This window comes from Miscanthus floridulus, chromosome 14, assembly GCF_019320115.1.
Source record: "Miscanthus floridulus cultivar M001 chromosome 14, ASM1932011v1, whole genome shotgun sequence".
In the NCBI taxonomy this organism is placed as follows: domain Eukaryota; kingdom Viridiplantae; phylum Streptophyta; class Magnoliopsida; order Poales; family Poaceae; genus Miscanthus; species Miscanthus floridulus.
This window is the reverse complement of record NC_089593.1, coordinates 87,517,944-87,590,032: the sequence shown is the minus strand read 5'-3', so window position 1 is coordinate 87,590,032 and position 72,089 is coordinate 87,517,944. Positions and strand designations below refer to the sequence as shown.

At 45.6% G+C, this 72,089-nt stretch overlaps 2 protein-coding genes across 2 annotated transcripts; both read right to left on the bottom strand.

Annotated features, from left to right (window-relative positions):
* Window positions 1-37,071: 37,071 nt before the first annotated feature.
* Window positions 37,072-58,313, bottom strand: LOC136503929 (UPF0481 protein At3g47200-like). Its single transcript, XM_066498848.1, has 3 exons — window positions 58,240-58,313; window positions 37,358-37,583; window positions 37,072-37,269 (listed from the first exon to the last, which is right to left on the bottom strand). The coding sequence occupies exons 1-3, from the start codon at window positions 58,311-58,313 to the stop codon at window positions 37,072-37,074; spliced, it is 498 nt and encodes a 165-aa protein (XP_066354945.1).
* A 2,746-nt stretch (window positions 58,314-61,059) lies between these two features.
* On the bottom strand, window positions 61,060-64,068 carry LOC136505441 (probable beta-D-xylosidase 2). The gene is made up of 4 exons (XM_066500593.1): window positions 63,474-64,068; window positions 62,429-63,398; window positions 61,995-62,339; window positions 61,060-61,887 (listed from the first exon to the last, which is right to left on the bottom strand). Exons 1-4 carry the CDS (start codon window positions 64,044-64,046, stop codon window positions 61,250-61,252), a joined length of 2,526 nt encoding a protein of 841 aa, XP_066356690.1. The 5' UTR covers window positions 64,047-64,068; the 3' UTR covers window positions 61,060-61,249.
* Between the last annotated feature and the right edge of the window lie 8,021 nt (window positions 64,069-72,089).

The following is a 72,089-nucleotide window of genomic DNA, read 5'->3' as shown; positions in this document are numbered from 1 at the left end:
TAGATATCCATTTGCATTGTTGTCTTGTGCTTGTACTCTTATCACTATCATGAGCTTCTATGATTGACTTGAACTAAAATGATTTGCCTAAGCTTCCAAGTTTGGTTTGAACCAATGACAAGCTTCTTCACACCTCTTGCAAGGGTTATCTTGCCAATGTTTTACTTGTCACTTGTTAGCAATCCAAATTAGATCAAGTACTTGGGATCACTAGCTCATGAACAAATTCATATACTAACCACTAGATCAAGTAATCATTCAAGCAATAGTGGTAGGCTATGAATTTAAACATTTTATTTGTTATGCATGATCCTATGAAGCATGTACTATATGTACTAACCGCATACTAGTAAGGGATGAAATGATCATGCACATTACAATAATACCTTTGCTATGTTGGAGTAGAGGATAGTCACATAGATTCTAATTCATTACTCCAATAGCAATGTGAAGTCCAATTATAAGCTTGGTGAAGACCAATAGATACCATGTTGAATTTCATTCTTCACCCATATGAAATGAGTACCACTTATGATCAAGTGCACTTTCTTGTTGTGGTTGACTTGCTTTATCTTTTGATCTTTACTTGCATGAGAGTATCAATTTGAGAATACCACTTGAAATATCATGATTAGCTCTCTTTTGGGTGTTGCTTGCTTTTCTTGATCAACCCTTTTGATTGCTTCAACTAAGCATCTCAAATGTTCCTCGGATCACCACTTCCATGTTAGCCTTCCAAGTACCACACTTGGTTTTCCTACACATAGGCGGCAAGCCCCTATGCTAGGGAGAAGTGACCTTTCTCCAAGAATCATTCTTGATACTTACTTGAAATGACTTGATTGATTGATCCAAGTGATGGACTTAACTTGATGAGTAACCTTGATTCCTTCTTTAAGTCCTTTTCTTTCTTCTTGTTTAAGTTCTTTTCTTTCTACCAAATAATTTTCAATAGTCACTAGAACTTAACCTTCAACTTCATCTTGAGTTTGATCTTGATCTTCCAATTTGAGTACCAAATATATGCAAAATACACTCCACAATCAAATGGCCTTGTACTCTATTCTTGTCATGCTTTTAGATCATCTCAAAACCAAACTTAGGTACCTCAAACACTTGTAAACATGTTTCCAACTTGAGGACCTTTCAATCAAAGTGACTCTAGATCAATCCAACATTTGTCACTTTTTTTAACAGATTTTGTACCCTTTAAAGAAATAAGCATATCTCCCAAAGTACAAATCCAAATACCACTAAATTTGGTGGAGGTGTTCTTTACTAAGTTATCTAGCAGCTGTAACAATTTGAGCTTCATTTGACTTCTAGACTGCTGCCATATATCAATTCTTCCACCACTGCTACATGCTGAAAACAGCTGCACTATAGCTGACAAGATCTACTCCAAAACCGAAGCATTTCTTATCCAATTCTCATAAAAATTGTACAGCATCTTATATCATAAGTCTAGAGCATGTACACCAATTTTTATGCCAATCCAATAAGTTTTGATCACTCAAACATGGCTAAGTTCACAGCTAGCTCAGATTTTGCAATATAGGACAGATTTCAACACTTGAGCTATTCTTCATCAAATATGAATCAAACTTGATACTAACTTGTTTGAATACTTCCATAAGACATATATACATTCAAACCACTTACTAAAAGTCATCTCATGAATTTATCCAACACAAATCAATCCAAACTTGATTACTAAGCAATTATCCATTCAAACATCTCGTAGCAAGCAACATTGCATATTTATCCAATTCAATCAACTCATATGCACCCAAATGAAATGGTCAACAAGAGATATACCTTGGTTAGCTCATGATCATCCAACTAGCAGGCTTTAACTCAATTATTTGCAAGTCATCAAATATTCCAATAAATCACCACAACTTGAATATGACACTTGTATGTTGTAGCACTTGGACTTCATTCAATTTTTATTTAGCATTGGGTTAGATATGCACTAAGCTTCAATGCTTGATTCAACATATGATGATTAATATGAACACAATTGAATCAAGTCTTCAATGCCGATGGTACCTACAATCAATCATCCACTTTTTGATGGTACCCAAACAAGTTTGGGTCCTCTCAAGTTAGGAGCAACATACTTAGGCATAGCCTTAGTATGAATAGCGGGATGTTTTGCAATTGCAACCAATGAGGTACCGTTGCCATCCTTTCTAAGCATATTATTATCAACAATTGAAGTAGGCTTAGAAATATCACCTAGGGGACATGAATGTGCCATGTGTCCCCTTTCCTGGCATGAGTAGCACTTTCTCTTTGCTTGAGCCTTCTCTTCTTTGCTCATGTGGTGCTTCTCATTGCCTTGCCTCTCATGGATTGCTTGAGCCTTCTTCTCAAGCTTGGTAGGACACTTAGAGGCAAAGTGTCCCATACTTCCACACTTGAAGCACTTGATGTGAGCATAATCTTTCTTCTCATCTTCATTCTTGCTCATCATCTTGGCATCTTGAGTTTGCATTGGATGCCTTGCCTTTCCACCCCTTCTTGTTTTCTTCTTCTTTATCATCAAATCACCATCTTCATGATTGATCTTGATTTGCTCTTGGGGTGTCTTCTCTTGCTCAACTTGTGGCTTTGGTTGAGGCTTCACTTGTTGCTTCACCAATTGCTTGGTTGGGCACATTGAGGTAGGATGACCCCAAGTACGACACTTGAAGCACTTGACATGCCTTAGCCTCTCTTCTTCTTTCTTCAACTTGAGCTTTTCTTCATTGGGGCAACCATTTGCAAGATGTCCCACTTCATGGCACTTGAAGCACATGAAATGAGAGAGCTTATCTTGTTCTTGCTTCTTCATTTCTCTTTCATGTCTTCTCTTGCCCCATCTTTTGCCCTTGATCTTGCTCTTGTTGAAGCCAATGCCACTTATGTTATTGCGGCTTTCTTGATGATTGACTTTGCTAGTCATGAAGCCGACTCCACTCTTATCACCAAAGTTTCTTTGAGTCTTCAACATATGCTCAAAGGTGACTTGAGAGTTGTAGCACCTCTCTAACTTGTTGCTTAATTTCTTCACTTCATTTTTGAGCTCATTGTTCTCCTTCAAAAGGTTAGTCTCACAAGACATAGAAGTAGAACAAGCATCTCTTTGTGAAGAGCATGGCGTATCTAATAAATCATCACAAGAGGTGGATACATGCTTCTTGCCTACATCACAAGGGTTAGTAACAATATGTGATTGATCTTTTGACCCATGTGATGAACTCTCATTGTTTTTAAGTTTCTTTGTAAATACTTTAATGAGAGAAGCATGTTGTTCTAATAATTCATCATGAGATGCAAGTAGTGTCTCATGATTCAATTTAAGCTCATCAAGTGAAGATTTATATGCATCAAGTAATTTCTTATGTTCTTCACAAGAGTTCTTTAGAAATGAGTTTTCATTTTCTAATTTCAATGTTTTAGCTTTCTCATTTTCTAAAGACATGGTCATGCTAGCAAGTCTACTAACAAGCTCATCATATGAATTAATATGATCAACCACATTATCATTTGATACCTTGGTGTCACCTTGTGACATGAAGCAATGTGGTGATGTAGTCGGAGAGCTTGTAGTAGCATCTTCATCATGGCTTGAGCATGAACCTTCATCACCATCAAGTGTACATGGGGTAGCATCATCACTTGCAACACTTGTGGCATCATCATTAACCTTGTCAAGTGAACTTGTAGTGGATCGGTCATCATCATCATCACTTGACCATGAGGTGGAGCAATCTTTCACAATCACCAAATTGTGATCATACTCAACACACTCATGCACCTCCTTCTTGGGCTCATCCTCCTTCTTGAATTTGCCATCATCCCATGTGGAGGAATCACCGAAGGTTTCCTTGATGGACTCCCATATCTCACGAGTGGTTCCCTTGATGTTTACTTGTTTCATCAAATCAAAGCTTAAAGCATCCATTAGAAAACAACAAGCATGTGCATCAAATTCAGAGAGAACTCTTTGAGCTTTGGTGAGATTTCTATGGTCCAAGACATAGGAGAGACCACTTGTGACAACCCACCAAAATTTAGGTCCCTTTGCACGAAAATGATCAAGCATGTGATTTTTCCAAAGTGCAAAGTTTGTGCCATAAAAAATGTGTACCTCACAAACATCTAGCCCATTAGACGCCATCCTCTCGGGTTGGTGAAGACCACAAATGAGAGACCGGGCTCTGATACCAATTGAAAGGGTCAAGATGGCGACTAGAGGAGGGTGAATAGTCCTTTTTAAAACTAATCGCGTCGGCTAACTGAAACAAGTGCGGAATTAAGAACTATCGGTCTAGCCAAGACTACACCCCTCTATCTATATTCTCTAGCGCCTTCCAAAGATGCTAATTAAGCAACAAAGGTGCCGGGCTAGCTAGGGCTCACCTAACCAATTCTAGAAGCAAGGTCACACAAACCTATGCCACTAGTACTTTAAGCAACAAGGGAGCTCCTACACATGCTAGTAAGAAAAAGCACAAAGCCACCTAAGCTCACTAGCAATGCTCAATAACAAGGCAACCAATACTAAATTAGAGAGCACAATTACTTAGCTACACAAACTAAGCAATGTGACTAACAAGGTTACACAAACCAAATTAGCCATGCAAGGGAGCTACTTCTATGCTACACAAGCAAGAAGGTAACTAGCAAGCTACACAAGCTAACTAATCACAAAAGCAACAACACAAGCTCAATATATATGAAAGTAATCGCAAGCTTGTGTAACGGGGATGCAAACCAACGGGAAGAACAAGGTTGACACGATGATTTTTCTCTCGAGGTTCATGTGTTTGCCAACACGCTAGTCCCCGTTGTGTCGACCGCTCACTTGGTGGTTCGGCGGCTAATTGGCATCACCCGCCAAGCCCGCACGTCGGGCGCCGCAAGAACCTACCCTAGAAGTGAGGGTAGCTCAATGACATGCTTTACTAAAGTTGCTCTTCGTGGCTCCCGCGGGGCGAGCACAATGCCCCTCACAAGCTCTTCTCCGGAGCGCCGCACAAGCTTCTTATGGGCTTCCACGGAGACCACCACCAAGCTGTCTAGGAGGTGGCAACCTCCAAGAGTAACAAGCACCACCGACTTGCAACACAATCACCTAGTGCCACTTGATGCAACCTCACGATGCAACCACACTAGAATCGCTCACTCACACAATCGGATGATCACTATCAAGTATGTGTGAGATGGAGGGCTCCCAAGCACTCTCAAGCATGGACACAAAGTCCCCCAAGATGCTCAGCACCAGCAATGGCCAAAGGTAATGGAGACAGGGATCCCGATCTTCTGTCAGGTGATGGTAACTATCGTTGTGGCGGAGAGTGACACACCGATCCGGCTTCAGATCGAAAGATCGAACCCTGCAATCTTAGCACCACAGCTCCTCTGGTTATCAACCGAGTCATGGACCAGGTTGACCTTACCAAGAAGGCAAATCCCTGCCTGCGCAACGAAGAACACAAGCAAGAATAAGAAAGAATGCAACCAAATTGCTGATGAAAGATTAATCTCACGAGTTGGGGTCTCACAAACCGAAGAACGGCGAAACTGTTTCTTGACAGAATAATCTAAACAAAACCCAAAACCTAATGTAGGTGGTGGCTACTGATTATATAACCTAAGGGACGTCCAAGGATCCCTCTTCACGTCCTAAAGGTGTCCCAACACGTTACAAGGCCCAACGGCCCAAAAGACGACGACGCAGCGCCGTGACAGATTCTAGATGTCAAATTGTTTCGATGATTCCCATTTATTATGATGGAATTTTGATGTGGGACCACTTCCATTGGTTTCCTTATGAAATTATCTTTCCATCCATATGTGGATCATCAAAAACGGAGTTCAGATGCGTCCTGGGCGTCCATTTTATTGCAGACTGGTCCTGACGGCCGAGGCAGACTCGAACTCGGATTGGACTGGGCCTCTGGCTTGGCTTGGACGTCCTTGCTGGCCTCCTAAGGTGGTGGCCAAGGAGGAGAACGTCCAAGGCCATCTCTTAGGTGTTCTCCATCTTCTTGGGGCGTGCTCCAACTTGGACCTGGGTCCCAAGGATGTCTAACAAGCCCATGACGACAGTATAGCTCCCGCCAGAAATAGCGACAGAATATATTGGTGATTTGGAGGCCTTGCCGACGTGATATTGAGATGGAACCAGATCTATTTGAAAGCTTATCAAACAAGCTTTCCATCAAGTGCTCATTGACCTCGATCGCACTCCGGATGGATGAGTTATGGCCATCCCAATGAGGCACTCTCGGGCTGCCGACGAACCGAAAGTTCAACTTTGATGAACTTCCATTATGAAACACATTTGAACTTACAATCAAATGGTGACATGTACATGTGGAACCAAGTGAATTATAACCAAAGCCACTATGCAAATGTAGGAACGAGCGCACCTTATAATCATTGTTCGTATCCGAAGGTGCCATGTCCTCATCATCCTCCCCTTCTTGACAACAAACCATCCTCGGTTTGAGCTTAGCTGGTGGACAAGTTGTCGGTAGTAGCCAACATTGCTCCTCTTCTTAAAATTTAACCTGTTGCCTCATTACAAAACTTGGGGATTTCGACATGACAACGTTATCGCTATTGGTGCCCTCTAGTTGATCATATTTTTGCATAATGAAAGGAGATTTTAGAGTTGAACAAATATAGACACGATGCACCATATACTCTCCTTTACAATTATATTTGCCAATAAAGTGACATGTACATCTAGATAACCATGGCAATCCTGCACAATTAAATTTCTCCTCCGAACTACTCAGAGCACATAGTGTCTCAAACTCAATATACCCCAAAGCATTTAGAGAAGACAACAATTTTAGTTCATCTTGTTCAGTGGCAATTGGAAGCAATTGTTTATTTTTAGCACAAGTATTTGGTTCCAAAACAAAAGAATCATTCTCATTCACTGGTTGCGGCACATTAATAATCATATCACTATCACACAACTCTTCTCTATCGCAAAGATCAGTAGAACATTCGCCATGTGTCAAAGGTAATTCAATAGAAGATTTTAGTATAGAATTATTAGCATCATTGGTGGAAAAAATCAGCACATCAAGAGAGCTCTTACCTGATACATTTACCCGTTCTTTCTCAGTCACCTTGTCCTCTTTTTGGGATACATGCTGCAAAATATTAGTTCCAACAAGAGGCAAAGCACTATCTCCATTTTGTAAAAATTCAGATTTAGATGACGGTATTGTAACATCTGAAATAGCCCATTCTTTTCTAAAAGGCTCATTTTTTCTTCTCTCTGCTCTCATGAGATCTTCTCTTAAAATTTTAGTAGCAGTCATAGGTATAAAAGTAATTTTTCTACCATTATATCTGAGCAAATATTTATTAGTAGTTGTGTTGTGCAAAACATTATTTTCAGATATCCATGGCTTGCCAAGCAATAATTGACATGCTTGCATAGGTACTATGTCAAATTCTGCGCTGTCCTTATAAAGACCAATTAAAAACTCAATACGAGCAATTTCAGTTACCTTTATCTTATCCCAAGAATTTATCCATTGCATGTAATATGGATGTGGATGTGGCTGTGTGGTCAGACCAAGCTTCTCAACCATCTCTAAGCTTGCAAGGTTGTTGCAAGTCTAACAGGCCCATAACGACAGTGTAGCTCCCAGCAGAAACATCGACAGAATATCTTGATGGTTTGGAGGCCTTGCTGATGTGATATTGAGATGGAACCAGATCTATTTGAAAGCTTATCAAACAAGCTTTCCATCAAGTGCTCATTGACCTCGATCGCACTCCGGATGGATGAGTTATGGCCTTCCCAATGAGGCACTGTCGGGCTGCCGATGAACCGAAAGTTCAACTTTGAAGAACTTCCATTATGAAACACTGAACCTCGGCGGTCAAGACCAGTCTGTTTTATTCTTTTTTTTATGATGAGGACATGGCACCTTCGGATACGAACAATGATTATAAGGTGCACTCATTCCTACATTTGCATAGTGGCTTTAGTTATAATTCACTTGGTTCCACATGTACATGTCACTATTTGATTGTAGGTTCAAATGTATTTCATAATGGAAGTTCATCAAAGTTGAACTTTTGGTTCATCGGCAGCTCGACAGTGCTTCATTGGGAAGGCCATAACTCAGCCATCTGGAGTGCGATCGAGGTCAATGAGCACTTGATGGAAATCTTGTTTGATAAGATTTCAAATAAATCTAGTCTCATCTCAATATCACATCAGCAAGGCCTCCAAACCATCAAGATATTCTGTCGCTGTTTCTGTTGGGAGCTACACTGTCGTTATGGGCTTGTTATTCATCCTTAGGACCCTGGCCCAAGTGGGAGCACACCCCAAGGACTTGGAGAACCCACCAAGAAAGCCCTTGGACGTCCTCCTCCTTGGCCACCACCTTAGGAGGCCAGCAAGGACGTCCAAGCCAAGCCGGAGGCCCAGTTCAACTTGAGTTTGAGTCCATCTCGGGCTCCAAGACCAGCGTGTAGTAAAACAGACGTCCAGGTCGCATACGAACTCCGTTTTTGATAATCCACATATGGATGGAAAGATAATTTCATAAGGAAACCAATGGAAGTGATCCCACATCAAAATTCCATCAGAATCAATGGGAATCGTCGAAACAAGTTAACGTCCAGAATCTGTCATGGCGCTGCGTCGTCGTCTTTTGGGCCGTTGGGCCTTGTAACGTGTTGGGACACCTTTAGGACGTGAAGAGAGATCCTTGGACGTCCCTTAGGCTATATAATCAGTAGTCACCACCTACTTTAGGTTTTGGGTTTTGCTTAAATTATTCTGTCAAGAAACAGTTTCGCCGTTCTTCGGTTTGTGAGACCCCAACTCGTGAGATTAATCTTTCATCTGCAATTTGGTTGCGTTCTTTCTTGTTCTTGCTTGTGTTCTTCGTTGCGTAGGCAGGGATTAGCCTTCTTAGCGAGGTCAACCTGGTCCGTGACTCGGTTGATAACCAGAGGAGCTGTGGTGCTAAGATTGCAGGGTTCGATCTTTCGATCTGAAGCGAGATCGGTGTGTCACTCTCCGCCACAACGATAGTTACCATCACCTGACGGAAGATCGGGATCCCCGTCTCTATTAAGTGGTATCAGAGCTTCAGGTATACCGTCAAGTTCGCATCTTACCCTTAGTTCGAGTGTTTTTGCTTTTATCCCATAGTCCAATGCCGTATTTGTTTTCTATCCTATAACCATCCGCGCCATAGCCTTTGCATATTTCAGTTTCAGATTTCGTTGTTGAGTTTGTGTCCTAGGTCAAAGTCTTGTTGCTGGTTTAGATTGTGTTCTTTTCTAGTTTGTGTTGATCCCTCCACCCGCCGCTATTCCGTATCATCATCGGTTTGCATCTTGTGTCCACTAAAACCCTTATTCGAGCAGCTTCCTTAAAACAGTCATAACTTTTGCATCCGAACTCGAAACGGGGAAAATTTTATATCTACGGAGAACGCCAGAAAATTTTAGATCTATTTCATCCCAGTGTTGCTGGGTTCGCAAAAATTAGATTTGCGAAATTCGATTAGGAAAATTGAGTTTCTGGGCCCACAAGTTTTGGTATACTTTTTAGAGCACAGTCCTAATTTTCTATAGGCCATATCTTTTATTCAATTAAGCTCAAATTTTTTGTGGTTTATTCTTGTGTGTTCCTTGCTGAGAAAAAAATATCAAAAGAGCAAAAGCAAGAAAAAAAGATTGGACAAAAAAATAAAAGAAAAAAAATAGTAAAAGAGAATAGAAGATATCGAAAAGGAGCACATAAGGAACACTCAATAGCTCTATTGTTTGTGGTACCTTTTGCCTTGTTCATATCCGTTGCTACCTTTAATACTTGTTTCCTTTCATCCTTGTTTCCTCTCTTGTTTATCACAACTAGTGATAGGAACACGTATAGGCCAGCAACTAGGACAAGTGCTCTGGATATTTATTCAATATTGTTGTCTGTCACTGACTTGTGTACCACATATATATATTTGTTTTTTTTCGTGCCTCCCAAGCTCCACATATATACTTTAGATCAGTACAGAAAAAAGGTCCTTGCAATCTCGGTACCACTACCTCATAGGTATCACGAACCAGCCACCGGTTGTACCGCCCACTGCTTGCATTGGTAAGAACTTTGTAAGAGCTTGGTAAGACGCTTCCACTTGCTGTCAAAAGTGACACCACTGCAACCACGTAGTCATTTGATAGGGATAATATTTTTGTATTGTCTTTTGCTATCTTCTAACAATGACAGGTTGTTCGTATCCACCGACTTATGATGGTATAGGTGCTGATGAGTACATGGAGTGGGAAATTGCCATCGACAATACTCGCTTTATGTGTCCAAGGAGGAAGGTAAAAATGCAGCTAGTGTTTTGCGACATTCTGCTTTATCTTGGTGGGAGTCTTTAGATCCTTCTGATAAACCTCAAACTTGAAATGATATGAAACTTCTTATGCGAGAAACCTTTGTTAATCCACCTTATGTTTTGATTTCATATGATGAGGTGCACCATTTGGAGGAAGAATCTGTTGTTATTCCTCTTGCTATGACTAACCTTCTGCAGGATAATATCCATAAGCGAGAGGATGATATGGAAGAAAATGAGGAGCTCACAACCTCATATGCAAATTCAGAACCATCACTTCACAATGCACCTATTACTCCTACTGAGAACACAGGTAATGCCCATGGTGCTACACTCACAGAAGGTGAAAATTGTCTTAATGTACTAAATTTTTCCACAAACCATGCTATCATAGAGCAATTGTTAGTGGAACCCTCTCTTGATTTATCTTTATCCCGTGATAATTTGTTTGATGTTCCTTGTGATAAAGATGAATTAGTTGATGATGTTTCAGTTTTCCATGTTTTGGAACCAATTACTTATGCTGAACATAAACGTTTGCTTCCCATTGCTACCGAAAAAAAAGAAAAGAAATTATTGTATTCTTCAAATACTTTGGGTTATATTGAGTTTGATACTTTATATGCTCTTAGTAGTTTAGAAGAGAAACTTAAATGTGTTGAATTGCCATGGTTGTCTACTTGTACATATCATTTTATTGGAAAATATAATTTTAAAGGAGAGTATATGGTGCATCGTGTCTATATTTGTTCAACTCTGAAATCTCCTAATATTGCGCAAAAGTATGATCAACCAAAGGATTCCAATTGCTATAATCTTGTCATGTCAAGTTTCCCTAGTTTTGTTATAAAGAAACATGTTAAATTTCAAGAAGGGGAGCAATGTTGGCTACTACCAACAACGTTTCCTTCAGCTAATTCCAAACCGAGGACGGTTTGTTGTCAAGAAGGGGAGGATGATGAGGACATGGCACCTTCGGATACGAACAATGATTATAAGGTGCACTCGTTCCTACATTTGCATAGTGGCTTTGGTTATAATTCACTTGGTTCCATATGTACATGTCACTATTTGATTGTAGGTTCAAATGTGTTTCATAATGGAAGTTCATCAAAGTTGAACTTTTGGTTCATCGGCAGCTCGACAGTGCTTCATTGGGAAGGCCATAACTCAGCCATCTGGAGTGCGATCGAGGTCAATGAGCACTTGATGGAAAGCTTGTTTGATAAGATTTCAAATAGATCTGGTCTCATCTTAATATCACATCAGCAAGGCCTCCAAACCATCAAGATATTATGTCGCTGTTTCTGTTGGGAGCTACACTGTCGTTATGGGCTTGTTATTCATCCTTGGGACCCTGGCCCAAGTGGAAGCACACCCCAAGGACTTGGAGAACCCACCAAGAAAGCCCTTGGACGTTCTCCTCCTTGGCCACCATCTTAGGAGGCCAGCAAGGACGTCCAAGCCAAGCCGGATGCCCAGTCCAACTTGAGTTCGAGTCCATCTCGGGCTCTAGGACCAGCGTGTAGTAAAACAGACGTCCAGGTCGCATACGAACTCCGTTTTTTATGATCCACATATGGATGGAAAGATAATTTCATAAGGAAACCAATGGAAGTGGTCCCACATCAAAATTCCATTAGAATCAATGGGAATCGTCAAAACAAGTTGACATCCAGAATCTGTCACGGCGCTGCATCGTCGTCTTTTGGGCTTTTGGGCCTTGTAACGTGTTGGGACACCTTTAGGACGTGAAGAGGGATCCTTGGACGTCCCTTAGGCTATATAATCAGTAGTCACCACCTACTTTAGGTTTTGGGTTTTGCTTAAATTATTCTGTCAAGAAACAGTTTCGCCGTTCTTTAGTTTGTGAGACCCCAACTCGTGAGATTAATCTTTCATCTGCAATTTGGTTGCGTTCTTTCTTGTTCTTGCTTGTGTTCTTCGTTGCGCAGGCAGGGATTAGCCTTCTTAGTGAGGTCAACCTGGTCCGTGACTCGGTTGATAACCAGAGGAGCTGTGGTGCTAAGATTGCAGGGTTCGATCTTTCGATCTGAAGCCGGATCTGTGTGTCACTCTCCACCACAACGATAGTTACCATCACCTGACGGAAGATTGGGATCCCCATCTTGCCGTCGTGATATTGAGATGGAACCAGATCTATTTGAAGGCTTATCAAACAAGCTTTTCATCAAGTGCTCATTGACCTCGATCGCACTCTGGATGGATGAGTTATGGCCTTCCCAATGAGGCACTGTCGGGCTACCGACGAACCGAACGTTCAACTTTGATGAACTTCCATTATGAAACACATTTGAACCTACAATCAAATAGTGACATGTACATGTGGAACGAAGTGAATTATAACCAAAGCCACTATGCAAATGTAGGAACGAGCGCACCTTATAATCATTGTTCATATCCGAAGGTGCCTTGTCCTCATCATCCTCCCCTTCTTGACAACAAACCGTCCTCGGTTTGAGCTTAGCTGGTGGACATGTTGTCGGTAGTAGCCAACATTGCTCCCCTTCTTGAAATTTAACATGTTGCCTCATTACAAAACTTGGGGATTTCGACATGACAACATTATCGATGATGAGGACATGGCACCTTCGGATACGAACAATGATTATAAGGTGCGCCCGTTCCTACATTTGCATAGTGGCTTTGGTTATAATTCACTTGGTTCCACATGTACATGTCACTATTTGATTGTAGGTTCAAATGTGTTTCATAATGGAAGTTCATCAAAGTTGAACTTTCGGTTCGTCGGCAGCCCGACAGTGCCTCATTGGGAAGGCCATAACTCATCCATCCGGAGTGCGATCGAGGTCAATGAGCACTTGATGGAAAGCTTGTTTGATAAGCTTTCAAATAGATCTGGTTCCATCTCAATATCACATTGGCAAGGCCTCCAAATCACTAATATATTCTATCGCTATTTCTGGCGGGAGCTACACTGTCGTCATGGGCTTGTTAGACATCCTTGGGACCCAGGCCCAAGTTGGAGCACGCCCCAAGAAGATGGAGAACACCTAAGAGATGGCCTTGGACGTCCTCCTCCTTGGCCACCACCTTAGGAGGCCAGCAAGGACGTCCAAGCCAAGCTAGAGGCCCAGTCCAATCCGAGTTCGAGTCTGCCTCGGCCGTCAGGACTAGTCTGCAATAAAACGGACGCCCAAGACGCATCCGAACTCTGTTTTTTATGATCCACATATGGATGGAAAGTTCATTTCATAAGGAAACCAATGGAAGTGGTCCCACATCAAAATTCCATCATAATCAATGGGAATCGTCAAAACAAGTTAATGTCCAGAATCTATCACGGCGTTGCGTCGTCGTCTTTTGGGCCGTTGGGCCTTGTAACGTGTTGGGACACCTTTAGGACATGAAGAGGGATCCTTGGACATCCCTTAGGCTATATAATCAGTAGCCACCACCTACATTAGGTTTTGGGTTTTGCTTAGATTATTCTGTCAAGAAACAGTTTCGCCGTTCTTCAGTTTGTGAGACCCCAACTCGTGAGATTAATCTTTCATCTGCAATTTGGTTGCGTTCTTTCTTGTTCTTGCTTGTGTTCTTCATTGATATAAAATTTTCCCCGTTTCGAGTTCGGATGCAAAAGTTATGACTGTTTTAAGGAAGCTGCTCGAATCAGGGTTTTAGTGGACACAAGATGCAAACCGATGGTGATACGGAATAGCGGCGGGTAAAGGGATCAACACAAACTAGAAAAGAACACAATCTAAACCAGCAACAAGACTTTGACCTAGGACACAAACTCAACAAAGCGGACTCTGAAACTGAATCATGCAAAGGCTATGGCGCGGATGGTTATAGGATAGGAAACAAATATGGCATTGGACTTTGGGATAAAAGCAAAAACACTCGAACTAAGGGTAAGATGCGAACTTGACGGTATACCTGAAGCTCTGATTACCAATTAATGTGAATGGGGATCCTGATCTTCCGTCAGGTGATGGTAACTATCGTTGTGGCGGAGAGTGACACACCGATGCGGCTTCAGATCGAAAGATCGAACCCTGCAATCTTAGCACCACAGCTCCTCTGGTTATCAACCAAGTCATGGACTAGGTTGACCTCGCCAAGAAGGCTAATCCCTGCCTGCGCAACAAAGAACACAAGCAAAAACAAGAAAGAACGCAACCAAATTGCAGATGAAAGATTAATCTCACGAGTTGGGGTCTCACAAACCGAAGAACAACGAAACTGTTTCTTGACAGAATAATCTAAGCAAAACCCAAAACCTAATGTAGGTGGTGGCTACTGATTATATAGCCTAAGGGACGTCCAAGGATCCCTCTTCACGTCCTAAAGGTGTCCCAACACATTACAAGACCCAACGGCCCAAAAGACAACGACGCAGCGCCGTGATAGATTCTGGATGTCAAATTCTTTTGACGATTCCCATTGATTATGATGTAATTTTGATGTGGGACCACTTCCATTGGTTTCCTTATGAAATTATCTTTCCATCCATATGTGGATCATCAAAAACGGAGTTCGGATGCGTCCTGGGCGTCTTTTTTATTGCAGACTGGTCCTGACGGCCGAGGCAGACTCGAACTCGGATTAGACTGGGCCTCTGGCTTGGCTTGGACGTCCTTGCTGGCCTCCTAAGGTGGTGGCCAAGGAGGAGGACGTCCAAGGCCATCTCTTAGCCATTCTCCATCTTCTTGGGGCATGCTCCAACTTGGGCCTTGGTCCCAAGGATGTCTAACAAGCCCATGACGACAGTGTAGCTCCTGCCAGAAATAGCGATAGAATATATTGGTGATTTGGAGGCCTTGCCAATGTGATATTGAGATAGGACCAGATCTATTTGAAAGCTTATCAAACAAGCTTTCCATCAAGTGCTCATTGACCTCGATCGCACTCCGGATGGATGAGTTATGGCCTTCCCAATGAGGCACTGTCGGGCTGCCGACGAACCGAAAGTTCAACTTTGATGAACTTCTATTATGAAACACATTTGAACCTACAATCAAATAGTGACATGTACATGTGGAACCAAGTGAATTATAACCAAAGCCACTATGCAAATATAGGAACGAGCGCACCTTATAATCATTGTTCGTATCTGAAGGTGCCATGTCCTCATCAGAAGGCCACTTCTATTTATAGCCTCAAGGGCTAAACTAGCCGTTACCCCTTCACTGGGCAAAAGTCGGGCCAACCGGACGCTCCGGTCGGGTTGATCGGATGCTGGACCTCAGCGTCCGGTCACCCGATGACAGCAACGTGTCACCTGTGTTCAACGGCATTCTTCCGATCTCAACGGTCATCTTCTAACCGGACGCAGCAACTTCAACTGACCGGACGTTGGACCCTCAGCGTCCGGTCGTTTACAGTAAGGTACCGACCCTGACCGGATGCGTCCGGTCAGTCGTGATCAGACGCAGCCCTAGCGTCCGGTCACTCTCCAGCGACACTGCTTTGTCCGACAATAGAACCGGACGCTGCCTCCAGCGTCCAGTCACTTTCAGAGCCAGCGTCCGGTCGACTGACCGACGCTGCACGCTGACTGCTACCATTGACCGAACACTGACCCTCAGCGTCCGGTCACTGTGTGACCAAAGTCCGGTCCACCCTGTGGGACCCTGACTTTTCGGAACAGGGCGCCGGTGGCACCGTTGGACTGTCCGCACTCTATGGGTGGACACTCCGCCGGTGGAGTTCCGAACCCTTCTCACCTCCGTTCCATCACCGAGTTGATCCACATCAACTCTAACTTCATCTCCTTTGTAAATGTGCCAACACCACCAAGTGTACACCACCATGTGTATGTGTGTTAGCATTTTCACAATCATTTTTCAAAGGATTAGCCACTCAACTTGCCACGCCACTCAATCCTAGCGACGATGCAAAGTTAGATCACTCGAGTGGCACTAGATGACCGATATGCAAACAAGTTTGCCCCTCTTGATAGTACGGCTATCTATCCTAAACCCGGTCATAAACTTCTCTACACACCTATGACCGGTGAAATGAAATGCCCTAGGTTATACCTTTGCCTTGCGCATTCCATTCCATCTCCTTCAATGTCGATGCAACACATGCACCAACACGATCAACAATGGTATGATCCATTTCATATCATCACGTGATCATATTGGTTCATCGATCTTAACATCACTTGCTCTTCACCGTTGCCATCGTCCATCGGCGCCAAGTCTTGCTCAAGCTTCACCGCCACGCGGTCCATCACTCCAAAGCCTTCGACTTGCCCTTCACGCTTGCAACCGGTCCATCAAGCCAAGTCTTGTCTTGATCTTCTCCACCTTGATCACATGACTCAATGTCATGTCTCATGTGCATTTAAGCTCCTTCATCATCACATGTGTGAGCTTTGCAACATCTCCAAGCCATTTTCACTTTCATGGCATATGTTGCTCACACACATGTACCTGTGGACCAATCACCTGTGTATCTCATATAAACACAATTAGTCCACCTAGGTTGTCACTCAATTACCAAAACCAAATAAGGACCTTTCACCTGGGATGGCTCGAAGGCGGGTGGAACCCGCATCCCAAACGGTGGGAGAGCGGGAAACTCGAGTGAGCCGAAGCGAATCGTATCTCCTGAGCCCGCCACAGCGAGGGTGGCGGAAAAGTGGGTCATCCGATGACAAAAAAGTGTTAAACGTACAACGTCTTCCCTACGGACGGCGCCAACTATTGGTGCATAAAGTGACCAACAAGTAAATATTTGTAGTTTTACCGTACGTTGTGATCGGAGGTGGCCTAGCACTCAATGACACAAGGTTTATACTGGTTCAGGCAATGTGCCCTACGTCTAGTTTGAGTCGATCAGTGACTTTATTCCTGAGCCTAGGTGCTCAAAGTTTGTAGTGGGGTTATAAACGAGAAGGAGAAAGATGGGGGTACAAGAGGTCCAGTCGGCTCCGGTCGAAAGGGCCGAGAGCGATAGAAGCTCCGCTATGAGCTAAGTGTTCAAGCGTGTGCTTGAGGTTCCAACCTAGCGGTTCTGTGGTTGTGTACTAGGGAACTTGATCAATCTGGATTAACTTGTATGGACTTGAATCAACTGAGTTTCTTGGGAAGGAGCACATCCCCTTTTATAAATGAAGGGGAGTGCTTTACAAGTGAGAGGGAGAGAGTATGTATGCTTCTAAACCTTGTTGCCCATGCTGGTAGGTACAGGATGATGGTAGGGGCCTACAACACTGTTGGATGTCAGATGCACATGGGAGGTTCTGTCGTCCTTGTTTGGGTATGGCAGATATCGGTACCTGCATATACTGTTGATGCCCAGAGGCATATGAGGAGTTTCACCATGTGCACTCGGTACGGTAAATCCCGGCGCCCACAACACTGTTGGATGTTAGATGCACATGGGAGGTTCCGTCGTCCTTGTTTGGGTATGGCAGATATCGGTACCTGCATATATTGTTGAGCCTAGAGGCATGTGAGGAGTTTCACCATGAGCACTCGGTACGGTAAATCCCGGTGCCCACAACACTGTCGATGCCCAGAGACATGTGAGGGAGCCTTACCGTATGGGGGTTTTAATGGCGCCCACAATACTGTAGGGAAAATATAGGCGCCTACAACACTGTTTGTGTCATAACAGTTACAGAGTACTGTTCCTGCAGGTGTACAGGGCATGGCCCCTGGTATCGTGGTTTGACTTGTGCGCCTTGCCCTGCTTTCTTCGTCCGTTGCCTGATCCTTTCCGAGCGGACGTCCCTGGAAGGTTAGTCCCAATCGGCTCTGGCTGCGCCAGTCATAGAAGAGCAGTGAGCAGGGTTTTGCGTATCCCAGTCGGAGACATGGGGTCGGAGTCAGAAGTGGTGCTTTGGTCAGGCCTTCCGGTCGGAGAGGCCATCCGGAGGCGACTGGAGACCGAAGTGAGCGCTCCGGTCGGAGAGGTGGGCCGGAGTCGGAAAGCGGGCGCTGCTCCTCCTCAGCCAGACCTTCCAGTCGGTTGATTGGATCGTCCTTCTGGCCTGCTATTCAGATACTTGGGCCGGCCCGTGAGTTGCGTGTTGTCTGCTTGGGCCGAGACTTTGGGAAAGCCGGTTCGCGAGGGACCCCGGGTTTATGAATCCGACACTTATGTTACTAGTTATTAATTTGTACAATTTTTTTAAATAGATAGAAATATTTGACTTAAGACAATCCTAACATGATATATAAAAACAAATGGTGGGAGTACTATGTCCACCAGCTGTAGCTAATCTTTGTAATAATATTAAGGGCATGTTTGTTACAGCTCTGCTTCACCTATGAATAAGTTTTTTTTGTATTGGCTCCAAAAGCAGCTCTATGGATGAAACTAAATATGTTTTGGTGATCCGTTTAACAAAACAGATTCGCTTAGTTGATGTGAAGAGTGAAATGCCTCTAATACTCTTTTTTTTTTCTTTTGTCTCTATTTTCCTCTCCTCTCTCCTCTATCCAGCTTATCTTTATCTCTTCGCTTCCACGGTTCCACCGCATCAACCCCGCCTCCTACCGCCCCATCTCTTCAACTCCACCGCCGCTGCTCCCATCTCTTCAGCTTGCCCATGCGCAGCCAGCGACCCGGCAGAGCCATGCCTCCTGCGCCACTCCCTGCACGGCGACCTGATGGAGCCGCGCCTCCCTGCACGGACGCGCCGCCCGGTAACCCGGCGGAACCGCGCATCCTCCCCGCGCGGACGCGCCGCACAGCGTCACGCGCCCCGACGACCTAGCGAAGCGGGCCACCTGCGCCCTCCACGCGCGGCTGCGCAGCCGTCCGGTCCTCGCCGACGCGAAGGCTTCGGGAAGGCAAAGCAGACCATCCCTATGCCGGGGCCCACCAGTGTAAGATGAATTGGGTCAAAGCCGGTATTTTCATATTCTCCTCTCTCTCCTCGCATGTCACAGCGCAAAATGCGGGGCTTCACCCTTGAAGCTGAGCGGCAACATCCCATTTGGTGGAGAAAGCTGAAAAACAGCTCGTGAAGCTGCCCATAAATCCATACCAAACGTGGCCAAAGATTCTGGTGCATCTATCAATGATTATATATATATAATTCGGACCACCCACTATCTTACTCTTTGTGTATTGTCAATATACTGAAATTAATATCAAGAAGATGGCCTCACGTAGGGGCGGATATTGGTCTAGGGCCACCGGACCAGAGCCATGGATTAAGGGCTTGTTTGATCCATTAGCACTAAAAATTAACAGCTAAAATTAGTACCAGTGGATCCAAACAGACCTGCTAATTATTAGTTGGAGGGCTGCTAGCTATTAGTTCTATGAACAGGTTTGGAGTTGCTAATATGTGTTAATAGGTCATATGCACCTAATTAATTTTTAGTGTTAATGGATCTGAACATGCCCTAAAACACCTCTTGTAGTATCTTAAAATTTTTGGCCCGATCTAAAGTGGCCTAGATATTGTGCTAAAATCTTTATACTCCCAACCGGCCTAGTCACACAACCACAAGCAACCACAAGCGTTCCTAAGAACCCTGGTCCGCTTGTGGGGCTGGCCACTGGGCAAGTGGACGGGTAGCCCGTGCGGCCGGTGCTCGCAACCGCTGCCACGCTAACCGGCAAGCGGCGTGGGCAGGGTGCAGGCACGATCGTCACCTACTTGCCTGTTGGCAGAAAGCCAGCAAGCAGAGTAGCATACTGCAGACACTTGATGCCGAGTTTTAGTTATGTAATTTTTCATTCTCAGATCCAATCTCTTGTTTAATGTTGACCTCCCCAATCTGAAAATTCTATGAATGGTTAATTGATTAAGTCGATTTTTTTACAAGAGGATCAATACATTAACATAACATCTTTTTTTTTCTCATGCTCCAACGCCAATTATACATGTTTACATCAATTATGTTGTGTAGTTAAGCATGGAATTAAGATGTCATCTAAATTTACGCATTTATGAGTTAGTCTCATAATTTACCGATACCAGACCTAGCATTCATGGTATTTTGACCCGGTACGGATGGTATACGCACTTTCATAGTGGCTCTAGGTGTTAAAGTTGACCACTTTCGCCATTGGGCTCACACACACCATGGCCACACATTCTGTTGTATGGAGCACCCTCAATAGTTGAGCTAGTTAGCTAGCTCATATTTTGCCACACATCATCTAAGAGTAACCATAAAAGATAACTTCTTCAACAATATGCCTCTTCAACACTGTACCATCGGTCTCACCACTTTGTTTTCCCAACCAACGTCTTCTCAAAGTGAAAAAACCTTGCGTATGAGCGCCCACAGAGCCTATCTTAACGGTCCAGAGTACATTGAGATATGTGCCGGGTCCACAGCTGCATACAGCTACCGAATTGTTTATTCACATGGGCTCCACAGCGGGCCCCATAGTGGTCAACGTTTGCCAGTCTGGTTTACACCCATGAAAACATGCCTCGTTTTTCTGCTTGACGCATGCCTGCCTCCACTTTCCTCAGATAAGATTGTATGGTTGTTCTCTCTCGTCTCCTAGCTATGTCTCCCTCATCTCTCTCTCTCCCCAGATCTCCTTTCTCTCTCTATCTCGTCTCGCAGCTCTCTCTCCCTCGTCTCTCTCTCTCTCTATCTCTCTCCCTAGCTCTCCTCTCTCTATCTCGTCTCGAAACTATCTCTCCTAGATCCACTCGTTTAATGGTTTGATCTACCTCCGCCGCGCTTTATACTAATTCGACTTTTTTTTTTGCATTCTCCAGTATCTGAACTCCTGCTTTGCTACAACCGTATGAATGAGTTGCTACAACTGTATGAGCTCATTCATCGGCAGGATTTTATTAGAATAAATGTACTGGACACGGTCGAATTGAGTTCTTTAAATTCACTCGTATCTGCAGTTATAGATCTATTAGTACAAGTGGATTTGTTTATTGCTACAAGTGGATTTATTTATTGCTATGGCGATTACTTGATAGATCTAGTTCAAGGTTATTGTTACTTTTTTCTAGTAATGCATACAGTGTTTAGTACAAAGTGCTCTGCAATTTGTTCGACATCTCTGAGCTCATTCGTCAACCACATTTTTTAGCTTTCCTCCGTCGCCACCGATTTCAATTTTTTCTTTCTTCGATTCTCTCATATCTACCCTGTTATCCGATTTGTTTCTGCTCGGTTAGCTTAAATGATAGATCCAGATCTAGATAATTAGTGAGCTACTTCATCGCCCTTGACATTGGTTGGTTTTTTTTTTTTTTGGCTCGGGTTTGCTTTTTTTTTTATATATATATAAACAGGTTTCTCTTTTAAGTTAGATTTTTTTCACTGAAAATGATTAGTTTTAGGTTCCTTGTTTGTTCTGTTATTATATATATAGTCACTGCTGCAATTCAGATTTTATAGAGCCCCTTTTTAAGTTTTTTTATGCTATATAGAAAGTTCCTTTTTAAGTATTTTTCAACACATCAAAGGTACACTACAATTTAGATTATTTTGTAAGGCTAGGCATTCAGTTCATGGTATTCTACAGTTCAAATATTTCTTATAATATTTAGCATATGATTTCATTCAAAATGATAATATACTGCAATGCAGATAAACCTGGAAGTGGATTTAGATTATCCAAAGTATAATCGGATATTTTCTTCATGGACTACCTTGGATTGGATTTGTTTGGATTTGGATAATGCTTGGATTTAAAACCCCATACACGATTAGGATTGTGGATATCCAGCACAGAAAGTCCAAACATCCACTCACGGCGTGCGCTCCTCAACCATCTCCGCCTGCTGATCAGATTACAGCACTGCGACCGCGCGGCGCACCCACGCCCTCGCGGCGTCCTTGGCGGTCGCCCCGGAGGAGCCGTTAAAGGCCACCGGCGGCGAGTTCTGGCAACAGGTGCGCCGCGTCTGTGACCTCCACCTTCTCAGCCTTCCGGTCGACCCGCCGGCGGCGGCGCTGGACGAGGCGGCGCTGCTGCGCTACCTAGCTGCCGACGTCCCGGCCATCTCGGGCCCCACGCCGGCGCTGTCGCTGACCCAGTTCGAGCACGGCCAGTCCAACCCCACCTACTGCATCCACGCCTCCGCGTCCGCGCCCGGCGAGGGCGGCGGCCAGGCGCTACGTGCTCAGGAAGAAGCACAATTCGTTACCCTTATTAGGAGTATTGGGTATGCCGCATGAGTTAACAAAACAAAAATGCAAGTTCACACAAGAATATGCTACGTCCAAAAAAATACAATCCAAGATATATTCTCAGTTAAAGTTCCTAAAGTTTAACCAAATATATAGGTAAAAATCGTAATGTTTATGACGTCAAATGAATATACTATGAAACTATGTTTCATGACGAATATAATGATACCTATTTAGTATGATAAATATTACTTCTTTTATTCTAAATTAAAAGTCGCTTTGACTTTTTTTGGTACATTAGATTTGTTATATATCTAGATATAACGTATGTCAACATATATAGTAAATTCGATATAACAAAAAAGTCAAAGTTATAATCACTACCGGAAACCGGCACTTTGCCGAGTGCCGGTGGCTTTGCCGAGTGTATTTTATCGGACACTCGGCAAAGATGTATTTTGCCGAGTGTTTTTTTCGGCACACGGCAAAATGCGTCTTTGCCGAGTGCCTTTTTTCTGGCACTCGGCAAAGATGGAGTTTGCCGAGTGCCTTTGTTTTGGCACTCGGCAAAGAGGCATTTTGTCGTGTGCATTTTTTTGGCCCTCGGCAAATCAGTTTTTCGAATCAATTTTTGAGGCCCTAAATGAATTCAAATGAAAAACTTTTCAACTACAAAGTTGTATAACTTCTCAAGATCTACAAAGTTTATTTTGGTTATTTCTTCATTTGATAAAGCGACAATAACGTTGTTCATAAAATCTACATCTCTCATATCTCATATTAGTTTCATGAAAGTAGAAGAGATATATATAAGATTTATGAACAATGTTAGTACCACTATGTCGGATGAACAAATGAACAAAATAAACTTTGTAGATCTCCAAAAGTTATGAAACTATGTAGTTGACAACTTTTTGATTTGAAATCATCTTATCATGCAAAACTACGTTTGAATCTATCAAATTTGAAATTCGAATTTTTCAAACGACCTCGGATGGAAAAACTTACTAAATGAAAATTGTAGATCTCGAAAAGTTATGAAACTTTGTAATTGACCACTTTTTGATTTGAATTCATTTAGGGCCTCAAACAAGCAATTTACTCTCAGTTTGCCGAGTGTCTTTTTTCGGTTGCCGAGTGCCTTTGTTTTGACACTCGGCAAAGAGGCATTTTGCCGTGTGTATTTTTTTTTGGCCCTCGGCAAATCAGTTTTTCGAATTAATTTTTGAGGCCCTAAATGAATTCAAATGAAAAACTTTTCAACTACAAAGTTGTATAACTTCTCAAGATCTATAAAGTTTATTTTGGTTATTTCTTCATTTGACAAAGCGACAATAACGTTGTTCATAAAATCTATATCCCATATCTCTCATATTAGTTTCATCAAAGTAGAAGAGAGATATATAAGATTTATGAACAATGTTACTACCACTATGTCGGATGAACAAATGACCAAAATAAACTTTGTAGATCTTGAGAAGTTATGAAATTTTGTAGTTGGCAACATTTTGAATTGAAATCATTTTGTCATGCAAAAACAACGTTTGAATTTGAAAATTTTAAAATTTGAATTTTTCAAAAGACCTCGGATGGAAAAACTTCCTAAATGAAAATTGTAGATCTTCAAAAGTTATGAAACTATGTAGTTGATAACTTTTTGATTTGAAATCATCTTATCATGCAAAACTACGTTTGAATCTCTCAAATTTGAAATTCGAATTTTTCAAACGACCTCGGATGGAAAAACTTCCTAAATGAAAATTGTAGATCTCAAAAAGTTATGAAATTTTGTAGTTGACCACTTTTTGATTTGAATTCGTTTAGGGCCTTAAACAAGCAATTTACTCTCGGTTTAGTATAATATATGAGGATAGATAACGGAATTTAGACACAAGTGATAGTGTAGTGCAGTGGTAGAGCAGTAGGGACGCTAGGGAGAGGTTGTGAGTTTGAATCCCGCCGGCCGCGTTTGTCGTGGATTTTGCGCAAAAAATGCAGCGACTTCGATGGAGGCGGGCGCGCGCTGGCCGGTGGTGGCTTCCCCCGAAAAAAAAAATTTCGGGTTTTTTTGCTATTATTTTTTGGGTTTTTTCACATTTTTATTTTGCCGAGCGTAAATCTTTGCCGAGTGTTTTTTCGGCACTCGGCGAAGTCTTTGCCGAGTGCCCGACAAAAAACACTCGGCAAAGTCTGTTTGTCGACTAAAATTCGCCGAGTGTCGTTTGCCGAGTGTCGACACTCGGCAAACCCTTTGCCGAGGGTTTTTTAGGCTTTGCCGAGTGCCCACCTCCTGATTCCCGTAGTGAATCTAGAACAGGGGGAGTATTATTTTTTGTATAAATTTAGTCAAACTTGACATACCTTAACATAGCATTGTTCTAGACTTGTATCCTTTTTGGGACGGATGGAGTAATTATATTTGTACACCAAGCATGTAAGATAGAACATGTTTGTTTTTAAATTTAATCAAACCACACAAGTACATCATGTTAATTTCACGTGCCTTCAATCACAAATTCAATGTCAAATTCTTATTCTTTTTCTCCATGCTTAATATGCAACTCCAAACGTGAAGGATCAATATGTACATGTATGTTGCATGCATGCATGCATGCATGTATATGTTCGCAACTATATATCCTATTATATCAAATAACAAGTACATTATTAAAAAAAACCTTCGCACCACAATAACAAGCACATCTTAGGTACGTTAGTGTACCACTTCCCTAAATTTTTAAAAAAAACATATATATAGAATGGTTTCTTTTACAATCTATAATACCAGTTACAGTCCAACTGATGAGGACATCACCTGTCCGGATACAACCACATTAGCAACTTTTGATTTACAGGTGAAACAATCCTTTACCGTGATTGTATTTGATACATTTGATGAATTGATGCTGCACCATGATGTGTGTTCATTGTTATTTTCAGAAATACATACATGGATCAAAAAGAGTGTTAAAGACACATGGAAGGCATGGAGGACCAAAGAAGTTGATTGAGGGCTAAGTACAAGTATTCCCAATGTCCTCCACCTGGACACCACATCACTTTTGGCCCAAGAAAAGAAAGAGATCAAATCCAACACGTTTTGGGGCTGGATTCGGACTCCAGGACAGCTCTAACTTGTGATGTTCACCACGGTCGCATACGGACTCGGATTGGGCGTTCTAGTACTTCATGGAATCCTTATGAAGTCTATTTTCACATGGATCTAGAGTCAAGTCCATATCTGTTCTAAGGCGGCCGCAATGACCGAATTACTACCGAGAGGTTTTCTATCCAAAGGTGCCGCGTCGCCTTAGTTGGCCAATGGGCCGTCTATCAAGTCGGGTCCATTAGGGATGCGTCCTAGGGTTGGAGCACGACCCCAACACCCTGGTGGTCATCCCTCCACCTTCATATATCCCTTAGCCACCGCCAAGAACAGTTGGGTTTTGTTTTGTTGAAAGTTTAGTCATTGCTACTTCCTTGTAGACGCGTGTGTTGACTAGACCATCCGTTCTACTTGATTTAGAACCCTAACTTTATGAGTTCAGATTGGTTTTTCATCTCCATATTTGCAATTGAGTTGCTTGTTCTACTTGTTCTTGCTTGTTCCTCGATTGCTTGCAGGAACTACCCTAGTGGTTTGGTTGATCATGCTCCACAAGATCGCGACGTTCATTGCAGGTGGTGTATCGGTGGCTAAGGCGCAACATCCTTGGATGGTTATAGTCGGGCCGTGAACATTATCTCAATCCCCAAATTGAGCTATCCACCTTCTCTCATCGAAAGTCAGGATTCACCCTAGCGGATTCTTACCAGTTGGTAATCAGAGCAAGGTTTATCGGTGAGAGACTTCTAATCCTTTGTTGTTTTTAATTTTTCCTATAGTACACAAAAGGCAAAAAAATAGTAGATTAGTTTACCCACAATCCTATAAACACTTTGAGCCTTTGCTAGCACTGCTTAGTTAGGGCTTGTTGAGTTTTTGGTTGTATCGGTTGTGTCAAGTTGCTGGTCTTAGTGTCTATTCCTTTAGAGTTTTGAGTTCTATCACGTTTTGGTCACCACAAGATCTACCATCACCATATACATCTTTGCTTCGTTTTTGCCACCACGGATCCATATGATATCCGATTTGAGAGTTTAAATACAATTTAGAAAGATAAAGTTGTCTTCTTTTCAATGCATCTGACCTTTAAGAAAAAAATTGTTTTGAGTGCTCTACAATCTTCCTAGAGATTTCCGCATTTGCTGTAATAACAAGAGTTGTTAAATCTGAATTCGAAGGGGCTGTGTGCAATAGCCTTATTATTTGGGTTGTCATAGTACCAAACAAAATATTTAGGGCTCTGCAAAAAAAAGACAAGAGAAGGAGAAGAAAGAAGGGGCTGAATCTGTTATTTTCTTCGTGCTGTGCTAGTTGCTCTTTTTCAGTGACTACCTTTGTGCCTAGGCTCATGTCTTTAGCATGGTTTAGCCTAGGACCAGCACAGTACCGTCGTTGAACGATTATTCAGCTTGCTTTTGTGACTAACGTGGTGCTAGTACTTCCTTGCTTCTGCCCACCTATAGCTCCACATATTTCGACTACAGCTTGACAGGTGTTGTTGTTGCGACACCGATACACTTCATTCCACGGTTGCAGACTTGTTGGTTGCCGTCACCTCCTGTTTGGCTTGGTAAGAACTTGTAAGGGCTTGTTTTAACAAGTTGAGTTTGAGAGAATTACAATGGACACATCCTAGTAGTTGATAGGAGGATGCATATTATTTTTGTGTTTCTTGTTTTCTACTAATCATGGCAGGTGATACGGAGATTTTTGAGCTATTAAAACTAGACCCTCATATTCAAGATGTCATTCAACACTTGCCGTTATATGATGATAAGTTTGATCCTCAAGCTTACATTGATTGGGAGCTAAAAGTAGATAATGAATTTGATGAGCATGACCTGTCCGAGAAACAAAAGATTTGTATTGCCTCTAATGTTTTGATTGAATATGCTTTGCTGGAATGGAAACACATTTGTAGGCACAACAAAGTTCCAGAATCTTAGGAAGACTTTAAATTTCTTTTTAGAGATGCATTCATTCCTGCATATTATGCTGATTATTTGCTTGCAAAATTAGACAATTTGAAGCAAGATAGTAGGACTGTAAAAGAATACTAACATGATTTTAAGATTTGCATCATATTTGGTGGATTAGATGAATGTATGGAAGATGTTATGAGTAGGTTCATGAGAGGGCTCAATTCTGAAATTCGAATATTGTTAATTAGTAACTCATACATACATATTGGTCAATTGTTTTGTCTTGCTCTCAATGCTAAAAAGGAGAGTCTATTATCTATGAATACTTGCAAGAATGATGTGACCCACCATAATGTCCAAAATTTGTCCACTCTGCATGCTAATGAAGAGCAACAAATAGTAGAACCCACTGCTGATTTTCCTTTGTCATAAAATTAATTACTTGTTGTTCCTTGTGATAAAGAGGACTTATGTGTTGATGATTATTTTACTCCTATGCCACAAGTAGCGAATAAGTGTGATACTTTTGGCTTGGAACCATACAAATGTGCTGAAGAAAAGCTTTTTCATCCTATTACTTGTGCACAAGATGAACTGAATTTGCTGTCCTCTTTAAATACTTTGGGTTATATTGAATTTGATATTCTATGTAATCTAAATTGTCCAAAAGAGAAACATAAATTTGATTTTGGTTTGCCAAGTTTTAATCATTATTTGCTTCATGCAATTGGTAAATACGACAGCAAAGGAGAATATTTGGTGCATAAAGTTTATATTTGCTCTAATCTAAAATATCCTTATGGGCTACAATACCATAAATGAATAGGGGGCTACACTAACACTAACAATGTCTCGCAAAGTTTTTCTAGTTTTTCACATAAGCAACAGGGTAATCCTGAAGAAAGGGAGCATTGCTGGTTGTGGCAGTGTAGCATAGCCATCGCTCTGTGTTCCAACATCAAAGCAAGCACATTTGAATGCCATTGGAGCAAGTTGAGGACGACTTGCAGCCAAGAAGGAGAGAATGATGAGTACATCACCTGCCCGGATACAACCACATTAGCAACTTTTGATTCACAAGTGAAACAATCCTTTACCATGATTGTATTTGATATATTTGATGAATTGATGCTGCACCATGATGTGTGTTCATTGTCATTTTTAGAAATACAACATGGATAAAAAAGGGTGTTAAAGACACATGGAAGGCATAGAGGACCAAAGAAGTTGATTGGGGGCCAAGTACAAGTATTCCCAATGTCCTCCACCTGGACACCACGTCACTTTTGGCCCAAGGAAAGAAAAAGATCAAATCTAACACGTTTTGGAGCTAGATTCGGACTCTAGGACAGCTCTAACTTGTGATGTTCACCACGGTCGCATATCAAGTCGTGTCCATTAGGGATGCGTCCTAGGATTGGAGCACGACCCCAACACCCTAGTGGTCGTCCCTCCACCTTCATATACCCCTTAGACGCCACCAAGAACAGTTGGGTTTTGTTTTGTTGAAAGTTTAGCCGTTGCTACTTCCTTGTAGACGCGTGTGTTGACTAGACCATCTGTTCTATTTGATTCAGAACCCCAACTTTGTGAGTTCAGATTGGTTTTTCATCTCCATATTTGCAATTGAGTTGCTTGTTCTACTTGTTCTTGCTTGTTCCTCGATTGCTTGCAGGAATTACCCTAGTGGTTTGGTTGATCGTGCTCCACAAGATCGTGACGACCATTGGAGGTGGTGTATCGGTTGCTAAGGCGCAACATCCTTGGATGGTTATAGTCGGGTCGTGAACGTCATCTTCATCCCCAAATCGAGTTATCCACCTTCTCTCATCGAAAGTCAGGATTCACCCAAGCGGGTTCATATCACCAACCACCTGAAATGTTGGGAGAGAACTTTTTGAACTCAAATTTACTGAGATTTTCTGTACTTAAAATGAGCACACCTTCAAGCTTTTCATTATGCCAAATAAAATAGCTACATAGGTAGTATTAAGTAAATTTGATGCGTTGGTGTTTTTGTAAGGGTTCTCACTTCCTTTCTTCTTAATGCAAAGAAGCACAGCTCTCCTGCATTTTCGGGGGAGTAACTTTGATGCAACAAAACAATTTTGTTGGTGAACAAACAAATTACGTGAGAACCAGACGAGTAGCCAAGTAGTGTACGCATTGAGCAAAAAAAATATAAAGATGGGCCAAAAACAATTTGGAATATTTACACTGTATTTAATGAATATATGCATCTATGATACTACAATATGTTATTTCTACAAAAAAAAAGAAATATCATAATTAAGATGAAGGTGATATGCGTTTTCGTTAACTATTTGAAGTCATATTGCGTTTTCAGTATCTATGTGCTACATGAAGGTGATATGCCCTTTCCACTACTATTAAAACAAAAAAGAGAGAATTTTTATGGTGTGCACCAAAAAGGGAACCATTTGCATAAAAGTGCATCCAAATAGGTTTATTATAAAAATATATTCCATGATTAACCTAGTGATATTATTGTGTATAATAAATATTAGTATTTTTTGTATATATTTGGTCAAAATTGATTGTATATATTTGATCAAACTTAAAATTAGAGAAATGAGACTTCCATTTTTTTGGAACGGAAAGAGTAGGGACATATGCATACTAATAAGTGCTAAGAAAAATTAAAATTAAAATAATTGTCGGCGTGATAAAGGTACCACTATTGCTTTGCTCAAATTCTTTGTATTTGGTCCTTCTAATTTTCCTTTTTAACACCTATGAAAATATCAATTTAACCATGTAAAATTTAGGTGTTTCATGTTAAGAAAGCAATAAATATTTTTCTTAATAAATTTAATGATGTTTTTTTACATTACTACTAGATTTCGGACACCAATTACATAAAGTTAGCTTAGCTCGATAGACATAACTACCTAGTGTCTTATTTCTTATTGCCAAAAATATTTGAAAAGGTCCTCCTATTTTATTTTTTTAAATCATATGTCTCCTCTATGTTTGTTTTTTTTCTAAAGTTTCTTTATATGATTTCAAGATGCAATCAAATATGAATTTTGTATTTTCAAATTTAATTAGTCATTACTCTCTCCGTCCCAAAATATACACACATCTCACCTTCCGAGAAGTCAAACTTATTAAAATGACCAAAATATTCTAATATTTATAATTTATAATAAGTATCATTAGATTAAACGATAAGTATATTTTTATAATAAATTCATTTGAATGTAGTGCTAAAGAAACTATCTAATGACTAATTATATCAATTTTAATATCACAAATATGTACCAATTGAAACTCCCATGTCACAACTCGTGCTGTGACTAGAAGGAATTTTAACATGTACCAATTTTATTTTTTTATGCATGTAGCAGGAATTTTATCAAGTATTTTACATAGTGGTTGTTTGGGTCACCCGTACTACTAGTACTCCTTTGGTAGGATAGGGACGGGTTGCTACTACTAGTGATAGAGGGGCTAGCAGGACGGAGCAGCATAGGCAAAACAGCAATGAAGGAGCTGATAGATGATGTTCTGAAGTATTAGTACCTCTAGTATTACTTCGGAATGCAACTACATGATGCGTGCTAAAATGTTTCACAAATGGTATTCACATCTCTGGCTCCAAATTAATTTATTATAAAAATATATTTCGTAACTAATCTAATGATATTTATTTGATATCATAAATATTGATACTTTTTTATCTATAATTAATCAAATTTAAGATATCAAACCATATCACTGTGCTAGAATTGTATTTTTTTTCTAGGATGGAGAGAGTATGTGCGAATAAATACTTCATATGTTTTACAATATTTAGGACTAAATGATTATTTTAAAAATAAAATTGGCTTGCCCTAAACATATGTCAACAAAAAAGCATACGGCAATTAGGATGGACCAGGGGGAAGGGAGGAGAGTATAGTGAATGGATAATAGATGCCAGGAGCACGGCCAAGTAGAACATCAAACCTATCATTTTGACAGTACTTGCAAATAGTCTGTGAAGGTCACTGTCAACCACAACATGCTCGAAAGACACATCTTGCTACAGTATAAGAGTACATGTACATCCATTTTAACACTCCTGGACTGACTACCGAAACCAGCAACCCCAGCACACTTTTAGGGCCAGTTTGGATGCCAAATTTTTTGGTAAAACGTTACTGTAGCGTTTTCGTTGTTATTTGACAATTAGTGTCCAATCATAGTCTAATTAGGCTTAAAAGATTCGTCTCGTAGATTTCGTCTAAACTGTGTAATTAGTTTTATTTTTTTATTTATATTTAATACTTCATGCATGCGTCCAAAGATTCGATGTGACGGAGAATCTTGAAAAATTTGGCATTTTGGGGTGCAACTAAACAGGGCCTTAATCAAACCGTATTTTTTTTTCTGGCAGAGTATACTAATAGATTTTTCGCCACTTTATCACCAGTCCCGCTCAAAGGTTTTCATAGTCGCCTGTTTCCCAGAAGATAGAACTAATAACTGCAACAGGAAATAAAGGATGCCATTCAGAGAAAATTATAAGCAGCGTCATATTAGTTCACAACCATTCAACTGAACTGTCAAAAAATATTGGGAAAAGACAACTAATTGTTATAGAATATGCAACACATCAACTTTACTTTGCACTTCAATCGATCTTAACACAGTAATAACTGAATTTAGAAACATGCCAAACAAGATATTGACTGCAAAGCCATCGAACAAGCAAACCACTTCTTTAGCGTATATCAATGTTTAGCATCCCCAGATACTTATGGATAGCCTAATGCTGTGGACCGCAATAGCAACAAAAGTCTTCAACTAGATTGACAGGAAAAAGTCCACAAAGGCAAAGGGGAATCAAAATAGTTGCAAAACCCTACACAAACAATAAGGAAATCAAGAAAATAGATGGGAGTATGGGAGAATAAATCAGTCACTGAGTGCATCATAAGTGCATGTTTGAACACAATTGTGTGCACATATTAATATATTATGAGTGCTAGATCAAAAAATGCTTTAATCATGATTGCAATTGAATTACTGGTAAGTAAACACATGAACAAAAAAAAAAGCTACATCCTGAAATAGTTGTCTTTGTAAACATAAGCGTGGCCACTCAAGTACTCACTTAGCACAAGTACTACATCTTTCCAAGGAGAGCACAAGTACCAGCATACACTTCCTGGTAAAAAATGAATATACTTTGGATTTCCATTCAACTATAGTTTATGTAATCTTTTACTAGCTAGTAATCTAAATGATATATTGAACATGTAATTAAAAATAATACTGTTTCCTTTAAATAAAATAATAAAAGAATAAAGAAATAGCTATACCACAAGCACAATTCAAAAAGTCCATGTATATGGAAAAAATAGACAGAAAAGAAAATTTTCAAGTGTACATGCTAACTAAACTTTAGATATAAACTAACATAATGATAAATGTTTAATTGGAATGGAGCATGAACTAAAAACTTATATGAAGTAATTGTGCTTTCAAAGATGAACAAGTAGCTTACCTACACTGTGATTAAAAGTTAAAGCTCCGAGGACCAAAGTAATAAGATGTTAGCATTAACAAGATAGTGAAAAACACAGTGCAAGTGAACTGTTAGTGCTATGGCATGTACAAAAATACTTACAAGACAAAACTATGACAACCAGGCCCGTAACCTAGTTCTAATAGACCTAGTAGCAACCTGATTCACAACTTCATTTCAAGAACTAAAGAAAAATAGTTGTTAGAAAGGAAATCAGAAAAGGATACATGAGGAAAAGGAATTCTTTGGGAATGCCTGCATTAATTTGTAGGAAAATGAAGCAGGTTGATATGAAACTGAGATTCTAATAAACTGTAGATTACTAGCAGCAGTTTATTTTTATTTCCTGAAGTTCTAACTAAGTTCTAGAGAGTTGTTTTTAGAGTGTCACACTGTTAATAGTTGTCATTAGTATCTCAGTGACTTTGCTAACAACATAGCTTGGGTGTTTTCCAACATAAATAGTAGGACCATATTGATACACGGTATGGCAGCTATCTTTCACTACAAATAAGATGACTGCTCAACGAACAACATAGTAAATTCTAAAATGTTGATCTTTTAGGTAAGTTCAGCAAAGAAAATCCAGTACAACTTTAGTTATATCACTCAAGGACTGTTCTGTAACTGCAAGATATAATATTCAGTTTCAAGCCATAGAGATTAATTTACATACGCCTAGGACTAGCTGGTCTCAATGCAGATTCAGAGTACAAGTAGAACTTTTTGAGTGGTTGATACTTTAAACTGGGACTCAGTTTTTTTTTTAGTTTCGAAATGCCAAACATATATATAATAAAAAGGGAAAGACAAAATTCTATTTAATGCACATAAATGTATTTTTAAAGTTGTCTAACTTAGGAGTTTCAGATTTAGCTTCTGCATAATAAATCTAACATGAAGATGCTTGGCATGTCATGGATGGAATACAGTTGTTTTAATGCATTTAGCTTGCTTGCCATGGCATGGTGTAATAATATTTGCTGACAAATACGAATACAAGCGAAATTTTTATGACAACATCCATATCAGAGACAAAATGCGGTGATGTTGGCCTACAGAGAGAAGAACACAACCAAGAATCAAAGGGGTGATTTCAAGAAGACCAAATGAAAAAAAGTATGAACAGTAAGCCTACGAACAAATTTAAACAGTGTGACTAAAGTGGGCGACGAATTAGAAACGCTGCTGAAGGGGAAAGAAATTTTCTTCGACCAAGCCAACCATAAAGCGTGAAGAAGAGGGAGAACTGCAGGCTCTTCATTCTTTGGCAACGGAACAGGTACCAATAGCAACGAGAAGGAAACTGAATATGGAGGTGCTAGAAAAAAAATGCGTGCTCCACATGCCTTCACACCGGGAAGAAGGTGAGAAGCCACAGCCGGGAACCAAGAAGGTGCGAATCCGCCGTCCGAGAACCAAATCTTGCCGTAGAAGAGAGAGCAAGACGGCGGCACACGGGATGGGAGAGAGAATGGTGTAGGTGGATCTCAAATAACTCAGAACCCTATTTCAATTCAAAGGTCATGTCCGTGTGCCTCTCCGTGCTGGATTTACCAAAAAAAACAGTGATGATTTAACAATAGGAAACCCTAGAATGCCATTCGCGAAATAGAGGATAGGGTAAGAACGAGAAGGGATCGAGGAGACAATGACGGCTGGATTTCAAAAGAACAAAAATGGGAATGAGAAGGAAAGGGATATGTCCGCGTGCCTGAGTTACGGTGAAAGAAAGAGAAGCGAGGCAGGATTCTCAGGTACATTTGCTACACTAGGCACTTTGCATGGTTGACTGAGTGGGTCCTAAATCTGCAAAAAAAACCTACAACCATACAGTCCGTTGTACAAAAAGCAACCAATCCCATAACAGGAATAGGCTCCACGGCCGCTGATACGCAAGGTATTGCATTTCAGCACGTCTTCTTTACGACGCCGCCTCCATAGCTACTCCTGCACATCCACCTGCCACCCTCGCTTGTTCAACCGCAGCTGCCCTTGCTCGCTTGGGCGGCTCATCCCGCTGCCCCTTGCCTCAGCCGCCACTGTGGCTCAATCCGACGCCGGCGCCGCCCCCGCCTCCGCCCCGCAACTCGCTCTGATCGACGCTGCCCATCTTTTCCTAGGTCGGGTGCTTTCATGGCAAAGAGCAAGAGGAATGAGATGGGATGGGTGGGAGTGGGACCGAATAATGCCTCGTATTTTGTTCAAGCTAGGCGTGGGATTAAGAGTTAGCTTTCTCTCTCTTTCTATTCTCTCTCTTTCACATAAGCAAAATATTAACGTAGATTTCTATGAGTCCGCTGAGGTGTTAATATTGGAGCTGCCCTAATGGAATTGGCATTCCTCTACTTGAGATTTCCTGGCGATAACGAATTCGTCGCTTCAATCAAGTTTTCACATGTCGAATGTGAGGGGCTACTGATGTAAGAAAGGCACGCATTATTATTGGATAGGTACAAGAAGTCATAGAAGTTCAGAACCAGAGAGTAAGAAAGCTATAGCGGACAAGTCCAAGAAGGCCAGTCCACATACCCCTTCGGCCCCCGCGTCGCTCTCCCCCGAGGGCGACTCGGGCGGCGCCGTCGCCCCCGTCTTCGGGCCCCTCCCTACATCCTCACTGTCTCGGCCGCCGCCAGAGCTCGCCATCGGAGCTCTAGTGGAGGGCAAGGACGGCGGTGGCCGGGTGTCTCCCTCCCTCTCCCTCTCCATCCCTATCCCTCTCCCGGTGATAACCTACGCCGTCGTCGCGCTTCTCATGGTGGTGGCTGGCGGCCTAGATCCGGCCTCTCTGTGGGTGGATCTAGCTCCCCGCCGGCTAGATCCGGCTCCGACGGCGTGGGGGCGGTGCTGGCGTGTTTCGGGCTGGTCCGTTGGGTTCCGGCGCGATTCTTCAAGGGGAACCTCGGCCGGCGGCGCTCCTGGCATCGGGGCGGGCGGACCCCTCCCTCCCCTGCTCGGATCTGTCTCCCAGGCCAGGATCTATTGTCGCGTCTCTCCCGGGGGGCTCCTCGGCGTGCTCTAAGGGGAACTCGACCGCCGGCACACCCGGTCCGGGGTGGACGGAGCCAGCACTCTCCGCCCTGGATCTGCGGAGGAGGTGCTCTCCGGCCTTCACCGACGTCGAGGGCGGCGGCCCGCCGCGGCACCCTTCGGGTCTGGTGGGGCTGGGAACGGATGTAGTGGTTGCAGTCGACCTTGGCCTCCTTGGTCGGGGCTGGTGTTCCTCTGCTGGATCCGGCGTGCTGATGGCGGAAGTTCGTAATGGGGATGCTGGAGGCTCTGCGTGGCGGGTTTTGACGCTGGGACCGCTTGCCAGGGGCTGGGACGATGGTGGGATGGGCGACTGGGTCTTCTTCTGATCCCGGTCCTCTTCTCCCCGCCACCTGCCTTTCCCTTGCCTGGGCTGGTTCCTCAGGTCAGGCTGCCTCTGTGGGACTCCGGCGGCGGCGGATATGGAAGAAGCATGAGGTCGGGGCGAAAGCTTGGACGGCGACATCTGTGGATGTCGTGCCCTCTTTGGAGGCGTCCTTTACTACCTCTCTTCCTACCGCGTTGGATGTCGCAGGTGAAAACCTTCTCTCGTTGGGCTAGCTTGTCGACGCTCTTGGCGTCGTTTCCTTCTTGAAGGCTTTGCTAGGCGATCCAGATTCCGCTGTGAACGTTTTTGTCGTCAGTCATGGCGCTTCTCCTACAGTGACAGTGCTCGGTGTTGGTGCTCGGTGCTCCCTACGGTTCTCCAAGTTGTATTTCTCTAGTTGAGGTGTCTTAGTTGGGTGGGTGTTGTTAGTTGAGTAGACGCGATCAAATTACAAGTAGTGGCGTGAGTTGTGACAGTTGTTCAAAAGTTGTTAGGACGAGTGGAGCACTCTCCTGAGTTGTATGGTTTTTTGACCCAGTTTCCACTCAAAAAACTGGGTGGGCATTTGCCTTTTTTTTCCTTTCATCGTCTAATAGAAATCGCGGCAAAGCTTTTGTCGTCCTTTCGAAAAAAGCTATAGCGATAGCTGATAAATGAAAAAATAAAACTCGACGCTCTCGTCGGGCAAGGTAGCTAGTTGCTGCCGCTGTAGTATTGCAGGATGGTGTAGACTATCTGCGTGATGGCCAGGACGAGGAGGAAGACGGTGGCGGTGAAGGAGAGGAACGACCAGGGGATCCGGAAGTAGGTGTGCACCAGGTTGGCGCGCCACTGGTTCCAGCGCTTCCGGCAGTAAGCCTTGACCTCCCAGTGCACGTCGTCCAGCGCGCTCTGCGGCTCCAGCACCACGTCCCTCGACAGGCGATTGAACATCTTTGCCACCACCTCGTCGCTGCCCAGCGAGTTGAGCACGATCCGCCCGCGACGTGAGCAGGGCCACGTCCCGCGCCGACTCCACCATGTTGTCCATGAAGAAGACGTAGGCGGTGACGTCGTTCCCGGAGCCCACGTGCAGGCGCTCGAAGGCCATGAGGTTGAGGAGCATGTACTCGGTGGTGTCGTCGACGGCGATGGACGGGAGGTAGAGCGTGCCCGTGCCGTCGTGGAAGCGGATGTCGAGGAGGTTGCTCGTCGCGCTACGCTCACTGGTGCAGCAAGGCTTTTTGCTCCCGGTTGGGAAACCCCTTTAGTCCCGGTTTCCCAACCGGGAGCACCAATCCGGGACTAAAGGTACCCTCCTTTAGTCCCGGCTTGACGCCCGGGACTAAAGGGGGACCTTTAGTCCTGGTTGAAAACACCAACCGGGAGTAAAGGGGGTCTCCAGGCCTAGTCAGGGACTGCCACGGGGCAGGACCTTTAGTCCCGGTTGGAAACACCAACCGGGACTAAATGTCCCTCTTTTTTTTCCTTTTTCTGGTTTCTATTTTTGGTTTCTTTTTTCATTTAATGATTAGTTTTGATATTAAAATACATTTTTGAATACACTGCTAATAGTAATATATATGTGTACTTCACACGCGTAAGTTTTCATTCGAACTTTGTACATAAATAACAAACGAATATAATCGTACATGCATATATATATGATGATCATATATATACACACACGTTATTTTATGTACATATAATATGTGCATACATATATATATACATATATATATACATATATATATATATATATATATATATATATATATATATATATATATATATATATATATATTACAAAGGTTTGATATATAAATTGTTTATGTTCTTAGCAATTCACTCCTCCAGATTTGGCATCCACGTTTCATTCGGGTTATTGTAGAACTCGTCGTTGGGGTTGATGACTTGGTCATTTAGAAATCCTGCTATAGTCTCTCGAATTGCTTTAAGTTGGTCAAGTCGTATGACTCTTTTCCTCAACCATTCAGTCTTCAATAAAAGTTAAAGGAAAAAGTATTAATATATATATATATATATATATATATATATATATATATATATATATATATATATATATGTGTGTGTGTGTATTGCTCATGTAATTACTTATTCAAAATGAGAGCAATAAAGAAATTGTAAATATACGATCGAAATAATATAAAGGAAAAAGTATTTATATACGTACTTTGAGTTGCTCTTCAGGAGTTCTCTTTGAGTACGCCATGACGAACTCGCAAACATAGTATCCGCAGTAGTTGTTACCCTGTTCCTGCCTTAGAACCCACTTTTACGACAAAAAAATCAATTAGGGTGAATTGAAATCATCATATGGTGTTAATTGAATATAAATGTGTAGTTATAGTACTTATTTTGTGTGCGATTATACCCAGTGGCGCTTTGCAATGTTTCATTTTTTGTTCCTCAATGAACCTTTTCCAAACCCTGCTCCCAATAAAATAAAAAAATAATTTAACCTTTAATAATTGTTGAGAGATCGGCGCCATTATATATATATGTTGTTATAGAGAAACTAAATTAATTACTCTTGTATAATATCTATCATGTCTTGATACTCCGTTTGCGGTTTTCTCAACGAGTCTAAGATTTTCAATCTACTATTGACCATATCGATGACCATCAATATCCAGTGATGGCTATATATATATATATATATATATATATATATATATATATATATATATATATATATATATATATATATATATCTGTGTGTGTGTGTGAGAGAGAGAGAGAGAGAGGTAACTAGCTAGTAAGGAAATATTGATGTTCCATATATATGATCGACATTAATTACTTATAATAACACTCACTTGAAGTTGTAGGGGAAGAGTATCTCCTTCTTGTCGCGTTGGTTACCTAAGAAATTCATGAGATTTCTCTCAGGTTGAGGCTTATAATCCTTTGGGGGGTTAGGGTGTTTGTATATGACATACGGATCAACGAACCCAACATCATTATCCTTTCTCTTTCTAAGTTCTGTCATCTCATATCTGCATACATGAAAATTGTGAATATATATATTGTGAATATATAATAAAGAAATTGTGAATATAGTAGAAAATAATCATAATTACAGACAATAGCAGCTAATGAGACTTTTGTCGAGAGAGTCCAGGTGGCATAGTTGGTGTAATTCTGCAAGCTCGACATAGATAATGTCATTGCCACGGAAGTAATGGTGGTTTCTAATTCCGACAGAAAGATAGATTTGTCCCGCATCAGACGCCGACATGTACCACCCGTTTAGCAGGTATATTTGCGTACCCAGTTCTAAAGATGGCAACGGGTAAAATCCGCGCGGATACTAGCCCTAGATATCCATACCCGCGAGCAAAAATCCGTGCCCGCGCCCGCGCCCGTTAACCGTCACGGGTAGAAAACTATGCCCGTGCCCGCTATCCGCGGATATCACATGCCCGCGGGCACACCCGTATACCCGCAAAAATGAAGCAACAAAGCACCCAACCATATCTTAATAGCAAGTAAGAAACAATATATCAAAAAATAAACGTCTATATCTCAACATTAGATAAAGTATGACACATTGACCATATAAGAGTCATCAAAAGTCTACATTAGTGTATCTCAAGTCATCACAAATTAACACGAATAAAGACATACAACCGTATATAGACTTATTGGGTCATTGGCGCGGGTCTAGCGGGTTTGCGGGTGCGGATATCATTTTTCCATGCCCACGAGCAAATATCCATCGGGTTTAGAATCACACCCATATCCGTGCCCGTGGGCATAAACTTAAACCCATATTCATGCCCATCGGGTTTTCTATCCACGGGCACGCGGATATTTTGTGCCCATTGCCATCTTTACCCAGTTCACCTAATTTCTCTGGGTTGTATAGACTCTGGCCTGGTACAAATTTCTTGTAAGGATCCACTTCCGGAGCAGATGGTCCTTCAGCGAGCACTTCGGCAAGGTTCAAACCAGTGTCCTCATAAAACCGAAGAAACGACTCATAGCCGTCTACCTCCGCCACTAAGTTTAAGTTTGAACCATATTCGTTAGGAACGACAAGGGGGGATTGATTGTTGCGATTGTTGTCCGAGTTGTGCAACACCTTTTCCTACTCTCTTCTTTTTTTGCGCCGCCTCATATGACTTGGTGAGAGAGCGGTCATAGTCCGATATCAGTTGTTTCGCGGCACTCTTAAGAGAATCCTGTTTTTTTGTTCCAACTTCTTTCTTAGCTGATCCGGAGGTAGGAAGAAGTATGATGGCTCCGGGTTCTCCCTCACTCGTTGTGCCTATTTTGCACCTTCAAAGAAATCTGTCACTTCTTTTTGTACTGCATCCTTTAATTCCTGTTCACTTTTCTCATAAGATAGTTTTTGGGGAATAACTGGATGAGTATTTGCTTTCTGCTTCTTTGCCGGCGGGCAGGGCAATGGCTTCGTTTGCGGGGCGGACCTCTTAGGGGCTGGCTTCCTTGGAGGCGGGGGAGGCGTTGGAGACCGCCTTGGAGGCAGTGCAGACTTTGGAGGCGGCGGAGGCGTTGGAGACCTCGGCGGAGGAGTTGTGGACTTCCTTGGAGGCGGCAGAGGAGTTGGAGATGGTGGGGATGCAGCAGTGCCTTCGAAGGCGTCATCATTGCCCTGAGCACTATGATGGTCGGGAGAAGCAACAACTGGACTTTGGTTGGCGGAGGCCCTGCTTTGTGAGTACAAAAAATAATGAGATATAAGTAAATGCTTATTATTAGTCACGCCCATAGAAAATTATCAAAAAATTGTTTTGTTAACTTTTGTCCACACCTAATGTCTGCTGGCGGTGGAGCAGATGCCCCAGGGATAATGATGTAGCGCTTGCGCCATAGTATATATGCCTTCTCTGCTTCTCCCAGAGTCTTCTCTCCATCACCTCCAAGAATGTCAAGAGCTAGATCCTCATAACCTTTGCTCACTTTATCCACTGCGACCCTAGCATATCTAGGTTGTATTGGTGCCCCATGGATTCTTGGTGTCTTGGTAGGGTCTGGAGGAGTAAAAACACCGACAGCGACCTTGATTATGTCATTCCCCCTTGGAACATGTAGCTCAATTGATGTCATTGGAGTAGTGACATCATCAACGGGGAAGCGCAGCGCTGCGTCATCTTGCTTTGGCAGCTCAGTGGAAGCGCAGCTGCTTTTCAACTGACCAGGGGGGCTAATATTAACATTCATTCCTGGCTCTGATGCCTGCCTCTGGGCACTCATTGCTATCTACACTTGCTTTCTGATTTCTTCCTACATTCTTGCTTCCATTGCTTTTTCTTGCTCCTTTGCTTCAAGCACCATTTCCTCCAACATTGTCACCCACGCTGCTTGCTCCTCCTTGCTTCTCTGGCAGCTTCGGTAGGTTTCCCTATCATTAGGGAAACCATGAACCCATGGAGTGTTGCGTCCTAAGCCTCTGGTTCGGCCAGTGTGTTCAGCAGTCCTGATGGCATACGTCAACTCATCCTTCTCTCTATTGGTCTTGAACACACCAATCTCTTTAGCTTCTATAGCAAAAGCCAATCGGCGTGCTGCTGTTTCGAGTTTTTGCCCATACACTGCCAGACCAGTCTGTGGGTCGAGTCTTCCCCCATGATCGAAAAACCAATTCTTCAAGCGTGGGGGCCACTTGGCTGATTCTGGTTCGATCCCCTTGGCAATAATGTCTGCTTCCATTTTTTGCCACTTCGGAATGGCAGTATTGTAGCCACCTGATCCCATGTCATGGTGGTATACCTTTTTTCGAGCATTCTCTTGGTTCCTTCTCACCCGTGCCTCACCCTCTGCTAATGTCTTGTACTCTACGAAATCATTCCAATAGGGCCTCTGTTTCGAGATCGGGCCCGTAGTAGTATTGAAATTCGGCATTTCGTTCTTCTTGATGTATTGTTGTATAGGTGTTTCTTCCAAGTCTGGAATTGTGTGGCCATCTTCTTCATAGCCCACGATCGAACTAGCTCCTTCAATTCATCATCGTTGATATCATCATAATCATCCGCTTGCAACGTGAAATGGGCAAGGATATCATTCTAGAGCAAATTCTTGTCAACATCAGAGACAAAACTAACATCAGGCTCGTTGATCTTTTTCTTCCATTCACAGATACTGATCGGAATTCTGTCCCTTACAAGGTACCCACAATGTTCCACGAATTTCCTTTTATGTGGACCAAGTGGTTCGCCTGTCTCGATGTTGAATTCCGATATTATGTACCGGCCCTCCAGTGGTTTCTTCGGTCCTCGAACATTTTTGCTCTTCGTCGTTGTGGTCGCCGATCCAGAAGGCTACATATAAAAAAAATAATAAATAAATATCTTTTATACACAGAAATATATACAATATTCACATATAATATATATTTAGTATATATACCTCGCCTGTGTTTTCTTGCAAAATATTTTCTTGCTCATTTTCAAGAGCTAGGTATTGACTTCCGTCATCAACATCCTGCTCACCAGCATTGGCAATAATATTCATCATTTCTTCCTCCATGTTGTCTCCCGAGGCAGCCATATCTAACAAATTTAACAAAAATTAAGTCACATATATAAACAAGTCATATATATACAATAAGTCACATACAAATTTATCTAAGTCACATATATATAAACAAGTCATATATGTAAACAAGTCATATATGTACAATAAGTCATAAACAAAATAAATCTAAGTCACATATATAAATAAGTCATATAAACAAGTCATATATATAAACAATTCATATATGTAAACAATCATATATGTCAACAACTCATATATGTAAACAAGTCATATATGTAAACAAGTTATATAAACAAGTCATATATATAAACAAGTCATATATGTAAACAAGTCATATAAACGACGAATTCGCCCTAGCGAGAACGACGAATTCGCCCTAGCGAGAACGCTAGGGCGAATTCGTCATTCTCGCTAGGGCGAATTCGTCGTTCTCGCTAGGGCGAATCGTCGTTCTCGCTAGGGTATACAACAACGGGGTGGCGTTGCTCCGCATATACAACAACGGGGCAGCGTTGCTCCGCATATACAACAACGGGGCGACGTTGCTCCGCACACAACACAACGAGGCGGCGTTGCTCCGTATACAAAACAATGAGGCGGCGTTGCTCCACATACAACACAATGAGGCGGCGTTGCTCTGCATACAACACAACGAAGCGGCGTTGCTCCGCATACAACACAACGACGGCGTTGCTCTGCATACAACACAACGAGGCATTCCTCTGCATATATCACATACAAACACATATCGACGTACGTAGGGGTCGGCGGTGACGATCGACGTACGTAGGGGTCGGCGGTGATGGGCGTCCGGAGGCGGTGATGGGCGTCCAGAGGCAGTGATGACGAGGCGGCGAGGGGCGTGGCCGGTGGCCGGCGGCCGAGGCTCCTCCTCCTCCCTTCTCCTTCCTCCTCCCTTCTCCTTCTTCCTTCTCCCTTCTCTCCTCCACCTCCCTCTCTCCTCTACTGCCTTGCTCCTCCTCTCCTCCAATCCGGCGGTTCAGGGGGCAGGGCACCAATCCGGCGGCGGGGACGGCCACGGCAGAGCGGGGCCAGGATGGCCGCGGCAGAGCGGGGCTGGCCGCGGCGGAGCGGGGACGGGCCGGGGTGGTCGGGGGGTGGCGCGTCGTCGGGGAGGAGGAAGAAGAGGGGCCGAGGCGTGCGACATCGAGGAGGAGGAAGAAGAGGGGCCGGGGCGGGCGCAGAACCTATATAAGGGAGAGGACCTTTAGTCCCGGGCACCACCACCAGCCGGGACTAAAGACCCTTTAGTCCCGGTCCCTATTAACGCCCGGGACTAAAGGTCACACATTTAGTCCCGGCTGGTGGTGGCGCCCGGGACTAAAGGTAACCTTTAGTCTCGGTTGGTGGTGGCGCCCGGTACTAAAGGTTTTTGGCGGGCGGCCAAACTGCAGTTTCGATGCCCGCCAATTCATTAGGATTTTAATATATTTCTTTTTACACAAATGATAAAAGGATAGTTAATTGCACAGAAAATTAAATAAAAGACATAAAAATATTTTAAAAAAATATAGATTCTATTTTGCTTTATTGCACACAGGAAAATTATGTGACCTAAAGTTTTAATTTTTTTAACAAGTTTTAAAACACAATATAGGGTTTAAATTACTATTTCGATAATGCAAAAATATAGTGTTTAATTAAATTCAGAAAAACTCTTGTGTTTCGACTGGAAATTTGTTTTCACATCATTTGAACGTGACATAATCCCACCATCAAACATAAATTTGTTTTCACATCATTTCAACGTGACATAATCCCAACATCAAACATAAATTTGTTTTCACATCATTTCAACGTGACATAATTCAACATCAAACATAAATTCACAATTATTACATAATGTCTCTAATACACACTATTGAACATCAATATATATATCAAGCGGGCACAGTAATGAACTTCTTCTTGACATATGTCCCTTGGTTATGATCGTGCCATAACCATGGAGGGTCCTCATCGTTTAGCTGGATGCTAGGGTCTTTGTTCACTGTGAAGGGTGAAATTCGGTCATCCTTTTCATAATCTTCTGACATATCTGACTTGTCTTCGATTCCGACGATGTTTCTTTTTCCTGAAAGAACTATGTGGCGCTTTGGCTCATCATTGATTGGGTGGTTGTCGTTTTTCCCTCTCTTTGGTTTTGTAAACATGTCCTTGACATAGAACACCTGAGTCACATCCTTCGCAAGGACAAATGGTTCTCCTTTGTACCCAATATTGTTGAGGTCCACTGTTGTCATTCCATACTGGTTGTCGACTGCTACGCCACCTCCAGTTGTCTTTACCCACTGGCACTTGAACAAAGGTACCTTAAAATGAGATGCATAGTCTAGTTCCCATATCTCCTCTATGCGGCCATAGTATGTTTGCTTGTTCCCACTAGGGTCGGTGGCATCTATGCAGACACCACTGTTCTGGTTGGTGCTCCTTTTATCTTGTGCTACTGTGTAAAATGTATTCCCATTTATCTCGTACCCTTTGTATGTGAGGATATGCCACGATGGCTGCCTAGCCAACAAATACAGCTCCTCATCAATACTCTCATCACCCTGACATTCTTTTCGCAACCAGTCACTGAAAGTTTCCATGTGCTGACGCGTAATCCATGCTTCAGACTTCCCTGAGAACTCAGATCGGAGGAGGTTCTTGTGTGTCTCGATATACGGATCTACCAAGGAGGAGTTCTATAGAACTATGTAGTGTGAAATAATCATCACCCTTACCAATATATGTTTTCTTCCCTATTGTCCCATTTCCACTTAGTCTCCCCTCGTGTCGCGATTCAGGAACACCAATCGGGTTAATATCGGGAATGAAGTCAACACAGAACTCAATGATCTCCTCTGTTCCGTAGCCCTTGGCGATGCTTCCTTCTGGGCAACCACGGTTGTGAACATATTTGTTCAGGATTCCCATAAACCTCTCAAAGGGGAACATGTTGTGTAGGAACACAGGACCACGAATAGTAATCTCCTTGACCAGATGAACTAGGAGGTGTGTCATGATATCAAAGAAGGAAGGAGGGAACACCAATTCAAAGCTGACAAGACATTGAACCACATCATTCTGTAGCTTCGCTAGATCTGTTGGATCGATTGCCTTCTGAGAAATTTCATTGAGGAATGCACATAGCTTCACGGTGGCTAGACGTACATTTGGTGGTAGAATTCCTCCTAATGCAACTGGAAGCAATTGAGTCATGAGCACGTGGCAGTCATGGGACTTTAAGTGTCCAAATTTCTTCTCTGGCACATTTATTATACCCTTTATATTCGAGGAGAATCCAGACGGTACCTTAATGCTATCTAGGCATTCAAACAAGTTGTCCTTCTCTTCTTTGCTAAGAGTGTAGCTGGCAGGACTTAAGTACTGACATCCATCATCTATCTTCTCTAGATGCAGGTTGTCTCGTTCTTTCAAACACCGCAGGTCCTGTCGTGCTTCAATTGTGTCCTTAGGCTTCCCATACACGCCCATGAAGCCTAGCAGGTTCACACAAAGATTCTTCGTCAGGTGCATCACGTCGATCGCGCTATGGACCTCTAGGATTTGCCAATAGGGTAGCTCCCAAAATATGGACTTCTTCTTCCACATGGGTGCATGACCGTTGGCGTCCTTCGAAACAGGTTGGCTGCCAGGTCCCTTTCCAAATATTACTTTCACATCATTGACCATATCGAGGACGTCCTCACCAGTTCAGTTGCGAGGCTTGGTCTGGTGGTCTGCTTTACCTTTAAAATGCTTGCCTTTCTTTCTTACAGGGTGATTTGCAGGAAGAAATTGTCGATGCCCAAGGTACATGACCTTGCGACACTTTTTCAAGAATATACCTTTCATGTCACCAAAATAGTGCGTGCATGCATTATATCCCTTGTTTGATTGTCCTGAAAGATTACTTAGAGCTAGCCAATCATTGATTGTTACGAACAACAATGCTCGTAGGTCAAAGTGCTCCTGCTTGTGCTCATCCCACATGCATACACCTAGCTTGTTCCATAAAAGTAGAAGTTCTTCAACTAGTGGCCTCAGGTACACATCGATGTCGTTGCCAGGTTGCTTTGGGCCTTGGATGAGCACCAGCATCATAATAAACTTACGCTTCATGCATAACCAGGGAGGAAGGTTGTAGATACATAGAGTAACAGGCCAAGTGCTGTGACTACTGCTCTGCTCCCCGAAAGGATTCATACCATCCGTACTTAAAGCAAATCTTAAGTTTCTTGCGTCACTTGCAAACTCGGGGAATTCTCTATCGATTGCTCTCCACTAGGACCCATTAGCAGGGTGTCTCAACATATTGTCTACCTTATGGTCTTCTTTGTGCCATTGCAACAACTTTGCATGGTCTCTGTTTCTAAAAAGATGTTTCAAGCGTGGTATTATAGGAGCATACCACATAACCTTGACAGGGATTTTCTTCTTGGGATGTTCGCCCTCAACATCACCAGGGTCATCTCGCCTGATCTTATACCGCGACGCGTGACATACAGGGCATGCATCTAACTTCTCGTACTTCGTGTCACGGTAGAGGATGCAGTCATTAGGACATGCATGTATCTTCTGGATTTCTAATCCTAAAGGGCAGACTACCTATTTTGCTTCGTACGTAGTGCTGGGCAATTCGTTATCCTTCGGAAGCATCTTCTTTTGGATTTTTAGTAACTCCACGAATCCCTTGTCAGATACACCATTCTTTGCCTTCCATTGCAGCAATTCCAATGTGGTACCTAACTTTTTCTGCCCCACATCACAAGTTGGGTATAGCAATTTCTTGTGATCCTCTAGCATGCGGTCGAACTTGATCTTCTCCTTTTTCACTTTCGCATTCTCTTTGTGCGTCACGAATGGCCTGACCAAGATCGTCAGCGGGCTCCTCCTCTGCCCCTACCTCTTCTTCAGCGGGCTTCTCCTCTGCCCCCACCTCTTCTTCAGCGGGCTTCTCCTTTGCCCCCACCTCTTCTTTAGCTTCCCCCATTACAGTATCATTGAAGGCACCATATTCAGCAAAAATGTCATCATCGCCCCATTGTTCTTCTTCACCTTCTTCCATTACAACTCCAGTTTCTTTGTGCTTCGTCCAACAAATATAGTTTGGCATGAAACCCGACTTGAACAAGTGTGAATGAAGAGTCTTTGAGTTAGCATATTCCATCGTATTCTTACATACGGCACATGAGCAGCACATGAAACCATCGCGTTTGTTTGCCTCGGCCGCATGTAACAAAGAATGCACGCCGTCCATGAACTCTTGGGAGCGACGATCAGCATTGTACATCCAATGCCGACTCATCTGCATTACATGACATAAATACTGTATTAAAACCTAGAACATAATTAGTTAATTATACAACATGCATACCATCACAAAAGCTATAAATTTAAGAAAGCCTCGCTACAATATAGACAATCCCAACTACCACTAAAAACACTAAAGCTAAAATGCACTTCAGCAGCACAAGGATTTCGCGTCCAATCCCAACTAAAATAGACAGATCCCCTGTTTGTTCAACATCTTTGGGCTTCTTCGGCTGGATCACTGCCTCATTAGCCGCCATATCTGCCTGTTGTGCAAGATATTTTTGCACGAGTTCAACATACTCTTCCTCCCAGTAGAAGCCTGAACATCCAGTGCCATCCCACTGAAATTAAAACAGAAAATTAGAACTTTAATTACAACCATCATGAAAATAGGTATAAACTAACCAGTCATTAAATACGATAAAATAACTCACATTGTGATCCGGACACTTGTAGAAAATGCGACCCTTGTTGGGACCCTCCTTCTTCACTCGGTACTCCATCATAATCTTCGTCTCATCACAACACTTGCCGCATGCAATGAGTGGGAGGCCCGACCTAAGTCGCTTTGGAAACCCATGAGAGGCCGAGGACCCAGAAGCAGTTGCCATCTACTCTCTATACTCATTTTTTAATACACTATAAATTTCTCATTTTATAAACAAATAAAATTAAAAAAGCTCTAAAATTCTCTACATCTCTAAACAATGAAGTGTGCTATGCATGCTACAAATGAACGGTGAATACTAGTTTTTAATAGCTACTTTAACCTTCCTTCATGTAAATATGCAAGCTTGAAGTGATTTTGAGCTCAAATTGCTTACAAATGAAAAAAACCACAATAAAGAACCATATATATATAGTGAACAAAATGAGATAAGACAATGGTGAAACATGAGAGTATGAAGTTGGTAACCTTTAGAACCAAAGAATCGACGGAGGAATCGAAGAAATCGATGGAGGAATCGAAGAATGGATGGAGAAAGAGCAAGAACACTGCTTAAATTTGAACTTAAGCTCTCGGGCAGGCTCAGGGAGGAAGAAGACGGCCAGCAGGATTTATAGCTCAAAAACATGTTTCAATAAATAACCATCCGTACTAGTTGACCTTGCTTACGTGATCATCTCGACGAGCATTTCTCCACCGGACGGCACCGTACTTGGTCAAGGAAGAGCTCCGATTCTATGAGGAAGGGAACACGGTCTTCCACGACCGTTGCCGCTCTCCCTCATAGAATCAAAGCTCCTCCTTGATGTCCGTTAGCGCTCGGCGGAGAACATGCTCGCCGAGCTGAACACGGTCCGCAAGTTCAACTAGTACGGATTTTCTATAATTTTCTAACTATTTTCTAAGTTTTTCATTTCATAAAAAGTTAAAATAAAATGTTTAGTCGCGGAGTCCATAGAAATGACCATATTTTGACCTAACAACGCATTGTCAATTGTCATTGCATTGCATTGCACCCCGGACCGGCAGACAATAAAATACTATGATCGATCGATGTCGTTCTTTGTCGTACAGTCGCACGGCGACGGCCGACGGACCCGTTCAACCACCAAATCTGTCAGGCCCGGCTGTACGGGCGTATCGTCAAAAGAGAATGGATTTGCTTCCTATTGCATGGCCTTGCATTGCATCTGTCATACCAGTCGGAGGCACTAGTCCCCGGTGTGCTTCAAACCTCTACTGGTATACCGAGATGCAGCAGGTTGACGGTGGAAGAAAGAAATGAGGAAGACGAGTGAAGTGCACAGAGACAGCAACACAACTGCAAAACCATGACACTTGCCGCATGCAATGAGTGGGAGGCCCGACCTAAGTCGCTTTGGAAACCCATGAGAGGCCGAGGACCCGGAAGCAGTTGTCATCTACTCTCTATACTCATTTTTTAATACACTATAAATTTCTCATTTTATAAACAAATAAAATTAAAAAAACTCTAAAATTCTCTATATCTCTAAACAACGAAGTGTGCTATGCATGCTACAAATGAACGGTGAATACTAGTTTTTAATAGCTACTTTAACCTTCATGTAAATATGCAAGCTTGAAGTGATTTTAAGCTCAAATTGCTTACAAATGAAAAAAACCACAATAAAGAACCATATATATATAGTGAACAAAATGAGATAAGACAATGGTGAACCATGAGAGTATGAAGTTGGTAACCTTTAGAACCGAAGAATCGACGGAGGAATCGAAGAAATCGATGGAGGAATCAAAGAATGGATGGAGAAAGAGCAAGAACACTGCTTAAATTTGATCCGAAGCTCTCGGGCGGGCTCGGGGAGGGAGAAAATAGCCAGTAGGATTTATAGGGGGGACCTTTAGTCCCGGTTGGTGGATCCAACCGGGACTAAAGGTCACTTTTTAGTCCCGGGCCACGCCACTAGCCGGGACAAGAGCTTTACTCCCGGTTGAAGCCACCAACTGGGAGTAAAGGTCGACCTTTAGTCCCGGTTAGTGGCTCCAACCGGGACTAAAGGTCCCCTGCCACAACGGCCTGGCGTAGGAGCCGTTGGGCAGGAACCTTTAGTCCCGGTTGGAGCCACCAACCAGGACTAAAGGTCTCTCTAGTCCCAGGCGCAATATTTCCTAGGACTAGAGCCTAGTTTAGCCCTTGGATCAAAGGTCTGTTCTCTACTAGTGGCTTGAACCGGACGCCTGCTTCGTACAGCTCCTCCACCGACCGGATGAGGATGTCGTCTGTCGGGACCGACGCGTCCGGCGGCGCCCGTGGGCTGGCCGGCCTCGGGCCATGGAGGAGGCTCCAGCGGAGGATGACCAGCGGGTGCAGCGCGAGCCCCACGTCGGTCACCAGTGGCCACAACGTCGGGGAAAGGAGCAGAAGCACTAACCCGTTGATCAGGTCGTCGTTCTGCACGACATAAGTTACTTGCTTTCACTTTGTTTTCTTAGGCAAAGTCCAATTTACAACCTTGAACTCTCGTCAAAGTCCAGATTTCAACCTCGAACTCCAAAACCAGATAACTTTGGCTCTCAAACTCTTGAACCCGTCAACCCTGGGCTGGTTTCTGGGCGGTTTTTGCATATGAATAGTAACTTATGATATTTTCAGGAAACTTTGAAATTTTATATTATTTTTTAACATCTTAACGTCCTCAAATGAAAAAACTCAAAACTACAAAATCGTGTGACGAGACTCAAATTTAAAAAATAGAAAACCCTTCGATACGATGGAGGGCGTATCTACAAGCAACACGAGCGCCACAATGCACCAACGGGATATGCATGAATGCACGTCCTATACGTCCTTCCACTGTTGCCACATATAGGGCAACCGTTCTCAGATTTTTGGCAAATCGTTCTCTCCCTGTAACTAGTCGATACTATCGAACTATGCTCGAGTCAGTGTACCTGCAGAAACTTGATTAATCCTATCTAAGTCAGCTGAGAGCCATCTATCCTAGATACATAACCATAGTAATAGGGCTACTTATATAACTTCACATACAAACGTCCTAACTTTTTGAAAGAAATTTGTTGTCAAATTTTAGTTTAGAAAAGGTTTTCGAAGCTGTATTTCCTCATTTGCGCTCTGATACCACCTGTGGCAGAACCGCCTAATCTAATGCCTCACAGGAGTGCTTGTCTTCCATTAGCCACTAAGCACTCGAGGGAGAACACTAAATTACTCGGTTCCGTCGGGCACACCCCAGGGGAGAACCCAAAAATCCATATTTTTGCCATCAGGATCACGAATGAGAGAATAAAGCTTACATCATTCTTTACCATTTCTTACATCACTTTACATGTACATCAGGGTATAACATTTATTATTATAATAGCGGAATGTAATTATATTATCAGAGTTATGAATAATTTAATTGAACAGCGGAATATAAACATGTGAACAGAGTTACAACGGAAATAAACATCTATTAATGACATGATAAAATATTGATATATAACAACTATGACAACAGATTATAAACTTTTATTTATAAAAACATTTGGTGAGAGTTGTAAATAAAGACTACGATCGCAGCGTAAAGGAATCCTCACTGAGCCCACCAGGAGGAATCCACACACAAGGGTCAGCTTTAGCATCCACCTGTCACCTGCAACAGGGGGAATAAAACCCTGAGTACTCAATTGTACTTAGCAAGACTTACTCGACAGGAGAAAAGAAAAGACTCCAAGGATATGCAAGGCTATCTGGCTTGTGGGTTGCATTTGCAGGAAGCATTACTAAGCGTGCGTCCTTATATTCGATTTTTATTAATAGCCGCATTGGTTCATTAACTAACCATTCTATGTAAGCACCTGTGCTACTTTCAAGCAGGTGGTAAGCAATCAGATTTTCTTTTTCCATCTTCCATCTTGCATCTTTCAGTTCTTACTACGATGCTAAATAGTAGACAAGCCGTACCGGATTGCCCGGCGATTCGTGAATCAATGCCCCCAGCTGGGTACCCCGAAAACACACGCCCCGCTGGTACCCCGGGCACAAGCAGGACCAACCCATCACTCTCATGTCCCGGGTGTCCAGGTCCCGTCCAAACTGGGACTCCAAGCCCCCGCCCCTGAGTCCCGGACTCAGTGCGGTGCAAGGACCTCCTCCACCAAAATAAAACCCTGACAGTCGGTCCGGAAAGAGCCGGATCCGCGACAAGAGAGCAACAAGTCTTTCAAGCGCCCATACACAAGTATGTGCTCGTGATAATAAGTCTGTTGACCTGCCTAGAGTCTTATGCAACGAACGGTCCTTAACCGACCAGACAGGGAAAAACGGTGTAACCAAGCTATGACCCGCATCCGTGGCGACACAACTTCTTACACCCACCAATACCCAAACCATATCCCTGCCCGGTCACCATTTTCCTTTCCACCATTTTATATATTCCAAGTGATAATCATATAGTAACATATTTCCTATATCTCACGAGTGACAGACAATCACTCGACTTCTACCGGAGTCCTGTAGCATAGCATTCTACACGATCCTGTCATACTAGTAATGCTCATACGATAAAGATATATATGCAAGTGGGTTTCATTCAACTCCTTAAAACTTAATGCACAAATATAATTTAAACTGTAGAAAGTAGGGGTTATGCACCGGGGCTTGCCTAGGTAAGATATATTAAAAAGTTAGTGTCTGCATCTTCAGATCATCCACCATCAACTGGATAGAAGCCCATTGCATCATCTCCTGGAGAGAATACCCTTACACCATCTTTGGATTCCCAATCATCCTTGGATCGATCCGTTGATCCATCATCGTACCTATATGATATGCATGCGATGCAATGCAAAGATGTAATTAATCAACTACAACCGTGACTCATGAAATGCTATTTACACCACTCAAGCTAATGAGCTAGTTCTAACGACGACCGTACTTAGGCTACACATACACGTTGTCGGATAAGACGTTATTCCTCAACAATTCTTTTAGTTATATAAACTAAAGTGTTTCTTTATTTCATTCTATCGATTTAATCCTTATTCGAAATAGAGCATCATTAGCTACCTAGTAACGGATTATCCTGGAGCTACAAAAATTACCGTGATCACCTAATATTGTTAGGAGCCTACTGTAGAAATTTCAGATTCAACACTATAACCACTTGATCACAACAATTCCTATAAATTTATATTTTACAATATTAAGTATCTTAGGTTAATTATATAGCTCCCAAAAACATTACCAAACTACGTGAACGAAATATACTAACATGTAGAGCATGATTTTAGGGGACTAACAAAACTGGTTTCGTTATTTTTGGACTCATATGCTATTTTATATTGCTTCTACAACCTTACCTTTTTAAACTAACTTAGAAATTTCTCTACAAGTCAAACGGGCTGGCGCCAGTCACATGGCCCAACGGCGCGCGCAGGCAACAGGCGGCCCAAAGGCGCGCGCGGACGGGGCGTGAGCGGCCCAGTCAGCCATGCGGCCCAGCAACGCGGACGCGGGCGCGGCCCAACAAACCAGCCCAGGCGCGGTGAGCAGCTGGCCCAAGCGCGGGAGCAGGCCGGCCCAGGAGGGATCCGCAGTGGTTGCGGCATTCTTCCAAAAGAGCCCTCGTTATCTTTCTAATTTTTCTTACCACTGTTGACACTATTTACTTTAGTCACACGTTTTGCATGGACGGGGCGCGAGCGGCCCAGTCAGCCACGCGGCCTAGCAACGCGGACGCGGGCGTGGCCCAACAAACCAACCCAGGCGCGGTGAGCAGCCGGCCCACGCGCGGGAGCAGGCCGGCCCAGGAGGGATCCGCAGCGGTTGCGGCATTCTTCCAAAAGAGCCCTCGTTATCTTTCTAATTTTTCTTACCACTATTGACACTATTTACTTTAGTCACACGTTTTGCATTTAGGACCCCGAAGTTACTCGTCTTCGCATTACCATGGTACCCGACCTCCCCAGGAACAGAGCACGGCACCGGGCTTGCCGACCGGCAGCCAAACTCGACCGGAAAAATGCTCGATGGCGACGGAACGCTAGCCGCGAGTGGCGCAGCGCCAGCATGGGGTCCGCGCGGCCACGCAGGACCGCAACGACCCGCGGCAAGGGCGGCGGCGTGCAGGAGCATGCCTGCCCACGAGCAGTCATGGACGGCGACAATGGCGCACGCACTCCGGTGGACCTACGCACTCTAGGAAAGGCGGAGGTGGCGGAATAGCATTGGGGGCTCACCGCGAATCCCGCTGCAGATCCGGTTGGAGCGAAGGGCGGTCGAGCCGGCCTGGCCATGCGTGAGCCACCAGGGCAGCGGCGCTCCAAGGCAGACATGGCCACGCCACCGTGCCGCCGGCGAGGACCCTGGCCGAAGGAAGGTGAGCACCCGACAGAGGGGGTCAAAACAAGACTACTGGTGCCAACAATCGAACCACTACTGATGATTAGGACCTTACCCCCAATTGCGCCCTGCTCCAGCGGCGATAGAAATGCCAAAATGGCCGGCAACAGCGCACCTCTGGTACACGATGCCGGTTGGGCGTCTAGCTAGCTTCCCTAGTGAGCCGCAGGTGCAAGGAATTGGATTGGGGTACCCCGAGCTGCGCGAAATTGGAAAGCGGAGGCAGCTCATGTGCATGGGCGACTGCACTGCGGTGGCGCGCATACGCGATGAGGCGGGCGCGGCCGGGGAAAGCGGTAGTCAGTAGTGCTCGGGTGCGGCACGAGCGCGCTGTGGAGCCACGAAGGAGCAGGGAGGGCGGCGCTGCGGGCTGCGGTGGTGCGGCCACCGGGCGGAGCACGGCAGGCGCGGCCAAGGCGCGTGGTGCGGCAACAGACCAGCGTGGCCGGGGCGCGATGCGCGCTCGCGAGGGAGGCAGCGCTGCGAGGCCGCAGCAGAGTGCTCGCAAGGAGGGAAAGGGCGGCTACGGGCGTACAGGGAACTGAGACGCCTCCTCGGCTGCAGAGAAGAAAAAGGGAGGGAGAAAGAGCGCGGGGGAAAATGACGACGGCGGATGCAACCAAAGCTGGTGCTCGGCTCGGAAGAGAAATTAGAGACCGAGGCAGACAGGCGCACGAGGGCAGGGCGTGGGCTGTCGGGACTGCACAGCGTGAAACAGCGTGAGGCGATGGCGTCGAGACGACGGCTGCGTTGACGGCGTACATGACAAGGATTTGCAAAAAGGGGAGCAGAGAAACAGAGTCACCGAGACAGCAGAAACAAGGATGAGACAGCTCAGCATGGCGGAACACTGAGACAGACCACGGAGCTGCGACAATGACAAGAGCATGACGGAACAACGTAGGCCGACAAGGACAATTAGACACAGAGCAACACGACATGACGCCAGAAATCAAAAGACTGATTCACAGCAGGGCACGTATAAAAATATTTTCTCCACCTAACACTCTCATTCCTATTTATTTTATTTTAAGTTTTAACACGATTAACTTCCAATTTTTATTTAAGTTCTAATCACAAGTGATATTTTATTTTTGTAACAAAAATTGTTTTCATGCTCAATCCAACAGGACAAGCCATTCACTATTTACTTGCTAGAATCGCTAGCAGGTATTTTAAACATAATTTAAAATTTTAAAATCCGACAGAATTGTTTCGGTAATTTTTTTAGGCCTAAAACGCGGTGCTAAATGCGATCGTAACACCGGGGTGTTACACGTGTCAAAACCGCTCAACGTCGGTCAAAACAACCTTGCCCCCGCCCAGGTGCTAAAAGTGAACGGTTTTGACATTTGGGGTACCAGTACTAGACGGTTTTGTAGTTGAAGGTTAAAATTAGACCGACACAATAGTTGAGGTGGCAAACGTGGACTTAATCCTTTTAGATTTGAGTCCAACAGATATTGTTTATCAAATTAAAAAAAATAACCGTTGAAACTGGTCACTAGAGAGAGCCAGCAGACGCCGCTCCCTCGCCAACGGGGCCTCCCGCACCGAGTCATCGGGTTCCCACACGCATATAGATCTTCTCGCACGGCGTTTCTCTTCCCTCGGTGTCTTACTTTCCCTCCCCTTCTCGCCCCTGCTAGCGCTAGGCGTAATTGCACGCCCTGGGGCTCGGATCCTTGATGCACACAGGCATGGGGTAGATGCACTGGCAGTGCCACTGCGCGGACTCTTCCGACGCGCAGCCGTCGGCAACTGCCTGCTCTACCTCTGCCACCCGGCCATGCGCTTTCCTCGATGCTACCTCGTCATGTCCTCTAGCCTCTTGGGGTTCTTTGCAAGTTTGCATTGGTGTGCTGAATTCTGATCGAATGTATATTATATATGCAATCTGAAAAACCAAGCAGGCAAAGTGAGCAGGACCAGGGAATATCTGCAGCCCGCAAGGTGCAAAGACAAGACACTAAGTGGTGTTGGAGTCTCTTGCTCAGGGGCGGACCCAGTACACGAGCGGGGGCGCATGCCCTCATTTAAATTTTGGGTTTTCAAAGAAAATACACCTTCTTTTGGGTAGCTATAGAGGTCCATTAGTAATAGGCCACCATTAGAATAATAAACTTATTTAGAGATATAAATATTGCTAATGACTTTTATAAACCTAGTGAAAGTTGACATTAAAAAAAGAGCCCGAGGGAGTAGCGCGTAGTCAACATTGCTCCAGGTTAATTACGTACTCATCGTATTACCGGATTTGGAGGGAAAGTGTTGTGTCTCTCTTAGGTACTAGGCAACAGGAATAAACAAAGCGAATGCATGTTATAATAACGTCACGTAGAGAACAGAATATTAGCGAATATTGCCTAATAATATCACATCCAATGAACCAAAATATGAAAGCTAGACACCAAATTACTCTTACTAATGATAAGCTAAGAACTCAATGATCGGCTACGAACACTACTACATAAATGAACTTGCGCAGCGTTGCATAATTGGCCTCCGTGGCGGGCACTGTTTTTGCCCGCCACGGTAATTCGGTGTCCGGCCGGCCACTGAGACGCCCGCTGCGGTAAATGATTTACTGCAGCGGGCAACCTTATTTGCCCGCTGCGGTAAATCCCCATTTACCGCAGCAGACATCTTAACGCGTCCGCCACGGTAAATCGATTTACTGCAGCGGGCAACCTTATTTGCCCGCTGCGGTAAATCCACATTTACCGCTGCGGACATCTTAACGCGTCCGCCACGGTAAATCGATTTACCATGGCGGACGTCTTAAGATGTCCGCCACGGAAAATACCCGCCACCTAAAATGTGGACGACGACCGGATTCAGCCCAGATCTGGCGCCCGATGGTTTCCTTAAAAAAAAGGGAAAATGACTTCTCTCCCAGCTCGGCCCCTCTCGCTCCCGTCGATTTCCCCTGCGCCGTCCATCCCTACTCCGCGCACGACCTCCCCCGGTGCTCCGTTAGCTCGGCGGTGCCTCGTCCGTGACGCTGCCGTGTGCTCCTCCCTCCCCTCCGGTGCCCCCAGCACGTGCGCTTGCTGCCTCCTCTTCCCCGAGTGGCTCTTCCCCGTGCGCTAGGGTTCCTCCTCCCCCATGGATCCTCCATGAACGACGACGGCGCGGGGCTAGGGTTTCAAATCCAGTGAGTTCATCTCCCTCTCTCCCTCTTCCTCTCCATCTCCCTCACTCCTCCCTCTTCCTCTCTCCAGATCCGGCGACCTCTTCCTCCACGGATCCGGCGGCGGCGACCTCCTCCCCCATGGATCTGGCGGCTGCACCCTCCTCCTCCGTGGATCTGGCGGTGGAGCGACCGGATCCGGCGGTGGATCTCCACCACGGCCACGACGCTGGGACCTCCACCACGGCGGGCGAGGACGCGTCGGCGCGGTGGGATCCGCGAGGAGGCACGGGGATCCACGAGGAGGCGTCGGCGTGGTCCCCTGCGAGCGACTGGCGAGGTGGTGGCGGCCGTGGGAAGCCCGGATCCGTCGCCGGTGGGCTCGAGAACGGGCTCGCCGGCGGGCTCCTGTTTTTTTTGTTTTTTTAAATGATTAACCGCAGCGGGCATCCTAACGTGCCCGCTGTGGTAAAAGCATATTTACCGCGGCGGACACGTTACACCGCCCGCCGCGGTAAATAGATTAACCGTGGCGGGCAAAGCCGCCCGCCGCGGTTAAGCCACGATTTACCGTGGCCTCTAGGCCGCGGCGGACGGCTTTGCCCGCCGCGGAAAACCGAAAACGTCCGCCTCCAGTAAAGTTTGTGTAGTAGTGGAACTAGGGCTAACAACGTCAAGTGCGTCTGTCGGTGGCGGAGGGCGGCGTAGTGGCGACCACCTCAGCCGGCGAGCTAGGGTGGTGGCCACCATCGGCCACTCCCAGGGGGCAATGACAAAGTCAGCTGGATAGTACCGCGCTCCTTGCGTTAGCAGGGGCGCTGTCAGGGCAGCGGCAACCTCCCCGTCAATCTATGCTGGCATTGCCGTCGTCTCCGTCCTCCGCAGTTGTGTCGCCATCTTCATCTGTAGCGGCATCGTCGTAGTCCATGGCCTCAACACCGCCGTGGGCCTGAGCAAGTATGTCGATGTCATAATTCGCAAAAAAAAAAGCCTGACAATACCATGTCCGTTGCCGGCGGCCTAGGCAGGTGTGCCGCTGCCACCGCCGTGGGCCTCAGTAGGGGCGGACCCAGTGCACAAGGAGCGGGGGCATATGCTCCCACTCAAATTCTAGGTTTCCAAAGAAAATATACCATCTTTCGTGTAGCTATAGAGGTCCATTAGTAACATACCGTCACTCAAATTTTGTCTTAGTTCTCGTGCGTGTTTGAGAAAAAAAAGTGTTCTTCCATCTAGTCTTTGGATCAATTCAGTCTTTTGCTAGGTATAAGCAGCGCAATAACTTGGTTTCAATTTTCTAAGTATCTGTTTAGTTCTTGTAGGTCTTGGCTTTTCGTTATCTGTATCCCCACGTCCACGCACTTGCACCAAAACGATATATATACTTCTCTAAATTAAATCGTGCTACGTATATATGTCTTAGCTGCACATATTTCAATTTAATTTGCAGGTTAATTAGCTGACCTCCTATCACCGTGAAAATGACCCAATGCATTTTGCCCATTTCTACAAGGACTGCCACGTTTGTTGAAGCCATTAGCATTACTGCAAGACATTGCACTATATCTTTATTTAATATTGACAGGTTGATATACATGCTAGGAGGAATTGCTTCTGCTGCCACAACGGTGTGTGTTTTCCATAGAAATGCTTTCCATCTTTTTTGAAACTCTTAAAAAGCTTGAATTTGTACCTTTTTATGATACTCCATTTTGTTACTCTTCACAATAATCTATTTCTAAAAGGGATCTCCCATGTATTCATTACTATTTCCCAAGAAATGAATTGCTTTGCGATGTTAATTATTAGCGTTTGGCCGGTGTGTAAACATAAAAAATTACTGTAAATATATAGTTTTTTTTTCTGATTATGAGCAAAAGGCTGGTTTGCTTTGCGGATGGTAGTACTTTGGTTCATTACTGCCTCATCACTTCTCTTAATTGTGACATTATGTATCTAGTATAGAAGCGAAGAATATTGTCACCCACCAAAACCTTAAGATTATAACACATGACAGCCAAGGAGCCAACCTTTCGTTAATTCAAATTGCCTGCTTTTATCGTTTTCATTAGACACGCTAGTTGTTGAACTGCAGTATACATGGTAAGAAATTAAATAATCTAGTTCTATATATAAACAAGTTTCTAGTAACACTAATTAAGTAATTGAACTATTTTTTTGTTGTTCTTTGGCACTGAGATTAACAGACAATTTCAATTTATACCTAGGTACATAAGTTGAATTAAAAGAAATTTAAGAGCAAATGACGTGGGTGCACAATTTGATGGGACCATATATGTCAAACCTTATAAAAACTTGGAGATGCGTCTTAAATGATGGTCGAAATCTATATACCCGATGTTGAAGTGGGTTTGCTCCACCGTATAGGACATGTTTGGTTCCAAATAAGTCACCTACTTATAAGTTAAAAAGTGAAATAAGTGACTTATTTTGCCAAACACCATCAACTTATAAGTCACCCCTGCTTATAAGTTTTAAGTTGGTTCACCCTTGCTTAAAACTTATAAGTCACCCTTTTCCGCGTGGGGCCCACACCTTTAATGAGCTTATAAGTCATCTACAACCAAACAGGCATGACTTATAAGTCACTGGTTTTCAGTCACCTGACTTAATAAGTCACCTGACTTATGGAAACCAAACAGGGCCCATAATCGGTGCAGCCCTTTAGAGAGATCAAAGGCATTTTGTATCGGCTTCATTGGTTTCATTCCTTCCTAAAAAAACAGTTACTCTATTGGATAATCCAGAACAGACTGTTCTCATTGGGAACAACCATGACACGAAGACTCATCAAATTCAGTATGATGCTGAACACTTGCCAATTTCAATGGGGTTTCATTAAGTTTTATGTGCATTAAATATACTGACGTGACACTATATTTATGAAGAAAGGGATGGTAAAAGTTTCATGTGAGTAGAGAGAGTTTCATAGGTATGAAACTCTTCTGCACTGTTTCCAAAATTAAATCCCCACTGAGACGGACTTAAGTGTCAATAAAAAAACGGATGAAAACGACCCTATCTAAAACATCCATGGGAACTATAAAACTAGTAACGACTAAACCGAGAAGTCGATCTTGACAGGGAAGGACACCGACGAGTCGCCGTTCTGGACGAGCACGGTGCTGACTCCCGATGGCACGACTTTGTAGGCGGTCCGCTCGACGATCCCGAACGCCCGGCACACGTTCAGCGTGAACTTCACGGTGACCGTGCTCCCCGCCGGCACGAACACGCGCCGGAACGCGGCCACTTGCTTGATGGGCGTGTCTGCGACCTCGGGCGGCGGGACGGTGTACACCAGCACGGCGTGGGCACCGTCCCGGCTCCCGCCGTTGATCACGCCCACGTTGAAGCTCACGGTCTCCTCGCACGCATGCCCGTCAACGTTGATCGCCTGGCAGGACGGCAGCGCAGACGAGGCGAAGGAGGACAGCGCGCTGGGGCGGTAGCTGAGACCCTTGCAGTGGCCGCCGGCGACGGGCATCGTCACGGTGGTGCCGTTGCAGCTGGTCTCGTAGCGGAACTTGGTGTAGCTCAGGCCGTAGCCGAACGGGTACAGCACCTCCGGGCCCGAGTAGAACTTGTACGTCCGCCCGGGGTACCCGTGCTTCGTCACCGGCCGGAGCTCCATGGACGTCATGGGGATCTGCTCGATGTACTTGTTCTTGTACCATGTCAGAGGCAGCCGTCCTCCTGTACGTTTCATCATGTACACAAAAACATGCAATGCAAGGAGGAAATAAACACAAAAAATGTTCAGTAAACAAATAAGAAAAAAAATGAACGCGTGGATTTATTACCAGGATTATATCTTCCGAAGATCACGTCGGCAATGGCGGTGCCGCCTTCGCCGCCGGGGTACCCGGCCCAGACGATGGCGCCGATCTTGGGGTGGTTGTGCGCGAAGGACACGTCGAGGCCGCCGCCCGACAGGAGCACCAGGATGATCGGGTTCGGCGAGGCCGCGGCGGCGCGGAGGACCTCCTCCGTCTGGTTGCTGGGCAGGAGAAGGTCCTCCCTGTCGTTGCCCTCCATCTCGATGTGCAGGTTGATGCCGCCGACGTAGATGGTCGTCTTGGCCTGGTGCGAGATCTTGACGTGCTTGCTGATGCCCTCGCGTGGCGTCACGTACCGGCACGGTGGCCCTACAGAAATGCAGATGCAGTTCGTTTGTATTGCGTGCTTGCTACTAGTCGATACATGGCATGGCTTGGCTAGTCGATCTACTACTTGCCTGTGTAGCCTGCGTCCATGACTCTTTCCGGCGCCCTGACGTGCGGGCCGTGCATGGCGACGGCACGGATCTTGTTGGCGTCCAACGGCAGCAGGTTGCCGTGGTTCTTGAGGAGCACGATGCCCTGCCTGGCGCCGTCAAGGGCGAGGCTCTTGTGATCGGCGGTGCAGATGTCCGTCTCGTTGAGCGACGCGTACTGCGGGATGTCGTCGAAGTAGCCGACCCGCATGAGCGTCATGAACTGGTTCCTGAGCGCGTTGTCGATGTCGGACTCGCGGATCTTGCCCTGCGCGACGGCGGCCAGGCTGAAGTTGCTGAGGAAGTCGCCCACCATCTTCCCGTCATCCTTGCGCACCTTCCAGCTCTGGCCGCAGTCGAGGTCGAGGCCGGCCCTGATGGCGGCGGCGCTGGCCTCGGCGCCGGTGAGGTTGAGCCACCTGACGTCCTCGGTGATGACCTGGACGGCGTCGCAGTCGGAGACGATGTAGCCGTGGAGTCCCCAGTCGCCGCGGACGGTCTGCGACAGGAGGCGCGCGTCGGTGCAGGCGGGGACCCCGTTGACGAGGTTGAAGGAGCACATGACGCTGCTGGCGTCGCCCTCCCGGACGCACATCTCGAAGGGGCGGAGGAAGGTCTCGGCCATGTCGCGCTCCGTCACGCGGGCGTCGTAGTCGAAGCGCGTGTGGTTGCGCCAGTTGTCCAGGTCGTACGCCGCGTAGTGCTTGCAGCAGGTGGAGGTCTTGATAGGACGCGAGAAGGGGTCGCCGCCGGCGCCGGCGTCGTGGCCCGGCACGTCCTGCATGCCGCGCACGAAGTTGACGGCGTACCGGCCCACCACGTAGGGGTCCTCGCCGGGGGTCTCCAGCGCGCGCCCCCACCGCGGGTCGCGCACCACGTTGATGTTGGGGCTCCAGTACGTCAGCCCGCCCTTGCCGAGATTGTACATGGCGCGGGCCTCCGTCGACACCGCCTGCATGCATGCCATGCGTTGCCATTGATGAGAACAAATCAGATAGATCTGAACAACCAGAGAAGTGATACGTACCTGGCCGATGGCCTTCCAAAGCGTCTCGTTGAATGAGGCGGCGCTGTTGATGACGTTGGCGAACACGGTGGCGTTGTTGACGGCGACGCGGCCGGAGTGGTTGGTGGCGCCGACGTCGTCGAAGAGCGTGGCGGGTCCCGTGCTGGCGACGCCGTGCAGCGCCTCGGCCCACCAGCGGTAGGGCGGCAGGCCGACGCGCGGCGCCCCCGCGGAGAGGTCCCCGAGGTTGCGCACCTTCTCCTCCAAGGTCATCCAGCCGATGAGGTCCCGCACCCGCTCCGCGTACGGTAGCGACGCGTTGCAGTAGGGGAAGGACGGCATGTCCAGGCCCAGCTCCGCGAACCGCGCCGCGTCGCACACCTTGGTGTACACCTTGCCGCCGGTGGCCGCCACCGTGGTGTTGGGCGACGTCACGCTACTGGGGAGGAGGGCGGCGGGGTGGTGGTTGTGGTGGTGCGTCGTCCGTGATGAGGCGGCGGACGCGACCGGGACGACGACGACAGTGGAGCCGCAGTACAGCAGCGAGGCGGCGAGGAAGAGGAGGAGACGGGATGAGGACGCCGCCGCCGCCATGGTATGGTAGGTCGGGTGTGGTGCTAGCTAGCTCGGTGACCTGAGGCGATGAGATCTTGCGTTCGACTGGCCTATATATGGAGAGGGTGATCCGGGGGAGAGAGCGGGAGGAGGGAGAACCGGAGAAGGCGATGGCGCACAACAAATTTTCGAATTTCGAAATGCAGTCAGTTGGAGGTTTGGAGCTGCCATGCGCGGAGAAGGTGCGCACGTGCGCGCGGACGGATAGGATCTTTGCGTGTTGGTTGTCTTCTCGTCCGGGGTCGTCCCCGCACCGCACGCACGCATGGCGACTTCCTCGCGCCGCTCCTCCGGAGATGGCGCGCGCCTTGTTGCTCACCGCAAGCGGGGGCAAAGATACAAGACACCACGGTCCAATCCAACGCACCTGCGTGCTCTGCGCCGCCGTGACAACAGTTTGGACTTTATTTACCCATGCCAAAATCAATCCTACTTTTTAGACATAAAATAGTATTTTTTTCTCACAATAAATCAATCCTACAAATCAGCAGCAGCAGCAATAAAGTCCTGCCGAACAGGGCCTGGTGTGTTGTGTCCCGTCTCCTGTGTCACTCATCACCTGGACTGGTGTGTTGCGTTTAACCCCTTGATAACAGTTTGGACTTTCTTTTCCCGTGTCAACTCGTCACCTAGACTAGTGTCCTGTGTTTAACCCCTTTGTAGACACTTTGTTTTCCTTACATATATCTGGTGTGACACTCTTTAAGTGTCTTTATAAAAAAACATCTATTATATAGATTCCAAATAATAAATTGTTTTGATTTTTCTAGATATATAGCTTTTTGTTTTGAAAAAAAAGATATATAGTTTTTGCTATGCATCTAGATATACATTGTGCCTAAAATACATAGTAGCTTTTATTATGTATCTAGAAAAAATAAAATAAATTATAATTTACAAATGAGGGAGTATTATTTAAGGAACTACTATTTGATAGACGCTTGAAATCCCCATTCTTTTCACGCCACACAATGTAGCCGTCAGAATATATGATTCGTCTTCATCTTCATTTATCACTCTCTTTCTTCGGTTACTACTTGCAACACATGTTCGCTCTTCCGCCTACCACCCTCCTCCGCCCGTCCTAAGTGCTGCTCCCACTGAGTTTGTTGTTGCTGCCTCCCACTGCGCTACTAGCGTAGCTCGAGCTCCCCCACCTACCACCCTTCTATGGCCGACTCTCGCAACCCTGCCGCTACGTTTGTTGACACCAACCCCGCCACACTAACTAGTTTCGCTTGAGCTTCCCTAGCCAAGTTTGGCCCAACCGCCATCTCTTTGTTGCCTGTGGCCGGTTGGGGCCCACCACCTCACTAGCCACTTCCACTTGTCTTCCCAGCCTCCTCAATCTTTTCTAAGCCCAGAGCACATTGCAAGCAAAACCTAACCAAGGTCAGTGTGTAGAGCAAGTCACCAGAGATTTTTTTTTTGAAAATCTTAGGCTTATGTATATAGTTTAAGAGGTGTGGGTATTTACATGTCACTACTAAACATATATTACTAAGGATTCAACAGTTCAAATGGCTTTGATGTTACCTCGTCAATGAATTGGATTGTTCAAGTAATGCAAGATTATAAAAATTAGAGTTTTCCACTGATCCATGTACTCAAGCATCTCCCTAATTAAGCTCATACTTTTTAGTGTCGTTTTAGATGTAATCAGTACTCCAGATCTGTGGATCAATGTCGGGTCCAAACCTGGCATCTCTGCCGGAATCAGATGCAGCAGAGGGTAATTGAGATTGATTGGCTTCCCTATCATTGTCGATTCCTAGAGACCTGACAGTGATTGGATGAGGATCATTGTCGAATAGTGACCTTTTTTTCCCATATTGAGGAGTAGCTCTCTCTAGCGAACTTGTGCTAGCAAGGAAGAGTGTAGGGGTTGAATAAGTGTTGGGGTGATGTAGGAGGGGAAAAGCAAGGGCGAAACTCACCCATGTGGGCTTGGAGCTCGACAATGGCGGCGCAACATCGTGGGGGCAAAGGAGAAGAATGACAGCGATGACGCTTGCGGATCCCAGTCAAGGTGTGTGGCGCTCATGCTCATAGGACATAGAATGGCGTTGTCAGCATCCAGGTGCTAGCGATAGGCGTGGCAGCAGTCCTCAGGGCGGAGCGCCAGGGTGTCGACACGGGGTAAGTGTTGGCGAAGGTAGAGCGAGGGAAAACAAAATTTTGGAAGCAACATCAGAGCAAGAAAGATGAAATTTTACAAGGAGCACTTCGGTTATATAGGCATAGGGCTTCACTATCAGGTGTCATTGACCCAACAGTGAATCATGGCCATAACTATTGTGTGTCACTAACCCAATAATGAACGTTGCCCATCACTATAGGTGTTCTTGATCCTGCAGTGACATGGTGACCGACCTCTAGAAAATGTGTTTTAATCCTTATTCTTGTAAAAACATGGAATAAATGTCAGATTTGTTCAATAAATGCTAGGAAAAATGAGGTATGCTCCTTGCGATATGCTTTGACCATAAAAATATATGAATGCATGTTGAATGTTCTTGTTTTATGCATGACGGATAGCTTTATATTTAATCCATTTTATTTAATAATAAATAGATGCATCTTGTTCTAATCGATTTACATATTTTTCCTTGGTTGCATGTTATCTGTTATGTCTAGGAAAATTATGGTTGCCTGTTGTATTCTAAGTTTGTGTCCTTCAATATTTACTTCCAATATCCAGGCATAAATTTATTTAGACTATAAAAAATATTAAACCACATCCAAAAATTTTGAAACCTCATTTTTCCATAACTTGGGGGTAAATATAAGGTTCTGAGAAAATTTGAAGTGCATACGAGTCCAAATTTTATATGAGGTGTGCAAATTTTAAAGTTTGACTTGACTACTTGACTGACATAGAATTATATTTGATCTGTACACATTTTCTGAATAATGTATAGGTCCTTTACTAAAACTATTTAAAAATGATGGTGTCGGTGTTTTGGACCGGCGAGCCCTCAACCAACTAGTAAATTTGTACTGCGTGTTCCTAATCCCGGATGGTGATGCAGAGAGACACAAGGTTTATACTGGTTCAGGCAATAGGTGACCTACGTCCAGTCTGAGAGATCGATCTTGTATTCCTTGCACCGAGGTGCTCGTAGTAGGGGGTTACAAGCTGGGCGAGAGAGGGAGCTAGCCCTAGGTCTCTACGTGGAACGGTGTGGATTGCTTGAGATGTTGTTCTCAGGCAGCAGGGGAGCGTGTGTTCGTCTATGCTTGTCTGAGCCTACGCGTGAGTTCGTGAACCCGTGAGCTCGTCGTGAGTTCGTTAGAGCGTGAGCTTAAGCGTCCCCAGAAACGGCCCCGGTCTCTCTCTTTTATAGTTGAAGGGGGGACAGGGGTGATACATGCGTTTGCTACGCAGCGTCCTGTAAGCGGAGGTGGCGTGTCCGAGCCCTGTAGCTTGCTACTGTGGCGGCATGGTCGACGGAGCGGTCCTGTCCTTGATATGCTGGAGCGACGCGCCGGTCACATCTGATCCAGTGCGACGTGGGAGCCCCAGTGATAGCTTGACGCAGGGCATGGCGAACGACGTGCTGGTCGCTGTGTGCTGATAGTGTGAAAAAGCCGAGGCCCAGTTGGTGCCTAGGCCGAACCATCGTGGGGGGCTCAGCGGGCGCGAATCCTGAGGCTGCCGAGACCCTGAAGTGGATTGCCGAGGCTCAGAGGGAGCAGTTGGTCCTGTACACTGATTCCGAGGCTACAGAGACCCGAACTTGACTCCCCATGCCGCGCCGTCCTCGGAGCAGTTGGGGTTAGGCAGCATAGTGCAGTATGGGTATCCGTCGTGGGCACAGTGCCGAGCACAGCGGCTGGTAACTCCTGCCCCGTCCTGTCCCGGACGGTATGGCGTCGATGTGACCCACGTCGCGTCGGCCACTCCGCTGTGTCGAGCCGTCGTTCGACTGATATCGCGGGAGCGGTTGGGCACGTTAGTTGAACGTGGAGTTCTGTCAGGGAGATCGATCGAGGCGGAGGCGACGGGGTTGTTTGCCGAGCCGGCCTCGAGCAAGGCGGAGAATCGGCAACTCATCCGAGGCCTTACGCATGTGGCCTTGAGCGAGATGGAGAGTCGGTTCCCTATCTGAGGCCTTACGCACGAGGCCTCGAGCGAGACGGAGAATCGATTCCCTGTCTGAGGCCGTTCGTGCGAGGCCTCGAGCGAGGCGGAGAGTCGGAACCCTCGGACAAGGCCGGGGGTTTGCCAATAGTTGTCTCTTGGCTTTGATTTTGACAGGGTCTAAGCAATTTTTTCGATTCTTGCTTAGGGGACCCCTTTTTGTGGTACCCGACAGTAGCCCCCGAGCCTCGGGTAGAGTGTGAGCGCTCTCCCTGAGGTTTCGATGAGGTTTGGCTCACGGGAGCTCCTGGTGGGATGGCATTGCGTATTCGAAGCCTCGGTGGGTGCGCGCGAGCGCACCCGCCGGGTGTAGCCCCCGAGGCCCTAGAGGAGTGGATTTATTCCTCCAGGGGCTTTTTCTTACATTTGAGCGAGGGGTTTTATCGTATTCGCCGAGCCCACGAGTGCGAGTTCGGGTCGCAGGGTCTCGACGTGGTTGTAGGAAGGGCTCCCGAGCCTCTGCATGGAACGAGAGGGTGGTCAGGAGCTCCCCTGGTTTTTTATGCGACCCTCGCGCATCCTTTTCGTTCGGAAGGAGGGGTTGTATTCCGAGCCCTCGGGTGCGAGCCTGGGTCGCTGGGTCCCGGCAAGGTTGCTGGAAGAGCCCCCGAGCCTCTGCACGGAGCGAGAGGGCGATCGGGAGTTCCCCTAGCTTTTTGTGCGACCCTCGCGCATCCTTTTTGTTCAGAATGAGGGGTGGAATATGCTAGGCTACCCTCGGTGGGCGCGAGCGGTGACACTTCCGGTGAGCTGTTATCGGGTAAGTCCGAGTGGAGGCCCGTGCCCCATTTGATAGGGTTCGGCTAGCGGTCCAGAGACGCACTCCAAAAGTACCAGAGGGCTTCTCTAGTGGGTCCCAGGGCCGTTCGATTGGCCCCGGGGGCTCAATGCCTCCCTATGGTGGGATCCCATTCGGAGACCTCCCTGCCGATCTCGGACACGACTTAGGGCATCCCAAGCATTTGCTTGCTTGGGCCTTGGCCGTGTACGGGCTTGCCCATAGTCATCCCTGACTCTGTTTGTCCTGGGGCGGCTGTCGAACCCATTGGGGGCCCAGCCTTCGAACCCCTAGACCGTAACGGGCTCGGAGCCCTTTATCGCATTTTTTCGAGCCTCCGAGTGCGAGCTTGGGTTGCTTGTATTCGTCCTGGGTGCAGGAAGAGCCCCCGAGCCTCCGCACGGAGCGAGAGGGCGGGCAGGAGTTCCCCTGGCTTTTTGTGCGACCCTCGCGCATCCTTTTCGTTCGGAAGGAGGGGTTGTTTGCTGAGCCCTCGGGTGCGAGCCTGGGTCGTTGGGTCTCGGCAAGGTTGCAGGAGGAGCCCCCAAGCCTCTGCACGGAGCGAGAGGGCAATCAGGAGTTCCCCTGGCTTTTTGTGTGACCCTCGCGCATCCTTTTCGTTCGGAAGGAGGGGTTGTTTTCCAAGCCCTCGGGTGCGAACCTGGGTCGTTGGGTCTCGGCAAGGTTGCAGGAGGAGCCCCCGAGCCTCTGCACGGAGCGAGAGGCCGATCAGGAGTTCCCCTAGCTTTTTGTGTGACCCTCGCGCATTCTTTTCGTTCAGAAGGAGGGGTTGTTTGCCAAGCCCTCGGGTGCGAACCTAGGTCGCTGGGTCTCGGCAAGGTTGCAGGAAGAGCCCCCGAGCCTCTGCACGGAGCGAGAGGGCGATCAGGAGTTCCCTTGGCTTTTTGTGCGACCCTTGCGCATCCTTTTCATTTGGAAGGAGGGGTGGAATATGCCAGGCTACCCTCGGTGGGCGCGAGCGATGACACTTCCGGTGAGCTATTATCGGGTAAGTCCGAGTGGAGGCCCGTGTCCCGTTCGATAAGGGTTGGCTAGCGGTCCAGAGAGGCACTCCAAAAGTACCAGAGGGCTTCTCTAGTGGGTCCTAGGGCCGTTCGATTGGCCCTGGGGGCTCGATGCCTCCCTACGGTGGGATCCCATTCGGAGACCTCCCTGCCGGTCTCGGACATGACTTAGGGCATCCCGAGCGATCGCTTGCTCATGCCTCGGCCATGTACGGGCTCGCCCATAGTTGTCCCTGACTCTGTTGTCCTGGGGCGGCTGTCGAGACCCTCGGGAGCCCAGCCTTCGAACCCCTGGACCGTAGCGGGCTCAGTGCCCAGTTCCTTAGTCTAGAAGGAGTCGGGTGCGCCTTTTGAGGCAGTTTTCTTGGGGAGGCGGAACGACGCCTGCCACTGCTGCGGTCGGACGCGACGTGGTGTCAGTGAATGGGACATAACTGTGCGTGCGATTAATAAGGAAAAGGTGGGCGCGTGGGCGGTAAAATCAGATCCGGATTAACTGTGCCAGATCTGAGGGAAACTTCACCGATTTCGTCGCCCGTCCGTTTCGCCCCTTTCCCGCATAAATATGTGACGAGCCTCGCCCCTCCCCTCCTTACCTTGCCTGCATTCGCCTTTTCTGCCCTCGAGCCGTTGCTAAGAACAGAGAGCGTCGGGGAGAAGAAGGGAGAAGGGGGAGGAAGTGAGGGAGAGAGCGAGGCTTACCACCGTAGTTGCATTCCCCACTGTACCTATGGCCGGCACGGTTGTCATTTAGGCGGATCCTTGGGGTCGGTCCGACGTATCCGTGGAGACGCTGCAGTCGCTCGTCGACGACGGCCTCCTCCGCCCGGTTACTGACCCCAGCAGACCGGAGTGGATTGCTCCGGGGGGCAAGCCGGAGCCGAGGCCACGCGATGGCTACGTTGTGAGCTTCGTGTCCTTCCATGAGCGCGGTCTTGGCCTGCCGGCGGACCGGTTCATGCGGGCGCTCCCGCACTACTACGGCGTGGAGCTTCACAACTTCAACCCCAACTCCATCGCGCAGGCGGCCATCTTCGTCGCCGTCTGCGAGGGGTACCTAGGGATTGCCCCCCATTGGGAGCTGTGGCTCCACCTCTTCCGGGCGGGGCATACCACCAAGCCGATGGGCAAGACGGGCACGAGGAAGGGGTGAGGGCCGGCGGCTGCACTCTCCAAGTGCGCCAAGACCGGCAGCACCTTTACATCCTGGCCCAGCTCGCGTCATCCAATCGCCGCTGGTACACCAGCTGGTTCTACCTCCACAACGACGATGGCGTTCTTTCCCCCTACACCGGGCGGGTCGTGGAGAGCCAACCGAAGAAGTGGAGGTATGGCGTCCCAATGGAGGATCAACCCAAGCTACAGCCGCTCCTAGAGGGGCTGGAGAGGCTGCGGAGTCGCAGCCTTACGGCGGCTGTGGTCGTGGCTGCCTTCCACCGCCGGAGGGTGCTGCCGCTGATGGCTCGGCAGCGGCGAATGTTCGAAATGACACCGGATGAGCCGATCGAGGGCATCCAGATGTCCGCCGTCGCCCTCTCCGACAAGGAGATTCTACGTCGGGTGAGGGAGACGGTGGAGGGGCGGCTGAGGAGCGGTAGTCTGACCCTCATCGCGATGCGCCCGTCATGGGGGTACCTCTCCCTGGTAAGTCACGCGCCGCTGCAGCCGCCAAGGCCTCCTTGTTCCTCACCGTTTCCTGTTCCCTTATTTGTGTTCGCCGTTCCTATAGGGGATGAGAGATGTGCGAGCCTCCCCGCCGCCCGTTCCTGAGGACGCAAAGCGGCGGGCGGTAAACCGGGCGCACGCCGAGGCGCAGAAGAAGAAGAAGGACGCCGAGGAGGCAAAGCGCAAGAGGAAGATCCTTGAGCGCGAGGAGCTAGAGAAGCACCGCCAGCAGCAGAGGCAGGACGGTCTCCCAGTGGAGGCGTCTCGGTCGCCGTCACTGTCGACGGACTCTTCGGGTGGCGATGGCGAGAGCAAGGTGGGGCGGGGTCCCCTGGACCATCTCCCTAACGTCGGGGCGTCGGTGAGCGGCCCGGCGTTCCTAGGAGTAGGAGGAGAGGGTGCCTCGGGGC

Bases quoted from the DNA above. Each gene is read 5' to 3' on its own strand.
- LOC136503929 (XM_066498848.1), bottom strand. From the start codon at position 58,313: ATGGGGGAGGAGGTCGCCGCCGCCGGATCCGTGGAGGAAGAGGTCGCC. The intron at 37,584-58,239 runs GTGAGGGAGATG...TTGCTGCACCAG, and splicing joins GGAGAGAGGAAGAGGGAGGA to TGAGCGTAGCGCGACGAGCA. The intron at 37,270-37,357 runs GCGGATCGTGCT...CTGGAGCCGCAG, and splicing joins TGGCCCTGCTCACGTCGCGG to AGCGCGCTGGACGACGTGCA.
- LOC136505441 (XM_066500593.1), bottom strand. From the start codon at position 64,046: ATGGCGGCGGCGGCGTCCTCATCCCGTCTCCTCCTCTTCCTCGCCGCC. The intron at 63,399-63,473 runs GTACGTATCACT...GCATGCATGCAG, and splicing joins TTTGGAAGGCCATCGGCCAG to GCGGTGTCGACGGAGGCCCG. The intron at 61,888-61,994 runs GTAATAAATCCA...TGAAACGTACAG, and splicing joins CTTCGGAAGATATAATCCTG to GAGGACGGCTGCCTCTGACA.